Consider the following 72,089-nt stretch of genomic DNA (forward strand, 5'->3'; position numbering starts at 1 on the left):
AGTGGCCTCCTTAGTAGTGCTTGGGGACTAACAGGGCTATCTATATCTGAAAGTGCTTCCAGGGGCATGATGTGCTGAAAATCAAACTCAGGATCTCTCTCATTAAAACATATGCTCCATGTCTTTGAGCTATCTCTTTTACTCTAAATGAATATTTATTTTTAAATTCATCTACCGAATTTTCGAAGACAGGCATCATCTACCTAATTTTCGAAGACGCCTGTCTTCGAAAACTCTTGACCTTATTCGCCAACGTGGTTTGGTGCATGCCTCAGGCAACCGCAAGCTAACGTCCGGGCTCGCAAAACAGTGCAGAGATGTGATCAAGGAAGACCTCAAAGAGAGAAGAGCAGAAGTGCTGGTAGATGCGGCAGAAGCTGGGAAAAGTATTTGTAACGCCCGCCTGTCCTTTGCCAACTACAAGACCAAGATGACTGCCCTGTAACGTCCTGATGAATCTTTCACATCCTCCAGAACGGCAATGGAGAAGATTATCCATGACTTCTACTCAAATCTCTTCAATAGCCATGTCCACTTGCCGACATACCAAATTCCACAGGATGGATATGTCGTTCCCAATGTTCTCCCTTCCGAAATCCAACACGCCATTTTGTCGGTAAAGAAACGAACAGCACCCACCCAGACAAGGTCAGACCTGAACACCTGAAGAACCTGCCGTCAGTACTCATCAATACACTGGCTCAGCTCTTCACACACTACCTGTCTGAATGCAAAGTTCTGTCCCAATGGAAAACCAGCAGGACTGTACTACTGTTCAAGAAGGGAGACATCCATGACATTGGCAACTATCGCCTGATCTGCCTATTGTCTGTCATCAAAAAGTTGTTCACTCAAGTAATCCTAAATAGGAATGGCAGAGCACTAGATGAAGGACAACCATGCGAGCAAGCCGGGTTCCGCAAAGGATTCAGCACCATCGACCATATCCACACGATAACCAAGCTCATTGAGGTTTCTCGGGAGTTCAAGATACCGCTCTGTCTAACGTTCATTGATTTAAAGAAGGCCTTTGATTCTGTTGAGACGGAAGCGGTCATTGAAGTCCTAGCCAATCAGGGCATTCAAGCCCAATACATCAAGATTCTCCGTGAGCTGTATTGCGGATTCACTACCAGGATCTCACCATTCTACGAAGAAGTAATCATTGATGTCAAGAGAGGGGTTCAGCAGGGTGATACCATTTCACCGAAACTCTTAAGTGCCACCCTTGAGAACATCATGTGACGACTGCAATGGGAAGGAATGAGAGTGAAGATAGATGGTCTGCAACTACACCACCTCTGCTTTGCTGATGACATTGTTTTAATAACCCCAAACATCAGCCAAGCGGCACAAATGCTGGCCGACTTTGACCGTGAGTGTGGAAAGGTAGGACTACAGCTGAATCTTACAAAGACAATGTTTATGAGAAACAGCCTCTTTCCTGATGCCCCATTCGCTCTCAACGGAACGACCATCTCCGAATGCAACAGCTATGTGTACCTAGGTCGAGAAGTCAACATGACAAATGACCTGGCACCTGAGCTGCGCAGGAGGAAGAGAGCGGTTTGGAAGGCCTTCAAGAGTGTCGAAGAAATAGTTAAGAGGACAAAGAACTACCGGCTCAGGGCACATCTCTTTGATTCCACTGTTCTTCCTGCATTAACATATGCCTCAGACACCTGGGCCCTACGCAAACAGGATGAGAACGCAATTCAGGTCTCCCAAAGAAGAATTGAAAGAACTATGCTTGGAATATCACGTTTCACTCAAATTAGAGAAAGAATCCAGAGTTCTGACATCTGTCGACGATCAAGAATCAGGTACGCTGTCTCGTTTGCCAAGGTGTCAAAAATCAGATGGGCTGATCACGTAATGAGATATAAAGAAGACCGCTGGACTAGAGCTGTTACTGACTGGATTCCACGGGATGTCAAAAGACCGCGTGGCCGCCCACCTACCAGATGGTCAGACTTCTTCATCAAGACCATGAACGATCAGTTTGAGGCTCTTCATGTTCCTAGAGTGAACAGACGCCATTGGGCTACACTAGCACGCGGCAGGGACAAATGGATACGTTACTGGCACCCGCTCGAGCAAATTGACGATTAAGAGGAAGTTAAGTGATTACCTAATTTTAGTAAGTTATCACATGCTTTAGTTCTATTTTGGGCATTTCACAAAAATGCCGAAATGAACAGAAGATTGATAAGTACAAGATCAATGTTTTATATAATCCCTATAAGAAATTTACCATCTTCAAACTAAACCAAGTGTGGACACTACTATTCAACAGAAATTTTCAGTGAACTCTCTTATGGGCCATATCCCTCTAGAGTAGGAATGAGGAAGTAACAAATTACTTCCACTTGTTACTTCATACTTCTCACAATAATATGTTACTTCACTTGTTACTCTGTTACTCCACCTGTCTTCACACTTTCTTGGCATTAATCACAGCAAGTTTAAGAGCTGGCTCTACCTACTTTAATAATTTCTTATCTCTTGCCATATAATTATCTGAAAATTCTTTAATATAAAAAACTCTCGTGTTTGATACCCCTGCTTTTTTACCAAATAAGAGTTCTTTTATGGGACTGTTGGACTTGTAAGTGCCCTCGTGTAAGTCTAAAGTTCAGCTAAGGTTGAAAACCTCAATCTACATATTATTGCGAGAAGCATGAAAACCAATCTAGATCAGAAGTATTTCTTCTATTAACTTGCTTTAGAAGCTAATATTCCACGATTAAAACAATTTATTATATTTCTTCTAAACTCTATATTGCTCTACAAAATAATAGTCATTAGTCATATCAGCTATTGGTTACTTAAAATGTTGCTAGCTCAAAGTGAGATGTGCAGTCAGAATTAAACATAAACCAATCTCATAGATTTCGTAGGAAACAAGGAATTTAAAAATGCCTCAGTAATAATTTTAATGTTAATTGCATTCAAAATTAGAATATTTGAAATGTGCATTAAAATTTACTCTTTATTATGGCTGATATAAATGTCTATATGTAATTCATGATGTTTATTGGAAATTTCTGTATTTTAATGTGTTAAAGACAACAGATTGGGAAATGTTTGGTCAGTTTATAAATTACAAATATATATGTACATATATATATTTAAGCTATTAGTTTCATATCCAAAGTAGCAGAATTAGAAGTTTTAAAAATATATAAAATATGATGGGTAATGTTATTACTTACTTTGAGACAGAAAAATTCAGGTTACAGAATGCTTCTTCAGTTTGGTACAAAGCTAAGTACAAGTTGCATTAGTTAGATGAACTGCTTTCTTGCAGAGTTGGGAGTTATTTTAACCTTTTCCTCTCTCTATTCATGTTACGTACTATTTTGAAAAATAGTATTTCCTTTTCCAGGTTAATGCATTAAAATAGTATGTGTCTCTTGATTCTGCAGATTTGAGCTTGTTTTATTTTTTATGTGTCATTGAAATTTTAAGTAAATCACAACTGTGCTTCTAGATGTTATCACTTAATCAATCACTTAATCCCCGTTATTCATCGATTTATTCGAGCGGGTGCCAGTAATGTCTCCATTCATCCCGGTTGCGTGCTAGCGTAGCCCAATGGTATCTGTTCGTTTTAGGAACATGTAGAGCCTCAAACCGATCATTTAGGGTCTTGACGAAGAAGTCTGACCATCTTATAGGTGGGCGTCCACGTGATCTTTTGATGTCTCGTGGAATCCAATCAGTAATGGCTCTAGTCCAGCGGTTGTCTGTAAACCTCATTACATGTCCAGCCCATCTGATTTTTGATGTCTTGGCAAATGAGACAGCGTCTCTGATTCTTGAGCGTTGACGAAGATCAGAACTCCGGATTCTATCTCTCATTTGAGTGAATCGTGATATTCCAAGCATAGTTCTTTCGATTCCTCTTTGAGAGACCCGAATAGTGTTCTCATCCTGTTTTCGTAGGGTCCAGGTCTCTGAGGCATATGTTAATGCAGGAAGAATAGTGGAATCAAAGAGATGTGCTCGTAGTTGGAGGTTCTTTGTCCTTTTAGTTATTTCTTCAATGCTCTTGAAGGCATTCCAAGCCGCTCTCTTCCTCCTGCGTAACTCAGGTGCCAGGTCATTCATCATGTTGATTTCTCGACCTAAGTATATATAACTGTTGCATTCGGAGATGGTGGTTCCGTTGAGAGCGAATGGAGCGTCAGGAACAAGGCTGTTTCTCATAAACATTGTCTTCGTAAGATTCAGCTGTAGTCCAACCTTTCCACACTCACGGTCAAAGTCCGCAAGCATTTGTGCCGCTTGGCTGATGTTTGGTGTTATTAGAACGATGTCATCAGCAAAGCGGAGGTGGTGTAGTTGCCGACTATCTATCTTCACTCCCATGTTTTCCCATTTTAGTCGTCTAGATGTTATAGTTATAATAAATACAGCATGTCCTACGTAATAGTCACTTAAAATAATTCATTTAAAAATGCATCTGTTGGGGTGTGAAGAAATGAACTCTTTCAATACAATGTTAATTTTCTTTATATATATTTGTAATTTAAAGGATGTGGTACAAACATTAAACATAGTACTTTTAGTTATTAGGAGTTGTCTTTTATTTTAGGTAAATATAAACTAAGAGCTATAATTATTAAACTCAGGATAATGGTATCTGTAGAAAAAGAATTTTAAATTTTCATCATATCTACTAATATTATACCATACATTATCCAGTTACAAAATTAAACTGACTCAATTATCAAGTGATTGTCATGAACCTACTGTAAACTTGATGGTGCAGCCTCTAAAAAAGAATTTAGGTAGAAATCTGAGTTAACACACAGCAATTAGTTTTCTGATTTATCTCAATAATATTTTCTTGCTGTTAATAGATTGAGGTTCAAGGACACTATTTGGCTGTCAATCCCTTTAATTCAGTTCTATTGAGAAGTCACAGATGTAATCAAGCTTATAACCATCAATCATAAAATAGATAAGGTACTACTAAGGCAATGATAGTTAGAAGAGATCACTTTGGACAAGAACTGGGTGGTAAAAAGAGGTGAAGTGCTATGTATTATAACCCCCTCAATAACTGTACTGCAAACCACAGAACCTAAAAGGAAAAAAAAAGCGAAAATAGAGAGGAATAGTGTCTGTCATAGAAGCAGGCTCCCAGATTGAGGATGAAGAACCAGGAACATGCTGGTGGGAAATGTACACTGGTGAGTGGATGGGTTGAAACGTATAACTGAAACTCAATCATGAACAATTTTGTAACTCTATATCTCATGTTTGTTCAATAAAAATAAATATAATTATAAATTGATTGAAGGATGAGCAATAGAATTATGCAATTCTATAACAGCTTATTTGAACTTCTGACAGGCTATTCACATTATAGTTCTCATAATTCTATCTAACTATGGGTAAATTTGGCAAATTACTGCATCACAAAGTTTCAAATTCATAAACTGTAAGATAGGAATAACACTAGGAATTTACCTCATAGTGATATGATGAGGATTTAATTAGATAATTGCTTAGAACATAAATAACTGATGTTCAGCAAACACTAGGCACTAATTTTGTCACCATATGAAAAGGAGAACAATTGAGAGGGGAAAATCGGGGGAAGATTGATTTTCTTTTACTTAATGAAGTCAGATGGAGGAAACATATATCATATGATTTTATCCATAGTTGATTCAGGAGAAACAAAATAAATGAATGAAGTAAAACAAAACCCTTAAAAATAAAACAGAAAGGGCTGGAGCGATAGCACGGTGGGTAGGGCGTTTGCCTTGCACGTGGCCAACCCAGGTTCGATTCCCAGCATCCCATATGGTCCCCTGAGCACCACCAGGAGTGATTCCTGAGTGCAGAGCCAGGAGTAACCCCTGTGCAATGCCAAGTGTGATCCAAAAAGCAAAAATAAAATGAAATAAAATAAAAATAAAAAAATAAAACAGAAAGTTCTGTATATTTTGACTATTCTATTTTCTTCTAGGTAACACTGTTGGGCATTTTAGGATGGACCCCCTCAATAAGTGTTCAGGATATATTGAGTGAGATAATGTGACCTCCTGCGAATATTTGGCCAAACTGATCAGGGGATCAATTCAGTAGTCCAAACAAACAAAAAAAAACCAAAACAAATCCTAGCACAATCAAATTATGCATATTTTTGCACAATGACAGTCTAATGAATTGTTCAATTTTTCAAAAATTAAAAAATTTTTCAATAATGAAGAATGAGACTTATGACCTCTCACATTTTACCAAAGAGTATATATTAAGAAAAGAAAATAACTGCCATAGTCCAAGGATGTTATGTTACTCAAACCCTGCAATGTTGAGGAATGCAGAATACCCAGGCCACTCCTGAGGTGCTCTCAGTCTGCACCCAGCAGTGCTCAGGACGATGGTGTATAGACTAATCCCTGCCACTTTATTTGTCAGGGAGTCTTGGTACTCACCTGGAGCAAAAAATATATTGCTTTGTTCAGGAAAACAAAAATCATTCTTAACTCCAGTCTAAGTTCTTTATAGGTCTGTCATATTTCTTAGCAGGAAAGAACTTCAGGAAGAGATGAATAGCAAAGTAAAAACAATTTTCTTTAAAAATAATAACAAAAGAGAGTAACTTGTTCAAAAGAACATGGGCTTCTACAGAGGGGAGATAGTTAAGGGTGCCCCAAAGGTAAAAGAAAAAAATTACATATCTCAGGTTGAGATGTGAGTGCATCTAGAATGATGAACTACCCTACTTGATAAGTTTCTCCCAAACTGCCCTCATGGGGATTTTCCTTGGAGATACAAGTCTTTTGTAATCAGAGCTAGAGAGATAGTGAGTAGAGCACTTGCCTTGCATGTGACTGACAATTGTTAAATCCCCAGCAACCCATATGGTCCCCTGACAGCCACCAGGAATGATCCAATAGTCTTATCAGGTAAGTCCCTATGTTCACGAAGTGAATCCAGCCTTCACACAGTTGTGACTACTATAGGACTAGTTACAGAGTAACTTGACAGAATCACAGCTTGATTTTATAGTTTCATGAGAATTCATTGTGAGGTACCTACCCATCTGATTACTTACTTTAGCATCAAAACCCCAATTTTGTTATGCTAATCACTATAAAAATATGATGATCTTATATATCTACAATAAAGTAATATTAAAGAAGGAAAAATGATTTAGTAGTCAAATTATGAATACCTTAGCACAATAAAAATCATTATTATTTATTTTAATTAAAAAATTGAAAGAGACTTATGCTGTCTCATGTTATACAAAATACTAAATACTAGAAACAGAAAGATTTAAGTGCCATTGTGTGTTCATGTACCATATCATCACAGCAGTCATAGATTTACCAAAGATAGCATGTCTTGTGAAAATGATTAAAGACATTGTCTTTCATCTATACTATAGCATAATTTTTTAAATCCCTATGATACCAGTGAATGTGTATATCTCATTTAGTGTGCATATCCTTTCTTAACAATAGCATGAAGATTCAATAGAAAGAAGGAGCATGCCATTTACATTTAACAGTTATTATGTATATATCTACTGTAATTTCATTTTATTTCAAAAAAAGTAAATGTTTTGGATTGTTTTCAGTTATTTACAACACAGATTTTTTCTGGGAACTGACTTTTATAATGAAAATAAAAGTCCATGTGCAGAATATGAAGTAGGAAACCATTAATGGTCAAGAGAGGGAATACTAAAGATATATTTTTCTACCATAGTAGGTAGGACCCGAATTGGACACTTTATGCGTGAATAGATGTGGCTCACTGCCAGCAGATTCTATCTTCGTTGTCTAGGCACCAACATCCAATTATGTAAGTAAGTAAGTAAAGGTCCTCCCGTTGATCATCGATTTGCTCGAGCGGGCCCAGTAACGTCTACCATTGGAGACCTTGTTGTTACTGTGTCTGGCATATAGAATACTCTCGGTAGCTTGCCGGGCTCTCCGAGAGGGGCGGAGGAATTGAACTCGGGTCGGCCATGTTGGCTGCGTGCAAGGCAAATGCCCTACCCGCTGCCAGACACAGTAACAACAAAGGCTCCAATGGAGACGTTACTGGGCCCGCTCGAGCAAATCCAATTATGATGAAGAAGAAAATGATAAGTACTACATGGAGCAGGAGAAGTTCTATAAAGAAGACCACACCTTCTACAAGATCATTGTTGGTGATTTTAATGACAACATAGGACCAAAAGGATCAGCCGAAGAATGCCATATCAGGACCCATGACCTAGAATGGAATGAACAGGGTGAGAGATTGTCTGAGTTCATCATGTCGACCAAGACCATCCATGGTAACTCGCAGTTCCAAAAGGCCGAATCTAAACGTTGAACATGGGAGTCTCCTGGTGGATGGTTCCACAACAAAATAGAACACATCATATTCAATCGAGGGTTTTGCCTGACCAATGCCACTGTTGTCCCAAAATTCCAAACAGGATCGGACCACCATCTCCTTCCTGCAAAATTTTACTTCACAGAGAGGGGAGAAAGGGCTGCAAAGTTTAAGAAGAGAACTCCCAGAACGACCACCAATTGAGAGCTCTTTGACACTATTGTGGAAACATGGGAAGATGCCATCCTTGACAACATTGAAGAATACTATCAACTGGTTCAGCACCTCTATGATTGTATGAGGAACACTGAGAGAGAGATAGCCACAAAAAGACACCTGTCTTCAACAATTCTCGAGTTCATTTGTTAATGTGGCATGGCCCAAGCCTCAGGCGAACATCTGAGTTTGCAAAGCACTGCAGAGAAGCGATCAAGGAAGACCCAAAGAGAGAAGAGCAGCAGTGCTGGCATATGTGGCAGAAGCCGGGAAAAGCATTTGCAATGCCTGTCTGTTCTTCAGCAACTAAAAAACCAAGATGACTGCCCTCAGATGTCCTGATGGATCCCTCACATCTTCCAGAAGGGCAATGGAGAAGATTATTCATGACTTCTATTTGGATCTCTTTGATAGACACATCTACCTGCCCGCATATCAAATTATGCAGGATAGATATGTCATTCCCAACATTATCCCTTCTGAAATACCACACACCATTTTGTCGTTAAAGAAGCAAACAACACCTGTCCCAGACAAGGTCAGACCCAAACACCCGAAGAACCTGCCCTCAGTACTCATCAATACACTGACTTGGGTTCACACACTATCTGTCTGAATGCAAGGTTCTGTCCCAATGGAAAATCAGAAGACTGTAGTACTATACAAGAAGGGTGACATCCATGACATTGGCAACTATAGTTTGATCTGCCTGTTGTCTGTCGTCTACAAGCTGTTCACTCAAGTCATCCTGAATGGGATTGGCAGAAGTCTAGATGAAGGACTATCATGCAAGAAAACCAGGTTCCGAAAAGGATTCAGCACTGTCGACCATATTCAAACGGTAACCAGGTTCATTGAGGTTTCTTGGAAGTTCAAGATGCTGCTCTGTTTAACATTCATTGATTTAAGGAAAGCCTTTGATTCTGTTGAGACTGAAGCGATCATTGAAGCCCTAGCCAAACAGGGCATTCAAACTCAATATATCAGGATTCTCCTTGAGCTTTATTACGAATTCACTACTAGGATCTCACCATTCTACAAGGAAGTTATCATCCATGTCAAGAGAGTGGTTTGGCAGGGTAATACCAATTCATGGAAACTCTTCAGTGCCACCCTCAAGAACATCATGTGATGACTGGAATGGGAAGGACTGAGAGTGAATATATACGGTCCACAACTTCACCACCTCCGCTTTGTTGATGAGATCATTCTAATAACACAAAACGTTAGCCAAGCAGCACAAATGCTGGCCGACTTCAACAGTGAGTGTGGAAAACTCGGACTGCAGCTGAATCTCACAAAGACAGTGTTCATGAGAAACATTCCTGATGTTACATCCATTCTCAATGGAACAGATATCTCTGAATGCATCATTTATGTGTACCTAGGTCAAGAAGTCAATATGACGAATGACCTGGCACCTGAGTTGTGCAGGAGGAAGAAAGTGGCATGGAATGCCTTCAAGAGCATCGAAGAAATAGCTAAGAGGACGAAGAAACTCTGGCTCCCAGCACATCTCTTTTATTCCACTGTTCTTCCTGCATTAACATATGCCTCAGAGACCTGGGCCCTATGAAAACAGGATGAGAACGCCATTTGGGTCTCCCAAAGAGGAATCGAAAGAGCTATGCTTGGAGTATCACGTTTCATTCAAGTGAGAGAAAGAATCTAGAGTTCCGACCTCCGTTGACGATCAAGATTCAGGGATGCTGTCTCATTTGCGAAGGCGTCGAAAATCAGATGAGCTGGACACATATGTGATTTAGAGACAACTGCTGAACTAGAGCCGTTACTCTCTGCATTCCACAGAACTTCAAATGATCGCATGACCACCCACCTACAAGATGGTCAGACTTCTTAGTAAAGACCCTGAATGATCGGTTTGAGGCTTTTCGTGTTCTTGGTGTGAGAAGATGCCACTGGGCTACACTAGCATGCAACAAGGATGAATGGAGATGTTACTGGCACCCGCTTGAGCAAATTGATGAGTAACAGGATGTCAAGTGATCAAGTGATCAAGTCATGATCTTATACTTGTAGATGGAAATCAATAAATACTGTATATTTTAGACATGAGTTGCTACTCTCTGTAATGATGAAGGTTGAATTTTATTGCAGCTGAACAGCCAGTCAATCAAGGCACAAGGTTGATAGAAACAGTTATTGGTCATAAGCCCACAAGTTGAAGATATGGAACATAAGTCCTTCAAGAATTTATTTTTCTGTGTAGCCATAAGCAGTTTTGATAGATAACAGGAAAGCTTTTAGAAATACCAACTATAACAATGGATCCCAAAACATATAATACAATTTCTTCCTGAACTGATAATCTGAAGCACATTTTTACCTGCAAATCTAAAATTGAAGATGACTGTCCTATCTTTTGGTTTTGCAGAGGAAAAGTAAGGCAAGGACAAGTGTCACTGCCTAGAAGAGTTTGCTGTTCCTAATGTATATGGGCCAGTATCATCTCCAAAATAAGGTAATGATGTGTAAGTCTTTTAATTTTTATCAATCTCAAAATGCAAACAGTCAAGGCTTTGTTTTTCTATAAAAAATCTGAGATATAAAAGAGTAGTTGGAGACAAATATCTTAATTTTACAACTGTGCGAATGTAGGATGAAAGAAATCACCTAATCTATCTGCATTATATGCAAAAATAAATATAAGTAGTGCCTCTGAAATATTATAAAATTAAGTCTTATCAAGAAAAGATTTAACTATGCTCATGTGTACTAAGAAAAGGTATATCTCACAAAAAGAAGACAAAGTAAACACAAATCTACCTTGTGTCTTTATAGTTAGTCCAATGAACATGTTCAGAAATAACATCTATAACAGAAGCATTTTTTACTTAAACAAAAATATAACATTCCCTCAGAATTTTAATCTTGGGTTTTTTTTCCAAGAGATCACTGTTTGTGAATTTCAAACTTTAGACAAGGAGCTGTCAGCATAGCTAAGTTACTCTGCTACATAAAGTTAACATTAGATACTGATTTAAGAAACAGAAACATAATTTTAATAGCATCACATCTCTTGAAAACCTCTATGTCTGGGAAGATAAATAAAGTTAATTTCTAGGTGATTTTTCAAACAGTGAGCTTTGAAAGCCATCCTTCTAAAACATAATTCTTTGATATCTAATGGTAACTGTTTGAAAATATTCCATATTGTGTAATTTATAAACTAAAGACACAGCTCGCTCTTTTCAAAAGATCACTTTGAAGACATTTACTTAGTATTATTTCTGATGTTCAAAGAAATAATATCCACATGGAAATTGAGCACAAATTTCTCTATCAATAGGAAAATTTCCACAGGCAATTATAGAGCATACATTTAATGAAATACAGCCTTTGGAATTTTCAGACAGTTAAATTACTTTCCCTTATGGGTTGCAAAGGTGTGAGACACAGGGACACTTAAGACCTATTAAGCTTAATGACTCGTCCATCTTGTTAAAGAAAATTAAAGGACAATTTCTTCAATGATGCTTTTACATTCAAAATGATAAAGGATCACTAAAGACAAAAGGTTTTCAAAAAGAATGATGCAGGAAAGTGAAAATCTTTTAATTCTTGAATTGTCTCTATTAAACGCGATTACAACTATTTTACAGATAATTTGCCCAGAATATCAGAGTATGTCACAGACACACAGAGTATGTCTGAATAATCAAACTGGTTTTAATTGAAAGTATAGATTTTATCTCTAAATTCTCATTTTTAAATTATTTAGAAATAACTTATTTCCCAGTGCTATTTCCTAGTGATTTTTAAACACAATTTTATTACAATAAACTGTAGCACTGTCCTCCGGTTGTTCATCGATTTGCTCGAGTGGGCACCAGTAACGTCTCCATTGTGAGACTAGTTGTTACTGTTTTTGGCATTTTGAATATGCCACAGGAGCTTGCCAGGCTCTGCCGTGAGGGCAGGATACTCTCAGTAGGTTGCCGGGCTCTCTGAGATGGATGGAGTAATTGAACTTGGGTTGGCCGTGTGCAAGGCAAACGCCCTACCCGCTGTGCTATCACTCCAGCCCTAATATTATAAAAACAAAACTAATTTAACTTTTCTTGTCATAGACTGTTTTGAATTAAAAAATAGATAAATATTGCTTACAAAATTAATACAGCAGGAGCTGAGGTGTGACACACCAGATCACTTTAAATGTCTGCACATGGAATAAGCAGTCAATCAGAATACATAATGGGATGGCTAGCGGGTGGGATAAGACAGCAGATAAAAGGAAATCACCAGTCTTATCTTAGGAGCACTCTTTCTCTCTGTATCTCTCTTTCTCTTCTCATCTCTCTCCCTCTCCTCTATCTCCCCTCTCCTGTCTCTTCCTCTCATCTCCTCTCTCTCTCTCTCTCTCTCTCTCTCTCTCTCTCTCTCTCTCTCTCTCTCTCTCTCTCTCTCCTAGAGTACAGCTTGGAGTCCCAGCAACAGGAACAGGGCACAGGGATCTGGACCATATGCATGTGGCTGTGGCCAGAGAATGAGGAAAGCATACACAGGATAGAGAGCAACGCACAGACAGCACCTGCTCATCATTCATGAGAGGCAAGTAGCCTGCATGCCACAAGACAGGGAGGTTGTTCATAGGATGAGGAAGCAGCAGGGACAGGACAAGTGATGTCATTCACAGGTAAAAGAGAGGTCTGTACATCTGGGGAGAGACCTGGTTGGACCCATCTACTTTATCTGTATAATAGACTCTAATCTACTTCAATCTGCTGAGTTTTATATGCAAATCTTTCATACAATTCTCAAGAGCCCAACAGCATAGGAAAACCCACTTTTGAGCTAACAAAATTAAGCAAAAAATATGCTAATATCCATGTGTTTATACTAAATTTTTTATTTAAAATTTTCTCTTTAATCAATTTTCTAGTTTGGTTTTGTTAGCGCATTTTCCCCAAACACTAAGTATAAAATATTGTTAGAAATTTATAAAAAGATATTTATTATATTAAATAAAGTATTCTGGATTCACATTAGAAAAGTTTTTACGACTTTGAAATGCATGTTTGTATGTATTAAACATATTACGTATATCATGACTATTTAAATAACACTTACTCCCCAACACAGGGCTATTTTGGGTAGCTAACCTCTCCCTCTCATTCAAATGTCCTATAATGTTTTTTTTCATCCATGAAAGCATTCTATAAACCATACCAGCTTCTTGAGTGCAACACTTACCACAATTATATTTGAATGCTTGTCAACTGATTATACTGCTGCTCAGTGATTTCAACTGGGATTGATTTTACTTGCCTCAGGGACGTTTCACAGAGACATAGATGGTCATCATAGCTAGGAGCTAGATAAGGAAATGGTGGCTGAAGATTTTTAGCAAAAGGTTAGAAGCCTGTCTAAATGGCATAATTTTATACTGAATATGCACTTTAACATAAAGCTGTAAACTACCAAAATTAATCACTTCTCACTTAATCACTTAACTTCCCGTTAACTGTCGATTTGCTCGAGTGGGCACCAGTAACGTATCGATTTGTCCCTGTCGCGTGCTAGTGTAGCCCAATGGCGTCTGTTCGCTCTAGGAACATGAAGAGCATCAAACCGATCATTCATGATCATGATGAAGAAGTCTGACCATCTGGTAGTTGGGCGGTCATGCGGTCTTTTGACATCCCGTGGAATTCAGTCCGTAATAGCTCTAGTCCAGGGGTCATCTATAAATCTCATTGCGTGACCAGCCCATCTGATTTTTGACAACTTGGCAAACGAGACAGCGTCCCTTATTTTTGATCATCGATGGATGTCGGAACTCTGGATTCTTTCTCTCATTTGAGTGAAACGTGATATTCCAAGCATAGATCTTTCAATTCTTCTTTGGAAGACCTGAATAGCATTCTCATTCTATTTGCATAGGGTCCAGGTGTCTGAGGCATATGTTAATGCAGGAAGAACAGTGGAATCAAAGAGATGTGCCCGGAGCCGGAGGTTCTTCGTCCTCCTAGCTATTTCTTCAATGTTGTTGAAGGCGTTCCAAGCCGCTCTCTTCCTCCTGCGCAGCTCAGGTGCCAGGTCATTTGTCATGTTGACTTCTCGACCTAGGTACACATAGCTGTTGCATTCGGAGATGGTCGTTCCGTTGAGAGCGAATGTGGCATCAGGAAAGAGGCTGTTTCTCATAAACATTGTCTTCGTAAGATTCAGCTGTAGTCCTACCTTTCCACACTCACGGTCAAAGTCGGCCAGCATTTGTGTTGCTTGACTGATGTTTGGGGTTATTAAAACAATGTCATCAGCAAAGTGGAGGTGGTGTAGTTGCCGACCATCTATCTTCACTCCCATTCCTTCCCATTGCAGTCATCACATGATGTTCTCGAGGGTGGCACTGAAGAGTTTTGGTGAAATGGTATCACCCTGCTGAACCCCTCTCTTGACATCAATGATCACCTCCTTGTAGAATGGTGAGATCCTGGTAGTGAATCCGCAATACAGCTCAAGGAGGATCCTGATGTATTTGGCTTGAATGCCCTGATTGGCTAGGGCTTCAATGACCGCTTCCGTCTCAACAGAATCAAAGGCCTTCTTTAATCAGTGAACGTTAGGTAGAGCGGCATCTTGAACTCCCGAGAAAACTCAATGAGCTTGGTTATCGTGTGGATATGGTCAATGGTGCTGAATCCTTTGCGGAACCCGGTTTGCTTGCATGGTTGTCCTTCATCTAGTGTTCTGCCAATCCTATTTAGGATGACTCGAGTGAACAACTTATAGATGACAGACAATAGGCAGATTGGGCAATAGTTGCCAATGTCATAGATGTCTCCCGTCTTGAACAGTAGTATGGTCCTGCTGGTTTTCCATTGGGACGGAACCTTGCATTCAGACAGGTAGCGTGTGAAGAGCCGATAGTGTATTGATGAGTACTGATGGCAGGTTCTTCAGGTGTTCAGATCTGACCTTGTCTGGGCCGGGTGCTGTTCGTTTCTTTACCGACAAAATGACGTGTCAGATTTCGGAAGGGAGAACATTGGGAACGACATATCCATCCTGTGGAATTTGGTATGTCGGCAAGTGGACATGGCTATCGAAGAGATATGAGTAGAAATCATGGATAATCTTCTCCATTGCCATTCTGGAGAATGTGATCGATACATCAGGGTGTCGGAGAGCAGTCATCTTGGTCTTGTAGTTGGCGAAGGACAGGATGGCGTTATGAATACTTTTCCCGACTTCTGCCACATCTACCAGCACTTCTGCTCTTCTCTCTTTGAGGTCTTCCTTGATCGCATCTCTGCACTGCTTTGCGAGCTCAGATGTTCGCTTGCGGTTGCCTGAGGCATGCGCCAAACCACGTTGGTGAATAAGCTCAAGAGTTTTCGAAGACAGGCTTTTTTTTGTGGCTATCTCTCTTGGAGTTCCTCACACAATCATGGAGGTGCTGAAACAGTCGATCGTATTCCTCGTCAATGTTGTCAACAATGGCATCTTCCCACGTTGCCGCAATAGTGTGAAAGAGCTCCCAGTTGGTGGTCGTTCTGGGAGTTCTCTTTTTAAACTTTGCAGCCCTTTCTCCCCGCTCTGTGAAGTAGAATTTTGCACGAAGGAGACGGTGGTCTGATTCCATTCGGAATTTTGGGACAACAGCGACATCGGTCAGGCAAAACTATCAATTGAATATGATGTGGTCTATTTCATTGTGGAATCATCCACCGGGAGACTCCCATGTGCAATGTTTAGATTCAGCCTTCTGGAACTGTGAGTTACCATGGATGGTCTTGATCGACATGATGAACTCAGATAGTCTCTCACCCTGTTCGTTCCATTCTAGGCCATGGGACCTGATGTGAATTTCTTCAGCTGATCTTCTCGGTCCTATCTTGGCATTAAAATCACCCACAATGATCTTGTAGAAGGTTTGGTCTTCTTTATAGAACTTCTCCAGCTCCATGTAGAACTTCTCAATTTCTCTTTCATCATAATGAGACGTTGGTGCCTAGCAACGAAGATAGAAACTGCTGGCAGTGAACCACATCTATTCAAATGTAAACGTCCGATTTGGGTTGTTAGACATTTGAATGAACCAATGCTCATGGCCAAGTTTGTGTTGACAAGGACACTGATGCCTCCAACACCTCTTTTATCACATGTTCCGAGGAACAATTCTTCTCCAGTGTCAAAAATGGCATGGTGAGATTCGTGCCTTCTTGTCTCGGTCAGACCAATGATGTCGTACTTGATTTTCTGCACTTGTACCATCAGGTCCTCGATGGATGCATTTTATGCTAGCATACGTGTATTGAAAGTACAGATGATCATTTTTGTCTTCCTTCATTGTGGCAGCCTAGTTCAGCCTTGAGATTTTATCGGCCTCTCCTTTCTCATCCTTCTCAGTGCTGCCATGTTGGTGAAGCCTTCAGAGTCAGGTGAATGAGACCCATCGTAATTACTGGTTTTGGCATATCAAATACACAACGGATAGCTTGTCAGGCTCTGCCGTGCTGGCGGAATACTTTCGGTAGCTTGCCAGTCTTTCCGAAAGGGATAGAGGCTTTTGGGGTGACCTCTAATTGCCCTCATAGGTGTTACCATATTTGTTGTTACTGTGTTTGGCATATCGAATACATCACAGGTATCTTGCCAGGCTCTGCTGTGCCATGTGGGCGAGATACTCTCGGTAGCTTGCCGGGCTCTCCGAGAGGGGCAGAGGAATCGAACTCGCGTCGGCCATGTTGGCTGCGTGCAAGGCAAATGCCCTACCGCTGTGGTAACAAATATGGTATGGCAATTTCACCAAAATTAAAGTACTAAGTTATTACAAAGACTGAGATATTGAAGATTTATATCTACCCCAGTAAATATTATTTCCTAAGTGGGAGTGGGAAGATAAAAATCTTTTTTACCTCAGTGAAACTCAAATTTGTTATTTAACACATTTTTAAATTATCGTTTTTCTCTATTATTTGGCTGCTAGAAAGAATATAGTTAGATTTGCATTCACCTGTGACAATAATATATAATTTATGTCATTAATATCTACTATGTATTTTTGGGTTTAATGTGTTTTTTGTCTTATATTTATTTTTTTTCAATGGATTCTTTACTTTTGTCAGTTATATACAAACTCATTTATTAGGAGAGCATAAACTTTACCCAATTCTCCATCAAGCTGAAAGGGTGACCTTTTATACCTCTGAAATTTCATCACTGTCACTGTCACTATCCTTCCATTGTTCATCGATTTGCTAGAGCAGGTCCAGTAATGTCTCCATTGTGACACTTGTTACTGTGTTTAGCATATCAAATACGTCATGGGTAGCTTGCCATGCTTTACCGTAATGAAATTTCATAGAATAGTTAAAGTAAAAGTAAAGTAAAGGTCCTCCCATTGATCATCGATTTGATCGAGCGGGCCCAGTAACGTCTCCATTGGAGACTTTGTTGTTACTGTGTCTGGCATATCGAATACGTCACGGGGAGCTTGCCAGGCTCTGCCGTGCGGGCGAGATACTCTCGGTAGCTTGCCGGGCTCTCCGAGAGGGGCGGAGGAATCGAACTCGGGTCGGCCGTTTTGGCTGCATGCAAGGCAAACGCCCTACCGCTGTGCTATCGCTCCAGGCCCTAAAGTCCATAAATAGTTATATAAATTTCTATTTGCATGTTCTTCAGGTTCTATAGAGATGTGGTCAGAATAATATTATCATTTAAAAGTTTTCCATTTTAAATCATAGGTATTTGAGATATGTGAGGTACCTATTATTAGTGTAGAAAAATGTAGTAAACATATTATTTTTGTTTATTTTATTTGGGGGCCTTAGTGCCGTGCCTGAGGAAGCTCAGGATTTATTCCTGGCTCTGCTCTCAGAGACCACGCAGGCAGAGTTCAGGTGACCATATGTGGTGCTTGGTATAGACCCAAGGTCAGCTGCACACAAGGCAAACACCTTACTTGCTATATTCTCTCTATGGCCTCCAAATAACACTTTAAAACTCTATTCCCTTAACCACCAGTTAAAACAACCACTTAAAATGCTGTCGATTGTCACAACTTCCTAGAGAAACATCTGCTTTAAATTACCAACACTGTTCCCAGATAAAATAGTTCACTGTTCCTAGATAAAATAAATAAAATAAAATAGTCACTATATTATTCTACTTTTTGTTTATTTCAGGGCCATACTGGGCTATTCACAGGGCTTATATCTGATTCTGCACTCAGAGATCACTTCTGGTGAGGCTTAATGGACAGATATGGTCCAGGGATCAAATCAGGTTGGCCATGTGCAAGGCAAATGCCTTAACTCTTATACAATCTTGCTGGCCCTGAATCAATTTTTATAGGGACTACACCCAGCAAGGCTGGGAGAGGGGCAGAGGGTATGCTTCAGGTATCAAACTCAGAGCCCTGTCAGGTATGTGATCTGCCACTTGAAATATATCCGAAGTTCAAATGGCAAAGAATTCCTAACATGTACACATTTTAAAAATGCAAATATATATCTGTATTTATACATGCAATATATCTATATCACATGAGTTATGGTTTATTATCTTAAGAAAAGTAGGAGTAGATATGTCACAATTACAATGTTGCTCAGAGAATTCCTTTAGATTTTTTTAACTGATATGGGATATTTTAATAAAGCACAGCTTATAATTGTCTAATTTTATTGAGTCATTTATATCTCTGGCCCCTAAATATCACTTAACCACATACACATTTAAGAAATATAATGTAGTGCTTTGATGTGCAGATATATATATATATATATATATACACATATATATATAGTAAAATGATAAACTTTCTACTCAATATTTTCAGATAGAAATTCTACTACCAATTTTAATATTTAAATTCAGTATATAGGGATTATTATATGCACTTTTTGAAATGAAAGATATTTAAAACTTTGCTAGTAAAAATTTTAAATCAATAATTTTTTTAAATACATACTATCCCACGATTAGGTAGAAGATTATCAACATTCTCTATTTTGTTTCATTTCTGCCAAAGCATTTTAACTTCTTTTCTGAAAATTTTAATCCTATCACAAGCTTTTCGCTTTTCTTTTATCCCTCTTTTTGGTTGCTATTCTCCTCTATGGGCCTGTTCTGGAGGAATTCTGGTAAGAAAATGAGCATTAGTTAGCCACTTTTTTTTTTTGTGAATGCAATTGCTGAATACAAAAATATAAACCCAGAATCAGATCAGTGAGAAGATAATTCTTTTTCTCTTTTGAATTATTTTTTCCCAAACCTAATCCACATTATCCAGCCCAGTTTTAATTTAAGGATCGTGGATTGTGCAGATAGTAGCAAACTCACAAGAAATGCTTTGGTTGGTATGTATTACTACTTAATGAACATATTTTAATATTTATCTAATAGGAAGAAATAAATGTATTCTAGAGCGATAGCACAGCGGTAGGGCGTTTGCCTTGCACGCAGCCAACAGGGCCGACCCGAGTTCGATTCCTCCGCCCCTCTCGGAGAGCCCGGCAAGCTACCGAGAGTATCTCGCCCGCACGGCAGAGCCTGGCAAGCTCCCCGTGACGTATTCAATATGCCAGACACAGTAACAACAAAGTCTCCAATGGAGACGTTACTGGGCCCGCTCGAGCAAATCGATGATCAACGGGAGGGCCTTTACTTTTTTACTTTTACTTAATTTTTTATTATTGGGGATAAATAGTACAGATAGTATAGAGACTTGTCTTGCACATGGTGGACCCTAGTTTAGTCAATGGCCCTCAAGTGGTTCCCGTAATTACTGCCAGCAGTGATTTTAGTAAAAGAGATAGGTGGAAGTACTGACACCACTGCAGTGGGCCCCAAACAAAAAATAGTTATAAATAATAAAATTCATCTTACTAACTCTTGTTAAAAATTCACTTTTTATTAAATATTTGCCTAACTTTTTAGTATTTAACATGGCATGATTTACTAGAATATTTCTTAACGCTTTTCATTCATAAACAAAATGAACCAATCAGATTAAAAAATTACTACCAAATTTCCCTAAATCAAATTTAGTAATGAAAAATGGTTTATAAAATTTGTATTTTAGGCATCTGAGTGATAGTACAGTGGACAAGCCAAGTTTCTCTCATTAAACCCACCCAGGTTCAATCCTTGACAACCCATATCGTCGCCTGAGCACTATTACAATTGATTCCTGAACAAAAAGGTCAGTAGTAAGTCCTCAACACAGCTAGGGTCCAAACTAAACAACAACAAAATTATATATTTACCTTAAGTTGTGTATGTAATTACAGAATCAAGGAATCAGACATAAAATAAATTAATATCTCTATCTTATAAAAATAATAGCATTTTTGTTGCAAATGGTTATTTCCAAAATCCTAAAGTTATGCTGCAAATATCAAATGCAATGTAGAATTTTTATTGGTGAGCATCATCTCATTTTATTTTACAATTATAATTTAGCTTTGTAAATGAAAATACGTATAAATTATACATTGTAGCACAGCGGTTAGGGCATTTGCCTTGCATGTGGTCGACACAGCCGACCTGAGTTTGATTCCTCCGCCTCTCTTGGAGAGCCTGGCAAGCTACGGAGAGTATCTCGCCTGCTCGACAAAGCCTGACAAGCTACCAGTGATATATTTGATATGCCAAACACAATAACAAGTCTCACAATGTTCCTGAGCCTGCTTGAGTAAATCGATGAAAAATGGGAGGACAGTGACAGTAACAGTGACATCCCTAGTAAAACTGTCATATCAAACATTCATAAAGAAAACTCCTATCATGTGTAATTCAATGTACACATGGTGTAAGTTCTTACTATAGTAGTTTGTTAATATATCTTTAATTTTATGTCTTTGATGGGTAGAGGTCTACCCCCAGCTGTGATCAGGACTTTCTCCTGGCTCTGATCTTAGGCACTACTGCTGGCTATGCTTGGGGGACCATTCAGAATGCCAGAGATTACATCCTGGTAGGGCTGGAGCGATAGCACAGTGGGTAGGGCATTTGACTTGCAAGAGGCCAACATGGCCGATCCAAGTTCGATTCTTCTGCCTCTCTCAGAGAGCCCGGCAAGCAACCGAGAATATCACGCCTGCATGGCAAAGCCTGGCAAGCTGCCTGTGACTTATTCAATATGCCAAACACATAACAATTGTCAGAACAGAGATGTTACTGTGCCCACTCAAGCAAATCGATGAACAATGGGAGGACAGTGACAGTGACAGTGACATCCTGGTAGAACATAGCAATGCAAGTGCCTGGTATGCTATACTAGTTCTCTGACCCATATAGCTTTAATTTTTAGAAAAGTACAGAATGTCTACTAAGAAATCCAACAATGAAATCCCTGTGCCTAAAATATTGTAAACAGCTAAAACTAAATTGTTATCCTCTGAAAAAAGGGTATTTTTTATATAGCAATATATTATAAATATTTGACATTCTAGACAATGTAACAAAAAGTTTTCCCTTTATCCATACTTCAGCTATGTTTCTAAGTTTTTATTGCATAGTTTGATTGGGTTAGCAATTTTGTTATTAACCACATTTTTCAAGAGTTTATAACAGTGTTGAAATTTCTACCTTTCTTACTTGATATCACAAGGAAATTTAATTATATGTTTGGAAACTCAAGAAGACCCATTTTAAATGTTTTTATGCTTCTCTTTTACCACTTCATATAGAAACCAAAATAATCTTTTCTTTCAAAAAACACAGAACGAAATTTCAAAACTCAAGAGCAATAATCAGGTTAGGTTATTCTCATCATATCATCTAACTATTCTTTATTTAAAAACTAAACCTAGAAAGGCTGAAGAAATTTTAGAAAAATTTATTAAATAAAAATTGTATTTCATAAAAATAGATTTTATTTAATAAAATTCCTACCATCCTGTCTCTTCTCTTTATGCTAGCATGGCAAGATTATTGAACCAACAATTTACAAAAGAAGATAACTGCATAATACAGAATACAGAATACATATACTGTAAATTGTTTTTTGAAAGATCCCCAAGAAATTTAAGAAATACTTGCTGGTAGCATATTTGACATTCTGAAATCTATAACTTGTATAGAAATGTATTTATGCATATTCATAAAAGTTTATGTACCCCACAATTTTATTAATTTATTAGTAGTGTGCTTGATTATTATGACTGGGGAAACATTTTTGATGTGGTATGATACTATGATTTGATTATTAGCACTATATGTATAGAAAAGGGAAGATATCTGTGCGTTCTTTATCATTGAAAAAATAATTGAAAAACAGAAATAAATCTTTTCAACACTTGTTTGTGTTCATGCAGTTTCTAAAGTCAGTGCAAACAGGAAATGAAAAAGAAGATATAATTCTAGTGCTTGAGAAATAGTACAGGGGTTAAGGTCCTTGCTATGCAGTTCACCGACCCCAGTTCCATCCTTGACATTGCATATGGTCCCCTGAGCAACACCATGATTGATCCCAAGTTATAGAGCCTGGAATAATCCCTGAGCACAGCTGGGAGTGGCCCGAAATAAAAAAAAAATGATGATGATTTACTTCTGTCTTAATATGTACCACAAATAATTCTTAGCTCAGAGGTGCAGTGAACAATGTGAATCTATTAATTTTCTTAAGTATAATTTTGATCAGCAAATATTTCCTCATTTGGAGGACATTTTGAGATCACATATTAGAATTCTGACTTTGTGAAATGTGTTGTTATCATAAATAATTTAGGTGCTACTATTTACTGCTGTCCTTTGAACAAACATATATGAATTTCCAAGTATATTTGCTTTGTGCATTAATAATATCCACTTCAATAACAGCACATTAAGTAGACTTCTAATGGTTGCAAATTAATTTTAACAACTTTCTATTTTCTTCTTTCATATTCGCAGCCAAAAATGTAATGTGGGTATTTTTTTTTAAATAGAGATTTTGTGCAAGAAACCCAGAGTCACACCCAGCAATGTTCCCATGACTCTGATCTTGGCCAGGACTCAGTAGTGCTGGAGCCACTATAGTTACATGCAGCCACTGGGGCCACAACTGGTAGTTTTGGTGGCATGCAGTGCCAGTGAGTAAACTCAGAGCATTGCACATGCTAAGTATTTCCTCTACAACTTGACCAATTGAGCTCTCTTCCTGACCCTAACTAACTTGGTTTGAAAACTAAAAATATATTCCATTAAATGTTTCCATTTTTCTACAGTGACTTCAGTGTTAAAGCCAGAAGACAAATCAATTACTTTCCTGCTATGTTATGAGTCCTCAGTTGAGTAGAATGTTCCTGAGAAAAACTAAAAATAAACTTCAGTCAAAAAAAATTAAATTAAAATAACACAGCAAAATAGTTTGTTTCCAATAGTGAACTAAAGATATTTCATCTATGTTTCTTCCATGCATTGCCACATCAGGCTAGAGGAATCAAACTCACCATGAAATTCAAAGATCAATTTAAATCATGTTATGAGACAACAGAACCTCTTTGTGTCTGTCAATTAAAACCTACAAGTGGTAACATATTTTGTTTCAATTATATGTCTAAGTTGAATTTATATAACACAAACACACAGCAAGTTATCTCTCCTGAGTGCTTGCTGAAAGCTGAAAACATTTACTTAAAACACTTTTTTCCCCACAAAATAAAAATCCTCTCTTACAAAAAATGCCACACATGAATTTAGAAGGAAATCAAATAACAAATTGGAGGAATGCAAAAGCAGTATCAAGCTCAAATAAAACTTTGTCAATATTACTGACTTCACTGAAATTTTTGTTTTACTGAACCACTTTAAAAGATGAGCTTTAAGTAAAAATTACTAATTTAATCATTATCATAGAATAAATTGATGGGGAGTCTAATGAAGACCTAAAATTATTTCACAGCTACTGTACTTTTAACATGGCTATAGAGTTAGATAAATTCAGCCCTAAACTTGATTATATTTACTATAATATTTAATAAAAATACTGTGAGATAACTTGTGGACGAACTTCAATTTAAATAATGATAATTATAATGATATATCTCCAGCATGTTTGACCCTTGTTACTAATATGAAATCATAAACTTTCATTATTCCTACAATAGACAATTCTCTCCAATTATCTGTAATACTTCTCATTATAACTTGGCAAACTTACGAGTTTGAACACTAGATTTTATTCAATAGAAATAAGTAAAACTTGGGTCTGGAATGATAGCACAGTGCAGAGGGTGTTTGCTTTACACACGGCCAAACGGGTTTGATTCCCAGCATCCCATATGGTCCCCTGAGTACTATCAGGAGTAATTTCTGAGTGCAGAGCCAGGAGTAACCCCTGTGCATCACCAGATGTGACCCAAAAAGCAAAATAAAAAAAAGAAAGAAGTAAAACTAAACTGTTTTTCAGTGTAGTACACCAACTCACTATCTATAAATGCCTATGAATCTATGAATCAAGCATTTTTAACATACTGAATATAACAATGTTTATGAAATTTCAATGGCCAGTACTACAGGTGCTGGTCAATATATAGGATACAAATTTTCTACAGACTGTACAAAATAGAACTTCAAATTCCTTATTTCTGGCGGATCAATATATAAAATATTTAAATACAGAGGAGTCTTTTCAGTTTAATTTTTGCTGTCTCCAGGACGTACAATCTATTCCATGAAAAACATTCAGCATTTTTCAAATCACTTTTAATATCTGGTTATCTTCACTTCCATTTAAAATTAATTCATTGTTTGCTTTTCTAACAAGAACTGTTAGAAATGTAAGATACTGACTTACATATGAATGAAATGAACATCTCACTGTATACTCAGCTCTTTGATGTTTTACTATATTTATGCAGTATGTTTTTACATTACTGCCTTAATTTTAGTTCAAGTAACAAATTGAACAAAATAATGCACATATACCTTAAGAGAGATGTCAGATTCAGCAAAAGTTTTCTTCCCTTCCACTCCCCTTGGAGTTTTGGGCCACACCTTGTGTCCTTGGTATGCTCCCAGTTGTGATCAGGGAACCGTATACGTTGCTGGCAATCAAACTAGAGTTGGTCACATTTAAGGCAAGTAACCCTTGTTCTATCTCTAGGGTTCTTTATTAAGCTAAAAAGTATGTACACATATAAATTATAGAATGTCATGTATAAAGTTCAGTATTGTTTTTGGAGGAAGATGCAAAAAGGCGTTTGGTTCATACTTTGCTGTGCTCAAAGCTTACTTCTGGATATGTGCTCAAAAATCTCTCCTGGTGGAACTTAGGGGACCATATGCACTGCCAGAGATGGACGTCAAATTTCATAATGCCAAATGGTTTTTGTCACCTGTGACAGCTTCACTTATTTGATAATAGTAGCTTAGAGGGGGGGAAAAAGAATTAATTTGGACACAGTAAGAAGGAATTCTATGTAGATGAATAAAGTTAGCCTTGTACCACTGCTCCAGTTCACCTTCTGCACCACTGTCAAAGTGTTATTTTAATTAATTGGGAGAGACAACACCCAGCTGTGCTCACTCCTGATTCTGTGTTCAGGATTTACTCCTGGTAGTAGTTCAGTGCCATATTATGGCGCTGAGCTTTGAACCAGAAATATCTGTACACAAGACAAATATCTTATTCCCTATATTATCTCTCCATCCCTCAGAATCATGTTTTTCAAAGTATCACTCAATTGCATAATCACTCTGCTATAATGCAAAGTCTTCATTTGTTTCCCACAGCCTGGGAAATAAATTTCAAGTTCTTTCAAAGTTTATCCGTGTTCTTGCTCCAAATATCCTTTTCTGCTTCTATTCTATTCAATATCCATCATAATTTTACATACCCTCTTACATTATTGCATTTTCTTTTACTCTATTCTTATATCTTCAGTGGATAAATCATACCTATTTTCATGAACAGCTCAAAACCATTTCATGGATAGATAGGAGCAATTCAACATTGTTCTCAACAATTTTATCCTAAACTGAAATGCTTTGTCTCTAACTTTAACAGTCCATGCATAATTTAGGAATTAGTAGTATATTAAGAACAATAAATTAGAGAATTTATTATTACCTCATGCCAGACTTGTTTCTAGCTTTCTGAATACTAAACTTTTATCGCAAATGTTTAGTTGCTTTAGTTTTCTCTACTGATTTAACAGTATTAAACTTTTCTGATTTTCAAATACCAGAAAGATAACAAGTTTTGTTTGGAGTTCAGATGCTCAGTGTGCTAAAGGTTGCTTTATCTAAGGCTTGAAATGGGAAAAAAAGCCCACCTGGTAATTCTTATTTTTTCTAAATAAAAGCATACTTGCAAAATCTGCATTTCTGTATACTCAAATAACTTAATATAACTATGGGTTTAAGTTTTGTGCATATGTAATTGAAAGTTCTATGAGTATCAATAAGCTTATTTTACCATTGGAGTGGCATTCTTGATTAAGGCACAAATCTCTCATATTAATAGATAAGAAGTCTCAGAATCTGACTTTTGCTTATAACTCATCAGTCACAGAAGTCTTTCATATACATCCCAACTACATTTCCTTTAGGAACTTTTTGTTTCCATGTTTGATATTTGAGATAATAGCTTTTCACTTACATGATTGTTCATTTTCATTATATTGTCACCCTGTATGTATAAAAAGTGCCTTTAAAGAAATATAAATGTGTACACACATATGTATGCATGTGTGTACACATCATTTCAAAAATTCCCTTGTTACTTTAAGAGTATAAAGAAACCAAAGTATAAAGAAACCTGTTTTTAAAAGTCTTATTTTATATATAGTGGTGATATATATATATACATATATATATATATATGTATATATCAAATCTCCCCACCCCAAGGTATCCAGCTCCGGCAGCCAACCTCCACTGCCTAACCACCGCCACACTCCAGGCCTCCTTCCGGATGCTCAGGCTGAGCCTCATGCAAGAATTAAGTCCCACGGAATGCAGATAATGCAGAACTTTGTGATCTTGAACTCGGGACTCAATGGGACCTGGAACAGAGATCCTCTGCCTGCTTTCCCAGTGTCCTGTGACTCAGGGATCACACCTATAAGCCACACCCTGCAGGTACCAGATAATCTTCTCATCAGCTACCCTCCAACTCACAGATGCTCCTCCCAAATTGGAGTATAAAAGGAGGCTCCCAGACCCATGCCACAGGACTCTCAGGCTGGGAGGAATAGAGACGTTATTGGTGCCTGTTGAAGTAATTGCTGACCAATGGGATGCCAGTGATACAGTGATATAGTGATTTTATATATAGTAGAAGAAAAATATCCATGACCAAGGTAAACAGGGGCTAAGAATACTGTTCAATGGTTAAAACTAACCACAAGTGTATTTGGGGTGAAGGTAGATAAGATGGAGAAGAGACTAGTATGGCAATGATAGGGAAGGATCACAGTGGTTAAGATCTGAGTCTTTAAAGTAGGTAAAGGGATATTCTTGATAATATTTCAGTATTAATACTGAAACCCACAATGCCCAAAAGAGATAGAGACAGAGACAGAGACAGAGAGAGAGAGAGAGAGAGAGAGAGAGAGAGAGAGAGAGAAGAAAAGCAACTGCCAAAGAGGCAGGCAGAGGATGGAGGAATGTGAAGGAACCTGGGGAGACTGGTGCTGGGAAAGTACTCTGGTGGACGGATGGGTGTTGGAATACTGTATGACAGAAATCTAATCATGAACAGTTTTGTAAGGGTCTATATCACAGTGATTCTATAAACAAGTAAAAAAAAAAGTCCTATTTCAGTCATTCCAGAAGTCTTCATTGGTCAAGTGATTAATGTAGATGATATTTGTGTACTTTCCTATGGGGAGTAATTTCTAAAGATCATCTCCACCACCAAAGTTTTATCATCCTAATAATTTAATAAAACACTCATCTAGATATAACTATTTGAGGGCCTTTGCCAATGGAATAAAAATTACTTTAAAATAAGTGAAGAATACCACATTAGTGACATAAACCCAGGGTAATTACATGAGCACCTAAAAGTCTAAGACTCAACCATAAAGGGCATAAGTGTAGAGGAACAGTACAGTGGGAATTCAGAGAGGTAGAGAGATTACCATGTGAAGAGAACTTAATGTATACTGATGATTGTCGAGTGTAGGAACCCTGAGAAAGAATTGAGACCTTAAGAACCAAAGGAGTCTCTCCACTGAAAAGCAACAATGGAACAGGAGCCCTAGTCCTACAACTCCTTAAACAAACAAACAAACATATATATATTTTTGCTTGAGCGGGCCTAGTAACCTCTCCATTGTGAGACTTATTACAAGGTTTGGCATATAGAATACATCATGGGTAGCTTTGTGAGGCTTTGCCATGTGGGCGAGATACTCTTGGTAGCTTGCTGGGCTCTCCGAGAGGCGAGTCTGCCAGGTCCCATGTCTGTCCTCCATGGACTTAGATGGTGTGGACAAGGATTAATGCTTCTCTCCTTTCCCGACCCTCCTAGGAGCAATCGGGGTTGCAGGCCCGGGACACCTACGGGGATGGCGCAGGGGCCCCTCCACTAGCATTCCCGAAGGTCCAGTTGAACCCTGCTGGAGATTCAAGGCATAATGTTGCGATCTATTTTTGTTTTTCATTCACAGACAAGTTGCAATTTGCAAACTCAAAAATATACAGTTAAGGAAATAACCTTAAACAGGAAAAACCATAAGCAAAGAGAAGAAACATTGACGATAATAGATAATAAGGTAAAGGTAAAGGTAAAGGCCCTCCCGTTGATCGTCGATTTGCTCGAGCGGGCCCAGTAACGTCTCCATTGGAGACTTTGTTGTTACTGTGTCTGGCATATCGAATACTCTCGGTAGCTTGCCGGGCTCTCCGAGAGGGGCGGAGGAATCGAACTCGGGTCGGCCATGTTGGCCGCGTGTAAGGCAAACGCCCTACCCGCTGTGCTATCACTCCAGCCCAAAGGTAAAGGCCCTCCCGTTGATCGTCGATTTGCTCGAGCGGGCCCAGTAACGTCTCCATTGGAGACTTTGTTGTTACTGTGTCTGGTATATCAAATACTCTCGGTAGCTTGCCGGGCTCTCCGAGAGGGGCGGAGGAATCGAACTCGGGTCGGCCATGTTGGCCGCTTGTAAGGCGAACGCCCTACCCGCTGTGCTACCGCTAGTTACATACAAATAAAAATCAAAAGTTTCTATCCCGGAAGACCAACGTCAAACAAATTAACTGTTTTGAAAGAAATATGACAAAAATGAAGAGGTAAGTAACATAAGAATATTCTACAACTAAATTTCATTAGTTTGCAAGCGGAAAAAAAGTCCACTGAGGGCTTTAATGAACAAAAAAATCAAACGTGCTACATCAAGTAAAAACATTTATATTTCAAAATAAACAAATTAAATGATTAAGAAAACAAATAACCCTATCACATGCAAATGATTAGCTGTCAGAAAACTATCACTCTTTTAATGGTAACGCTAGAAGCTAGAAATTAATAGAGTAACATCATAAAAATGATATGAAAATGATTTTGGATTTAGAACGATTAGGGATCTGAGTTACCTAAACAAGAGAGCAAACTAAAAAGAAATGAAGACATTAAATCCTGGAAGAGGAGGAAGAGAGATGAATTCATACAGTAAGGAAAGGGGAAAAAAATTCCAAGGATAATTAAGGTTGATCCTGGAAGAAAGTTGTTCAAGAGACAGATGAGAAGCTGGCGTGTGGGGGTGGTTAAGGGATTCAGGTACAAAGGTGATGTTAAGGAAAGATAGAGCCAAATAGCCAAACCACAGAGTCAACAATGCTGAAATCAAGACACCCAAATTAAACAACTGAACTTAGAGAGGTGCAGTCAAGAGGGCAAGCAGGAGGGTAGGTGGGGGAAGAGATGGGAGATCCTGATCCCTGGAAAGTTGAGAGAGGGAGGATAACACTGGTACTATAATCGGTGCTGCAATATTGGATGTCTAAAAATCAGCTATGAATAGCTTTGCAAATCACTGTGCTTTAATATTTTTAAGTCAGTAAATGAAGATTGAAGAAAGAAAGATCAAAGAACTCCAAGAGAAATTATTGCAACAAAAAAGAGTGAGAAAAACAGAGATGATTATTCCATGGGTTTGACCAAGACAGAATTTTCCATCTCTCCTGGAGTAACTAGGGCTGGAGCGATAGCACAGCAGTAGGGCCTTTGCCTTGCATGCAGCCAATAAGCCGACCCAAGTTTGATTCCTCTGTCCCTCTCGGAGAGCCTGGCAAGCTACCGAGAGTATCTCGCCCGCACAGCAGAGCCTGGCAAGCTAACCGTGACATATTCAATATGCCAAACACAGTAACAACAAGTTTCACAATGGAGATATTACTGGGCCCGCTCGAGCAAATCGATGAACAATGGGAGGACCGGAACATGATCGTGACCTGGAGTAACTAGACACTTGTAGGACTATAACAGACACATGTTACATTGCTAAATTGAAAGAAGTCTGTAAGTTTCTCTTGATAATGTAAAAAATACTAAAATGTTTTACCCTTTCTCCAATAAAAATATCCTCTGATTTAAACTGATTTGTTTGTTTTGTTTGTTGGGCTTGGGGGGTCATAGCCAACAGTTTTTAAGGGAAATCATGCAAAGCACTAGCAGAGATTCATTCTGGGACTTCCATACACAAATCATGCTTGTCAGTGCTTAGAATTACCTCCTTGGACCAACAATTTTGTTTTTTAACATTAAAAATAAGTCATCATGATCTAACATGAAAATTCTCACTGATGCCTTAGATTTTTTTTTTCTAAAAAAAATTTCCCTTGGCAAACAAAAAAAGCTTCACTTATTACTCTTTACATATTTTCCATTTAAAAAATGCTGCTTTAGTGTCTATTTTAAAGTGAGGTACAGTCATAAAAATTAAATTAAAAGTAGGACAGGGAAAAAGAAAAACATTCTTTAAGTCACCTCTTGTTCAAACAATAAATTAGTTCACTTTCTATTGATAAATTCAATCACCAAGTTAGTTACAAAAGTATAATCAACAATTTTTTCAGTCATATTAACTAAAAAGAGTATAATGTTTTCATTTCCTTTCCCTTATTTACAAATTTCTCTTCACCTAAAAATGCACGATGCCACTTTGTTAAGTTGGTTTGAGAAAGTAGCTGCATCAAAACATTAAGTGAAGCTTAAATTTAGGGAATAAATTTAGGGAGTAATGCAAAAAATAACCCTAACCTAGAATAATATGTTGTCTAACCCAAACTAATAATTGTAAAAATAAAAGCTATCTAATATTGTGTAGTTGATTAAAAATAAGACTTATTTCTCTTTTGTGGCTTCAGCCTAGTCTTTTTTGTCAATAAAATATTCCCAAGTTGCACCATAAAACTTGGAATAGCCTAAATGCAGAAAACATTTTCAGACAGTGGCAAAATATAGAAATAGTATTGTTTTTTCATGAACTATAAATTAAATAATGGAATTAAGACACTTCTAACCAATTTATCTTTCAAAGCACACTTAGAGTAACAATGATTGTCAGTGTCACACAATCTATTTTAATCTATGTGAACAATGCACTTTCCAAAACACTGATTAAATCTTCTCCAGTGGACCATAACCAAATAAAAAAAGTGAAAAAACATTTTTTGATACAAATATGCATGAATTTTTTTAATAAAAGGAGGTAAATGAAGACTGATTAGATTAGTAGAACTGTTTAATAATTTAACTTTGTAGATAAAAATTGTATAGAGAAAGGTAAATGACTGTCCTATACTTTTCTTTTTTTTAATTTTTTTTTATTAGTGAAACACCATGAAGTTCAGTTGTAGATTTACAATTTTTTGTGCTTGGGTTTGATTATAAATGATCAGATACCCATCCCTCCACCAGTGCCCATTTTCCACCACCATGGATAATATCCTCCCCACCCCCATCCCCCCATCCCACCCTGCCTCTGTGGCAGGGCAATCCCCTGTGTTTTCTCTCTCTCCTTTTGGGTGTTGTGGTCTGCAAAAGAGGCATTGAGTGGCAAACATGTTCAGTCCATAGTCTACTTTCAACATGCATCTCCCCTCCTGGGAGGATCCTCCAAACACCCTTTACTTGGTGTTCCCTTCTCTATCTGAGCTGCCCTTTCCTCTAGAATGCCCGACTGGCCACTAAGCTATGGAGTAATCCTCCTGGTGCTGATCTCAGCTATTCTTGGGTATCAATCTCATATTTTGTTACTTTATGTCCCCCAGATGAATGCAATCTTTCTATGTTTATCCCTCTCTTTCTGACTCATTTCGCTTAGCATGATACTTTCCATGTTGTACCACTTGTATGTAAATTTCAAGACTTCATCTTTTCTAACAGCTACATAGTACTCCATTGTGTAGATGTACCAAAGATTCTTTAACCAGTCATCTGTTCTTGGGCATTCAGGTTTCTTCCAGTTTCTGGCTATTGTAAAGAGTGCTGCAATGAACAAACAAGTGCAGATGTCACTTCGACTATACATTTTTGCCTCTCTGGGATATATTCCCAGGAGTGGTATTGCTGGGTCAAATGGGAGCTCAATTTCTAATTTTTTGAGAATCGTCCATACTGTTGTCCAGAGGGCCTGAACCAGTCGACATTCCCACCAACAGTGAAGGAGTATCCCTTTCTCGCCACATCCGCGCCAGCATCAGTTGCTTTTGTTCTTTTGAATGTGGGCCAGTCTTTGAGGTGTGAGGTGGTATCTCATTGTGGTTTTGATCTGCATCTCCCTGATGATTAATGATGTGGAGCATTTTCTCATGTGCTTTTTTGCCATTCGGATTTCTTCTTTGAGAAAGTTTCTGTTCATTTCATTGCCCCATTTTTGGATGGGGTTGGATGTTTTCTTCTTGTGGAGTTTAGCCAGTATTTTGTATATCCTGGATATCAACCCTTGTCAGATGTGTATTCCGCGAATATCCTTTCCCATTCTGTAGACTGTCTTTGTATTTTGGTCACTGTTTCTTTGGAGGTGCAGAAGCTTCTTAGTTTAAGATAGTCCCATTTATCTATCTCTGTTTTCACTTGCTCAGACAGTGGCGTGGCATCTTTGAAGATACCATTAGCTTCAATATCATGGAGGGTTTTGCCAACTTTGTCTTCAATGTACCTTATGGTTTCTGGTCTGATGTTGAGGTCTTTAATCCATTTTGATCTTACTTTTGTACATGGTGTTAGGCAGAGTTCTGAGCCTATTTTTTTGCATGTAGCCGTCCAATGATGCCAACACAATTTATTAAAGAGGCTTTCCTTACTCCACTTCACATTACTTGCACCTTTATCAAAGATTAGATGATCATATGATTGAAGGGATATGTCAGTGTATTCAACTGTGTTCCAGTGGTCTGCAGTTCTGGCTTTGTTCCAGTACCATGCTGTTTTAATTATTACTGCTTTGTAGTACAGTTTGAAGTTCGGGAGGTTGATTCCTCCCATTTTCTTTTTCCCAAGAATTTCTTTAGCTATTCGTGGGGGCTTATTGTTCCATATAAATTTCAGGAGTGTTTGCTCCATTTCTTTGAAGAATGTCATGGGTATCCTTATAGGGATTGCATTGAATTTATACAATGCTTTCGGTAGTATTGCCATTTTGACAATATTAAGTCTCCTGACCCATGAGCAGGGGATATCTTTCCATTTCCTCATGTCCTTTTTAATTTCCTGAAGTAGTGTTTTGTAGTTTTCTTTGTACAGGTCCTTTATTTCCTTAGTTAAGCTGATTCCTAAGTACTTGATTTCCTGGGGCACAATTGTGAACGGGATTGTTTTTTTCATGTAGCTTTCTTCTCTCGCACTGTTTGCATATAGGAAAGCCATGGACTTTTGGGTATTGATTTTATAGCCTGCAACTTTACTATACGAGTCTATTGTTTCTAGGAATTTTTTGGTGGAGGTTATTGGGTTCTCTACGTAGAGCGATAGCACAGCGGGTAGGGCGTTCGCCTTACAAGCGGCCAACATGGCCGACCTGAGTTCGATTCCTCTGCCCCTCTCAGAGAGCCCGGCAAGCTACCGAGAGTATTCGATATGCCAGACACAGTAACAACAAAGCCTCCAATGGAGACGTTACTGGGCCCGCTCGAGCAAATCGACGATCAACGGGAGGGCCTTTACCTTACCTTACCTTACGTAGAGTGTCATATCATCTGCGAATAGTGAGAAGTTGATTTCTTCCTTTCCTACCTGAATGCCCTTAATATCTTTTTCTTGCCTAATCGCTATTGCAAGTACTTCCAGTACTATATTGAACAGCAGTGGAGAGAGTGGGCATCCTTGTCTCATGCCTGATCTTAGAGGGAAGGCTCTAAGTTTTTCCCCATTGAGGATGATGCTTGCTGTAGGCTTGTGGTAGATGGCGTTAATTATGTAGAGGAAGGTCCCCTCTATACCCATTTTGGCTAGGGTTTTCATCATAAAGCGGTGCTGGATCTTGTCAAATGCTTTCTCTGCATCTATTGATACAATCTTATGCTTTTTATCTTTTCTTTTGTTGATATGATGGATTATGTTGATTGATTTCCGAATGTTGAACCATCCTTGCATACCTGGGATGCATCCTACTTGGTCATGGTGTATGATCTTTTTGATGAGTAGTTGGATTCTATTTGCTAGTAGTTTGTTGAGGATCTTTGCATCTGTGTTCATCATGGATATCGGTCTGTAATTCTCTTTCTTTGTGGTATCTCTGTCTGCTTTTGGTATCAGTGTGATATTTTCTTCGTAGAAACTGTTTGGAAGTGTTTTTGATATTTCAAATTCGTGGAAAAGATAAAAGAGCATTGGGAGTAAGTCCTCTTTAAAGATTTGGAAGAATTCACTAGTGAATCCATCCGGTCCAGGACTTTTGTGCTTGGGGAGACTTATTATTTACATTTAAATTTCCTTGATGGTGATAGGTCTGTTCAGGTATTCCAGGTCTTCTTGGTTCAGCCTTGGGAGTCTGTAGGAGTCTAGGAATTTATCCATTTCCTCGAGGTTTTGATGTTCCGTGGCATAAAGTTTCTCAAAGTACTCCCTGAGGATCCTTTGAATTTCTGTAGTTTCTGTTGTGATGACCCCCTTTTCATTTCTGATTCGGTTTATTAGGGTTTTCTCTCTCCCTTTCTTTGTGAGTTTTGCTAGAGGCTTATCAATCTTGTTAATTTTCTCGAAGAACCAGCTCTTGGTTTCATTGATCTTTCGGATTGTTTTTTGGGTTTCCATCTCGATAATCTCTGCTCTGACATTTATTATTTCCTTTCTCCTGTTCGGGTTGTGCTCCTTCTTTTTGGTCCTTCTCCAAGCTCTTAAGCTGTGAGGTTAGGTTACTTATGTGTGCTCGCTCCTCCTTCCTGAGGAATGCTTGTAGAGCTATAAACTTTCCTCTTAACACAGCTTTTGCTGTGTCCCATAAGTTTTGGTAACTCGTGTTCTCATTTTCATTCGTTTCTAGGAATCTTTTGATTTCCTCTTTGATTTCCTGTCTAAGCCACTCATTGTTCAATAGAGCACTGTTTAATTTCCAGGTGTTTGATTTAGTTTTCTGTTTTTGTGTGTGATTTACTTCTAATTTCAGCTCATTATGGTCTGAGAAGATTGTTGATACAATCTCTATCTTCTTAATTTTTTGGAGGCATGTTTTGTGGCTCAGCATGTGGTCTATCTTGGAGAATGTTCCATGTACGGTTGAGAAGAATGTGTATTCAGCTTTTTGTGGATGAAATGTCCTGTATATATCTACTAAGTCCCTTTCTTCCATTGTTTCCCTCAGATGAAATATGTCCTTGCTAAGCTTCAGTCTGGTTGATCTATCAAGAGGTGACAAAGCAGTGTTGAAGTCTCCCACTAGTATTGTGTTGCTATTGATGTCTTTTTCCAAATCTATGAGTAGTTGTTTTAAGTACTTTGCTGGTCTCTCATTAGGTGCATATACATTTATTATTGTAAGTTCTTCCTGTTGTACAGATCCTTTGATCAATAAGAAATGGCCTTCACTGTCTCTTATGACCTTCTTCACTCTGAAATCGATGTGGTCTGATATTAAGATGGCTACCCCAGCTTTTTTATGGGAGCTGTTTGCCTGTAGGATTGATTTCCAGCCTTTGACTCTGAGTCTGTGTTTGCTTTGACTATTGAGATGTGTTTCTTGCAGGCAGCAGAATGTTGGGTTCAATTTTCTAATTCATCCTGCCACTCTATGTCTTTTATTTGGTGCGTTTAGCCCATTGACATTTAGAGAGATTATTTTATGGGATTTTGTCCCATTGTTCTGTTGAAATTTGGTGTATTTGAGAGGCCTTTCTTGCCTTAAAGTAGCCCATTTAGTTGTTCTTGTAACCACGGTTTTGAGTCTATGAAGTTCCTGAGCTGTTGTTTGTCTGTGAAACTGTGTGTTGTTCCTTCTATTATGAATGAGAGTCTCGCTGGGTAAAGTATTTTTGGGGAGGCATTTATTTCATTGAGTTTTTTCACTATGTCCCATCACTGTTTTCGGGCCATGAGGGTTTCATCAGAAAAATCAGCTGTGAATTTTAAGGATGCTCCTTTGTAAGAGATTTCTTTCTTCGATCTTGCTGCTTTCAGAATTTTGTCTCTGTCTAAGGTTTTGGTCATTTTGATCAGAATGTGTCTTGGGGTATTTTTATTCGGATTTCTTCTAGCTGGTACCCTTCGGGCCTCCTGAATGTGGTCACAAGTTTTCTTCAGCTCTGGAAACGTTGTAGCAATGATGTCTTTGACAGTTTCTTCTTCATCAAGGTTTTCTTCCTGTACCTCTGGGACTCCAATAATTCTTATGTTACCCCTCTTGGCTTCATCACGATCTTCTCTTGCCATCTGTTCCCGAATTGTGAGTCTCTTTTCCATTTTCTGCTCTTTTCTGGAGAGTCTCTGAACTTCATCTTCGAGCTCACTGATTCTGTTCTCAGCAGCTCTTACTCTGCTGCTGAGGCCTTCCGCTGAGTTTTTCAATTCGCCTACGAGATTTTTCAGGCCTGACATTTCTGATTGCATTTTCCTCATTTCTGCCTTCAAATCCTCTTGTCTTCTATTGGCATTGCTTTCCATTGTTTCTTTTAGTTCCCTAAGCATCCAAAGTAGCTCCCTCCTGAATTCCTTGTCAGAGAGGTTGTCTAACACTGCAGTACTGTTGGTGTCATCTGGGCTAGACTCTTCAATAAGAAAGTTTGGTGGGCTTTTGCGTTGCTTTACCATTGTGAAAAGTGTGGTTTAGTCCTTCACTTTCACTGTTACTATTCTGCTTGATATGCAGTGTGATTTAAGATAGGCTTATGAGTTATTGGCTACTGTATTTCTAGTGACTGAGCTAAACTAGATAAGTTTCCATCGAAGAAGGCAGCTTATGGTTCCTATGGCATATGTAGTGGGAAAATATTTCGCGGCCGCGTTAGGGCCACGGCTCCGGAAAGAGTTCCTGGCACTGAGCGAGGAGTTGGGAACGTTGATGGAGCTAACTGTGCATGTGCAGAGAGGGTCCCAGTCCCTTGGGGGTGGGCTGTACCTGGTTGGAATAGGAGCCGTTCAGCTTGGTTGCCCAGAGCTGGGCCTCCGTGCCCGTCCCGCGCAGATCAGGGGAGAAAACTGGCTTTCTAGGAGGTGGAGCTAGCTCTACATGCGCACAGAGGGTCCCAGGCCCTTGGGGGCGGGCTGTACCTGGTTGGAATAGGAGCCGTTCAGCTTGTTTGCCCGGAGCTCGGCCTCCGTGCCCGTCCTGCGTAGATCAGGGGTATAAAACCCTGTCCTATACTTTTCAACAGGTGCCATTCATTTGTTTTAATCATATTAATTTATTTATTTTTACATAAAAATTTGTAATCGTGATTTTGATACGAATACCTGTATATGCAAAAGACTAGAAGAAAATATTAAAAATCAATATTGTTAATATAATAACAATCCCAGTGCTATTTTTTTGTACCTGAAAAATTGTTTTCAGACAAGTAAACTCCCCAGTAGCATACAATCAGACAGAACTTCAGAGAATGAACTGTTTTGCTGTGCCCTACTGGGTCCCTTGGACTGATCATAAAACCTGATAGACATAATTTAAAAAAAAATACAACTGTCAAGTTTTTTATTGCTGCTTTTGGATTTTGTTTGTTTGGTTTTTATTTTTAGGTCCCACCCAGCTATATTCAAGAGTTACTCCTCGCTATGCACTCAGGAATTACTCCCTGCAGTACCTGGAGGACAATATGGGATGCTGGGATTGAACAACCCGTGTTTCCAAGTGCAACGCAAACACTCTACCCACTGCACTATCGCTCTGGCCACTGCCAAGATTTTTATATATTAAAAAAAAACCTCATACTTCCAGGTAGTCATGGAATATACATGAAATTATCATTTGCTGCAATACTCTATTGCAGCTTCCAATGATTAATACTAATCAATTTATTTTCATTAGTTTTAGTTTTTGTTTGTTTAAGGGCCAAACTTGGAATACTCCTAACTTGGCACTCAGGGTGGTCCCTTGATAGTGGGCTTGGGACATAGGGTGCCAGGGATTGAACTGCGGCATACTGCAAGGAAAGAATGTATTTAGTCCATTGAGCTATACTGTGGTCCCTATATATCATCTTTATATGATAAACCAACTTAATAAAACGTCATGCATTAAAAAATCTTTATTTTAACTTTACATAAAGTTTGGCCAAGAAATGCAAACAAATTTTAATTACAAAGAGAAACAGAGTAGAGAATAGCAACATATTACATTCATCTATAAATCAATGCAATATTCAAAATAATTTATTACTTTAATACAGTGAGACTATTCTCAAGGTAGAAATATAAAGATATTATTTTCTTAAATATTAAACTATCAATAGTAGAAAAATGCCTGTTGGTCCCACCTCTCTGGAAGAGTAAATCAGACTATAGATTTCTGTCTTATCACTTTTAACCTAATATAAAAGTCAACATACAAAAATTAAAATGGCATAATTCAACGATATTCAGGGATTTAGAGAAAACAACTTGAGGATAACAACTGTATTCATCTATTAGAGTCTTTATAGCTGCTACAATTCCACTTATGCTATATTCCAGAACATTTTTCCCTAAAATCTTTGAAACTAATATATTACTTCCGATAGGGAAACTTTAGGTTTCCAAGTTCACTGAAAATTTCTTTAAAATCTTTTTTTTTTCCAGATTGGAGACATATTGCAGGGCTTTCACTTGCCTTGCGTATGGGAAACCCAAGTTTGTTCTTCAGCATCACATAGTTCCTGAGCATTGCTGGTTTGAGCTCCTGGTGTTTCCAAGCATCACTGAGATTCATGGCACCACAAGGCCAGCATAGCACTGCATACCAAGGCCCTCACAATGAATTACAGATCTTGTTATCAGCCAAGAATAGCCAAAAAGTATCCCTGACCCCTTGAGAACTGGTTCTGAGGTTCCCTCCATCAATTTTTGTCCATTTTAATATTTATTCTATTGAGGTAAGTTGGTTTATAAAACTGTATATTTAAGGTAACAATAGTACCACACAGGTCTACCACCCAAATGCCTATATCTATCTGTCAGTATTTTTTGGATTATGACTCTATTTAAGATTCTAAAACCTAAAATAAGATTATAATCTCACAAAGCTTTGTTTTTTATCCATATAAATGCACTTGAGTTCATATATACGGTACTCCATACAACAGGAAACTGATAGATTTTGTATTTGAGAATTCTACTTCCTATTAACTTGAAGCAAAAAAATACCAGAGACCTAATATTTCAGATGCAAAGTCTCACCCATAACATTTTCTAAGATCTTTTGGCATCTCCCAAGCAGTGCTCAGGAGTCTCAGGGGGGCATTCCTGGTATTATTCAACAATTAGGCCAGATAGTACTAGCATGCCGGGTGTCTCAAGGGCTACATGCTGTGGTGTTGGGAGTGGGGTGACACACAGTACCAGGAACCAAATTCAGAGATTTTATGTGAAACTTGTATCCTATGGCTCCTGTGTTATCTCCCTAATATAATTGTTCTCAGTTTTTAAAGTACCGTCTCGTAAGTTAAAGACTATCATCTCAAGCTATAGAATGTTGAATCCAAGTTGCTGAATGTTGATATCATTTAAAAATTAACATTAAATTTTGAAAAACTAGACCTACTGAGAGACAAAATGAATTTTTCTCTTCTACCTCTGTGCATTTATTTCTAGCCCCAGATGACTTTCAGTAATAGATGGTAGTAAATTTTTGCATATGTATCATTTTCGCCAATCTATAAACCTACAGAAAACAGGGACAACAACTTGACACTTTCTTTAATCTGAAATTTAGTATAGAACCTTATATTTAGAGAACATTTAATATACATTTACTAAATGTATAAATGTGCAAGTAGATTATACCTACATCATATTTTATCATTACCTTCCATTTGCACCATTAAGCATTTCTGCCAGATTCTATGTTATTTTTTAATGATATTTTTCTGTCTGAATTTTAGGTTTCATCTAAAAAATCACTACTTTAATCATAAGGAGGAATCATTACTTTGCTCAAAATTGCAATTCCTTAACCATTTTACAATTAAAAATTGATTTATCATCCCCCTGTTTGGTATATTAATGGCAAGGCAAAACACAGTATTAAAACATAACAGATCAGTATTATAATTATTAATTTGCAATGTTTTTAATCACATCATTTCACTTATTAATTTAGAATTGTTTTGTGAGTTAAACTATATGGAATTAGAATTCCTATTTTGTGGTATGCCTTATAAAATATTTTTCCTAAAGTACACTTTCTTACTCCAAGTTCTTCAGAAATGATAATTATTAGTGTGTACATTTTGAGGAAAATTTTTGAGGTTGCTGTTAAAATTTGCACAAGTTTTCATCAAGATTTACTGAACAAAACTAAAGACTTTTGGTTTAGAATATAGTAGTGCACACACAGTTTAAGTGAAAACTCAGTATTAATCTTTCAGAAGTTTCCTTTAAAAAAGTCTATTTGTAGAAAGAACCCAAGCAAAACAGCATACATTAATGTGAAAAGTCTTAGGAAAAGCTGTAGCACTGTAGCACTGTCCTCCCGTTGTTCATCGATTTGCTTGAGTGGACCCAGTAACATCTCCCTCGTAAGACATGTTGTTATTGTGTTTGGCATATTGAATACGTCACAGGTAGCTTGCCAGGCTTTGCTGTGCGGGCGAGATACTCTCGGTAGTTTCCCAGGCTCTCAGAGAGGGACAGAGGAATCGAACTCAGGTTGGTTGCATGGGCTGCATGCAAGGCAAACACCCTACCTGCTGTGCTATCACTCCAATTAAAATCATAACAAGGACATCAGTCTTCTAGCTTTTATTGATGATTTTAGTGCAGGGAGTACAAGAAATGCTGTTCCTCCATTACTGCCATTGGAGCAGAGTCAATGATCATCCAAGCTCTAATCTAGTGCAGAAGAAAAGATCCTGCAATGGTGAAATCTTAACAACCAGTTAAGAATATTTAATTGTTGGCACGATGAAAAACAGAAACCCTTAAATAGCAATTTCCTAGACCTCTCACAATAAACACTAATTGCATGCTTCATGTTCAGTGAAGATATGAACATAGCCATAGTGATTCCTGTTTTACCAATGAAACAGAAGTAGCTAAGAAAATAGATCTAAAACAAGAAAACAAATAAGTAAAGATGGGTCTAATTCTGAGCCTTTCTCTTTCATGAAGTTTATGTCATCACCTGATGACGTAAATGAAAGAAGCAATGTAAATTTCATGTTTATGATAAGATTTTCAAATTTATCCCCATAATATTGTGATGAGTTTACTTATTTTATGGCTAACAACATACACCTTTATCATTATGCACCACTCTGTGTGTTTGTGTGTGGGGGCAGGGCAGGGGGGAATCTTCATATACAAAAAACGTCCTCTACCACTGAGCTACATCCCCAGATGAGATACATTTTGTGCAGTGTTGAGGATGGGATTCAGAGACTGAAGCAAGAATCTGTATATTACTTCTGATCTCAATTCAATAGACTTCCATAGGGGATTTTGTGGCATGCATATAGGGGGAAAATGTGCTTAGAATCACTTGATCTCTTGACATCCCATTACTCATTGATTCAATCAAGTGGGTGCCAGTGGTCTACATTTGTCCCTGTGGTGTGCTAGGGCAGCCCAACAGCATCTGCTCTCTCCAGGATCAAGAAGAGCCTCAAACTGATCATTCAGGGTCTTGACAAAGAAGTCTGACCATCTCGTAGGTGGGTGGCCACGTGATCTTTTCACATCCTGTAGAATCCAATTAGTAATGGCGCTAGTCCAAGAGTCATCTCGAAATCGCATTATGTGTCCAGCCCATCTGATTTTGAAAGTCTTGCAGATGAGACAGTGTCCGTGTCTTCGATTGTTGATGGAGGTCAGAACTCCGGATTCTTTATCTCACTTGAGTGAAACATGATACTCCAAGTATAACTCTTTCTATTCCTCTTTGGGAGACCTGAATAGCGTTCTCATCCTGTTTTCATAGGGCCCTGGTCGCTGAGGCATATGTTAATGCAGAAAGAACAGTGGAATCAAAAAGATGTGCTCGCAGCTGGACTTTCTTCATCCTCTTAGCTATTTCTTCAATGCTCTTGAAGGTAGTCCATGCCGCTCTCTTTCTCCTGTGCAACCCAGATGCCAGGTCATTCATCTTGTTGACTTCTCGACATAGGTACACATAACTGTTGCATTCAAAGATGTTCGTTATATTGAGAGTGAATGGAATGTCAGGAACGAGTCTGTTTCTCATAAACATTGTCTTGGTGAGATTTAGCTGCAGTCCAACCTTTCCATACTCATGGTCAAAGTCGGTCAACACTTGTGCTGCTTGGATAATGTTTGGTGTTATTAGGACAATGTCATCAGTGAAGCGGAGGTGGTGTAGTTGCAGATCATCTATCTTCATTCCCATTCCTTCCGATTCCAGTCCTTGCATGACATTCTTAAGGGTGGCATTGAAGAGCTTCGGAGAAATGGTATCTCCCTGCTGAACCCCTCTCTTGATATGGATGATAACTTCCTTATAGAATGGGGAGATCCTAGTAGTGAATCCATAATACAGCTCATGGCGGATCCTGATGTATTGAGTTTGAATGCCCTGTTTGACTAGGGCTTCGATGATTGCTTCCATCTCAACAGAATCAAAGGCCTTCTTTAAACCAATGAACGTTAGATAGAGCAGCATCTTGAACTCCCGAGAAAACTCAGTGAGCTTGGTTATCGTGTGGATATAGTCAATCATGATGAATCCTTTTCGGAAACTGGCTTGCTTGCATGGTTGTCCTTCATCTAGTGTTTTGCCAATCCTATTCAGGATGACTCAAGTGAACAGCTTGTAAATGACAAACAACAGGCAGATTGGGCAATAATTGCAATGTCGTGGACGTCTCCCGTCTTGAACAGTAGAACAGTCCTGCTAGTTTTCCCCTGGGAAGAAACCTTGCATTCAGACTGGTAGCGTGTGAAGAGCTGAGCCAGTGTATTGATGAGTACTGACGGCAGGTTCTTCAGGTGTTCAGGTCTGACCTTGTCTGTGCCAGGTGCTGTTCGCTTCTTTACCAAACTGATTTTACTTATTTTATTGATAAAATTTCAAAGCCAAACTAGGCTGCCAAATGAAGAAGGACAAAAATGACTGTCTGTACTTTCCTTTTTTGGGGGGAGGGGGGTCACACCTGGCGATGCACAGGGATTATTCCTGGCTCTGCACTCAGGAGTTACTCCTAGTGGAGCTCAAGAGACCATATGGGATGCTTGGAATCGAACCCAGATCAGCCACATGCAAGGCAAACACCCTACCCGCTATGCTATCTCTCTAGCCCCGACTGTCTGTACTTTCAATGCACATGCACTGGCATCAGATGCATCCATTGAGGACCTGATGGTGCAAGCGTGAAAGATTAAGTACGACATCATTGGTCCAACCAAGATGAGAAGGCATCAATCACATCACGCCACTTTCTACACTAGAGAACTGTTCCTCAGAACATGCGCCAAAAGAGGCTTCGGTGGTATTGGTGTTTTGTCAACACGAACTTGGCCATGAGCATTGATTCATTCAAATGCCTAAGTATCTGAATCAAATGATTAAACTTGAATAGATGTGGTTCACTGCTGGCAGTTTCTATCTTCATTGTCTACACACCAACATCCAATTATGATGGAGAAATTCAGAAGTTCTACATGGAGCTGGAGAAGTTCTATTAAGAAGACAACACCTTCTACAAGATCATTGTCAGTGAATTTAATGCCAAGATAGAACCGAGAAGATTAGCAGAAGAACTTTACATTGGGACCTATGGTCTAGAATGGAACAACAGGGTGAGAGACTGTCTGAGTTCATCATGTGACCAAGACCGTCCATGGTAACTCACAATTCCAGAAGGCCGAATCTAAACGTTGGTCATGGGAGTGTCTTGGTGGACAGTTCAACAATGAAATTGACCACATCATATTTAATAGACGGTTTTGCCTGAGCCATGCTGCTTTTGTCCCAAAATTCCAAATGGGATTGGACCACCATCTCTTTCGTGCAAAATTCTATTTCATGGAGTGGGGGAAAAGGGCTGCAAAGTTTAAGAAGAGAACTCCCAGAATGACCACCAACTGTCACTGTCACCAATTGGGAGCTCTTTGGCACTATTGCGTCAACATGTGAAGATGCCTTCGTTGACAACATTGATGAAGAATACAATTGACTGGTCAGCACCTCCGTGATTGTGCAAGGAACGCCAAGATAGAGATAGCCACAAAAAGATGCCTGCCTTCAAAAACTCTCAAGCTCATTTGTCAATGTGTCTTAGCACAAGCCTCAGGCAACTGCAAGCGAACATCTGAACTTGCAAAGCATTTCAGAGAAGCGATCAAAGAAGACCCAAAGAGAGAAGAGCAGCAATGCTGGCAGATGTGGCAGAAGCCAGGAAAAGCATTGGCAATGCCCGCCTGTCCTTCACCAACTACAAGACCAAGATGACTGCTCTCTGATGTCCTGATGGATCTCTCACATCTTCCAGAAGGGCAATGGAGAAGATTATCCATGACTTCTACTCGGATCTCTTTGATAGCCACATCTACCTGCCCAATACCAAATTCCACAGGATGTATATGCCTTTCCCAACATTTTTCCTTCTGAAATTTGACATGCCATTTCATGCTTAGAATAGATTACTTAAAATGATTAATAATAAAATGAACCTAAAGAAATATATTGAAATTCCAGCTAAAATAAAATATATACACAACAGAGATGTAATAAAATAGACATGTTTGGTAGTAAAGATAAAAAATAAGATGTTATATTTAGTTAAGATACTTGTATCAGAGGCAATGAGTACTGAACATGAATGTCACTGTCACTGTCACTGTCCTCCTGTTGTTCATTGATTTGCGCGAGCAGGCCCAGTAATGTCTCCATCGTGAAACTTGTTGTTAGTGTATTTGGCATATTGAATATGTCACGGGTAGCTTGCCAGGTTTTGCTTTGCGGGTGAGATACTCCCAGTAGCTTGCCGGGCTCTCTGAGAGGGGCAGAGGAATTGAACCCGGCTGAGCCGGGCCAGCTGCATGCAAGGCAAAGGCCCTACCGCTGTGCTTTTGCTCCAGCCCCATGAATATCAAATCTACAAATATAAAAATACTGATATACATATCAAAATCAATATAATTATGGTTGTCTTTATTTTTTAATTTAAATAAATTTCATTATGATTACAGTGGCTAAAGAAACCTATTGATATGTGTAACTAGCACTGTACTGTAGCACTGTCATCCCATTTTTCTTCCATTTGCTTGAGCGGGCACCACTAGAAAAGTTAATTCTCTGTTTTTGTCTTATAGAAATAATAGAAAGATGTTCTCATACTTAAATATATATATTGGCCTCCAGTATAACTATTTTCATACTTCTCAAATATTAATGCACTTCTATAATACTAGGTATATTTTATAATAATTAGATAATTAAATACACTGCCAGTATGAGCAATTTTTTCAGATCAATGACACTATCATTAGGCACATTGACATACAACTGAAAAACAAGGAAAAATTACTACTCCTGAAAAATTAACTAAGATGATTACTGATTACTAATAAAATTTTTAGGGCTTAATAATTTTATAAATAAATCCAGGAGGACATCAAAAATGCCATTTTATTCAATTATAACACTTACAAAGAAAAAAGTATAGCCTATATTGAAACAATATCATTTTAGATCTGTTTTCATTATATGTTGTTTTGTGTTAAATTGAAAGAACCCATGGAATTTACAAAAATCAATTTTCAAGAACCTATGGACAATATTAAATAAGAACCAATGTGGTGACTTGTTTTGATAAATGTGATCGGTCTGATGCTATTGAGATCCTTCAGATGAAGTTATTGAAGTTTTTTTTCTTCAAATGCCATCAATTTATGTTATCTTGAGATAACAGGGAGCTAGATTATGTAGGATCTTAGAAGATTCTAAAGTTTGCCATAAATATCAGGGGTTGAACAAAGGAAACAGACATATGTCACCACTTAAGTGTTAATGTAACTCTGGTTACTAGTTTGATAATAAGTTGAGGAGAGTAGGACAAGAACAGAAGTGAGGATACAGATAATTAATGAATTTTCTTACAGTCATTAATTAATATTCAATACCTTCAATATTCTTGGTGGACAGTGATAAAAGGCAAGACAAATTATTTGAAATCTGGAAAGATAAGAAGCTGGAGCGATAGCACAGCGGGTAGGGCGTCTGCCTTGCACGCAGCCAACATGGCCAACCTGAGTTCGATTTCTCCGCCCCTCTCGGAGAGCCTGGCAAGCTACCGAGAGTATTCGATGTGCCAGACACAGTAACAACAAAGTCTCCAATGGAGACGTTACTGGGCCCGCTTGAGCAAGAATTTAGTGGCAAAAACTAGTAAGGATACATTCTAAAAATCAGGAATGAACTGGAATTGTCAATGGGTTTAACAAATAAGCCTAGAAATTGGTCTGTCTCATCAGCTTGTCTGAAACATGAATGGGTCCATAGTCCATACAATTCTGCTCCCCAGACTACACAATGGTCTTTAGATAGACCACTTCCAGATTTTTCCTTCTAGATTTTAAATGTCTTTTTTTTCTTCAAATGCTGTCAATTTTAATCCTACTCATTGTTCAATGTCCTTCTCAGTATTATCTTCTAAATATAATTCTCTATGTCCTCTCAGCATTAGCGATAGCACAGTGGTAAGGTATTTGTCTTGCGCGCAGCCGGCCTGGCCAAGCTGGGTTCGATTCCTCCACCCCTCTGAGAGAGCCCGGCAAGCTACCGAGAGTATCTCGCCCACACGGCAAAGCCTGTCAAGCTATCTGTGACGTATTCAATATGCCAAACACAGTAACAAAAAGTCTCAAAATGGAGATGTTACTGGGTCCACTCAAGCAAATCAATGAACAACCGGAGGACAGTTACAGTGGCAGTGAATATTCTTTCAGCATAATCTTCTGAAAAACAGTCAGATTTGTTTTCCCATTGCACTTAACTACCTCAGAATTTTCTAAGAATAATGGATCCCTTTGATTTATATTGTTCCATACCATGTTTCTTATGATAATATGCACTAACAGTGAATGATCACATATATCAAGCTTCAAATTATATAAAAAATATGAAAGCATGTCTTCATGTGAGAGCCCCTTGAATAATTGGAAGTATTAATAAAAAGTTTAAAACCCATGGTAAAGAATTCAAGACTGCTAAGACTAAGCAAGTGTTCCTCCTCTACTCAATACTTAGGCAAACCCAAATATCCTCTCCTCCATACGGTAGAAAATTAGCTTTCTAAAACAGGCCATAGAAAAGTAAGTGTACATTAGTGTGGATAATTGAACCGACATCATGCATCAGTTTTTATAGTGTAGGGCAGATCATGCCAACTAAAACCTTTAAGCTACTTAGTTTAGTGGGGAATGAATTGTGCATATATTACCTCAGTTTTCTTTATCTTAATCTTCCTTCGGACAAAAAAAATGTACAACTCATTTATAATTAAGATACGTATGATACCATTGAAATAATTTCTGCATCACCTTACCTGGGTTTAATTCTTCATTCTTAGTTCTAAGAATCGTTTTATCTCACATATTATTAACAAATCATGTGTGAAATCCTTCAGAAAATATCACTATTAATCATTAACAGTCACCACATTCCAAGTATTTGTAAGAATTAGCTTCACACATAAATAACCTACTTAATAACTAACATTTTTATTATTTAGTTGAAGAAACTGATCATAGAAAGTAAGTTTTTTAAATTTATATGCCTAGTAAAAAAGTTCAAAAGTTTTTTTTTAATTTTTTAATTTTTATTAGTGAGACACCATGAGGTACAGTTGTATACTTACAAATTTTTGTGCTTGTGTTTCAATTACAAAATGATCAAATACCCATCCCTCCATCAGTGCCCATTTCCCTACACCACGGATCCCAGTATCCCTCCCACCCCCCATCCCCCCCATCCCACCCTGCCTCTGTGGCAGGGCATTCCCTTTTGTTCTCTCTCTCCTTTTGGGTGTTGTGGTTTGCAAAAGAGGCATTGAGTGGCAATCATGTTTGGTCTATAGTCTACTTTCAGCATGCTTCTCCCATCCTGGGAGGATCCTCCCAACACCTTTTATTTGGTGCTCCCTTCTCTATCTGAGCTCCTTGTAGTATAAATATACTAGTCTAATATTCTGTTTTTCTCATATTAGGAAATAAAACTTCCATTCTAAAAGCAAGAGACATTTTTATTCAAAAATTATTGAGGCCTGTCTTTTTTTCTTTTGGAAATAGAAACTTGAATTACTGGGAAATTGTTAGTTTTGTATTGGCATTTAGGTCATAAATTTAAAATTAAAAAACAAAAATGCTTCATTCAAAAAACTTTAATTGCATTTTTATTAAATTTACACATGTCACATTGGTTGATTTCCATGAAAATATGAATAAGAACACAAGGCATAAGTATTAAAATAATGCAGGATTCTACCAAGACCCAATTATAGAGGGAAATACATTGTCTTGTCTTTACAAGAAGAAAGAGTTTGCCTAATGCTTTCTTCAGAATTGTTTATCTTAGAAAACTTAATTATTTAAAAATTGATAACCAACACATGAAAGTTACTTTAAAAGTGTTTTGCTTATAAGAAATTTTGAGGAACTTTCTCTGTGAAGTATGAATTATGTCATATTAAGAGCAATGGATGAGGTTAAAGGAAGCTCATACAGAAAGTTTTATGTATAAAGGAGTTTTTACAGTAATTAATCCTATTCCCCCTTATTTACTATAGATTTTAATAGCTTATAAGATGATTTATAGCAAGTAGATGATCAAAGGAATTATAGGTTAATTCCTTAGGTTTGTAATGAAAGGAAGACCAAACAGTTTAAGTAACTAGCTCGAGGTCACAAATTTATTAACTTTGACAGAAAATGAGATAAGAACATTTCTATAATAGAGTCACCTACTGAAAGTGTCTACTAGTTTTCATGAGTCCAAAATGAATCAGTAACAATTTGGTGTTGTAATCATTTGATATTCAATATAAATTTTCATAGAATTATTCATCATATGTTTACACAATTATAACTCATAAAATTTCTGAGTTAATATACAAGAAATACTTGTATATTAACATTTTATGAGAAAACATTTAAAATTATAAAAATTACATTTGTGACATCTATATACTATCCTCAGAAGAAGAAAATTAATATTCTATGTTGTTATCTCTTCCTAGAGCTATTCAGTTTATCAGTAGAAACCAACTGAAATTCTGCATCTTCTTTTAAGTGAGAAGCAAGTATTGTGGTGTGGACAAAAGAAAGTGAACTGGAGAAAAGTTTAACAGTATTTAAAGTGAGATAATAATAAGATAATACATGTTGAAAGCCTGTAGGGAGGCTGAGCAAACACCAAGAATAAAAATTGATGTTATTATTTATAACATACCTTCTACTACATTATTATAAGTTATTTTATACCTGGGCCAGAGCAATAGCATAGTAGGTAGGGCATTTGCCTTGCACATGGCCGACCTAGGTTCGATTCTTCCACCCCTCTCTGAGAGCCCAACAATCTACCGAGAGTATTCCGCCTGCATGGAAAAGCCTGACAAGCAACCTGTGACGTATTCGATATTCCAAAAACACTCACAACAAAGTCTCAAAATGGAGACTTTACTGGTGCCCGCTTGAGCAAATCGATGAGCAACGGAAGAACAGTGCTACAATGCTACGTGCATTTTATACCTAGAGACCAGCACCCATTCTGCATATTGGTCCATGGATCAACAGTTATAATAAAAGTGGTAGAGTTTTTCCCCAACCTTTCTATACTTACAAACCAGCAAAAATCCATGGACCAATATTTGAAGATCACAGCTCTATTGTACTTCAACCAATGCAATTAACGTTTAGAAATGTTGGTTGTTGTCGGACTTATTTTGAAAATGAAGATGCAGAAGATACAATCTGTCAGAGGCCCTAGTTAATATGTTTTTACTTCAATAACTTAATACAGGAAAAACTACCATTCTGTTAACAATTTCATATAAGTGATTTTATTGTATTCTATTCTAGCAGTCTGTCCATAGTATAAATACACTGCTCTTTCAATGGGTTAGACGTTACCAAATTGAAATTATTCCAGAGGCATTACCCTAGAGACACAGAATTGGGGGAAAAGTAGAAAAGGTGATTATCACAGAAAAATGAGATAAGGTATGTTAATGAAAGAACAACTAGATTCTTTTTCATTTTGCTTTCCTCTCTTTCTCTTGTTCTTTTCCTTTCTTTTGCTTTCTTTATCTCTTTCTTTCTTTAATTTCTTTCTTTCTTTCTTTCCTTTCTTCGTTCCTCTCTTTTGCTTATTTTCTTTTTTCTTTCCTTCCTCCCTCTCTTTTGCTTCTTTCTCTTTTTCTCTTTCTTTCTCTCTTTCTTCTTGCTCTTTCTCTCTTCTTTCTTTCTTTCTTTCTTTCTTTCTTTTCTTCTTTCTTTCTTTGTCTGAAGATTTATTAAGAAGTTTGTTGCTAGTTGAGTCTTCTATTGCTGCTTTTGTACATTGAGTTTAGTTGGCTTCTGTAACCTAACTTCACATCTTCACTAAGTAGGGTCCACAAGCTTATTCCAGTTCTACAGATCTGAAGTTTCTGGACGGCATTGTCAGATGGTCATGCACTAGCTCCAAATTTCATAGGTTCTTATCTTAAAACTCATTTTTAAAAAAGTGTGGTACTGGAATAAGTATAGATTTTCAGGCCATTGGAACAGAACTTAGAGTCCAGAGACAAATTACAAAAGTTAATCTTTGATAAATAGTAAAAGTTATGAAGTGGAGCAAGGCGAACCTTTTTAACAAATTGTTTTGAAAAATCTAGTTGCTCGAAAGCAATAAATAAATAAATAAATAAAAATTAAGGACACTTTCTAACACTATGCACAAAAATCAAATCAGAATGGATTAAAAACTTTGATATCAGAACTGAATCCATATATTATATTGAGAGAAATAAAGAAGAACACTTCATGACTTTGAAGCAATGATGCAATGCTATTGACTAGCAAATGGAACCCACAATAATGAAATATATCAAACAAGACGCTTCTGGACCATGAAGGAAATAATGACCATGTCAAAATGACACCATACAGATAGGGAGAGAATTTTCCCCACCAGTTATCTTAAAAAGGGTGGATAGTCAAGATACATTCAGCTCTAGGAGATGGAGCAAGACACCAACAAACAAAGCAGAAAAACAACCAGTGTTGGCGTGGATATAGGGATAGAAGGAATCTCTTTCACTATTGGTGGTAATGTGTACTAGTCCAGTGTTTTTGGAAAAATAGAGGGACACTTTTTAAAAACCTAAGAATTAAGCTTCTCTATATGACCTAGCAAACTTCACTTCTTAACATGTACCCCAATGTAACAAAAAGTATCCAGAAAAGCCATTTTCACTTCTGTGTTCATAGTAGCACTATTAGCAAAAATCAAAAATATGAAAAATTCAAGTGTTTAAGGACAGATGACTAGATAAAAAAAATTTGATAGTATAGGAAATCCTCCCTCTAACAAAAAAACCCAGGACTGGGATAATCTCCTGAAAAAAAAAAAAAAGCTTAGGTGTTAAACTTCATAAACAGGTCCACAAAAATGCTCCCACAGGCAGGCAAAAATATGCCCAGGAAATGATAGAATAACACAGGTCAGTGTTTTTAGATATAAAGGAAGAGCACAGGGAAAGATAGAATAAGAATTGTCACAACTTTTGTACGTTAGGGATTCCTACTGATTGTGTGAAATACACTAGTCTTCCATGTGCTCTATGGATTCAGGTCTGCTGTTGAGGTCTTTAATCCATTTTGATCTACTTTTTGTGCAAGGCATTAGGTAGAGGTATGAGTTCATTATTTTACATGTTGTTGCCCAGTTTTCTCAGCACCACTTATTAAAGAGGCTTTCCTTGTTTTATTTTATGTTTTCTTCTTCTTTTGTCAAATATTAAATGATCATATATTTGATTATCTGTGTCAGGATATTTAAATGTATTCCGTTGATGTGCAGGTCTGTCTTTATTCCACTACAATGCTGTTTTCATTACTAACACTTTGTAGTCCAGGGTCCACGGTCCTCCCGTTGTTCATCAATTTGCTCGAGCGGGCCCAGTAACGTCTCCATTGTGACACTTGTTACTGTGTTTGGCATATTGAATATGGCACGGGCAGCTTGCCAGGCTCTGCCGTGTGGGCGAGATGATCTCGGTAGCTTGCTGAGCTCTCCGAGAGGGGCGGAGGAATTGAACTTGGGTCGGCCATGTTGGCTGCATGCAAGGCAAACACCCTACCGCTGTGCTATCGCTCCAGCCCTTTGTAGTAAGTAAAAGTAAGTAAAGGCCCTCCCATTGATCATAGAGTTGCTCGAGCGGGCCCAGTAACGTCTCCATTGGAGACTTTGTTGTTACTGTGTCTGGCATATCGAATACGTCACGGGGAGCCTGCCAGGCTCTGCCATGCGGGTGAGATACTCTCGGTAGCTTCCTGGGCTCTCCGAGAGGGGCGGAGGAATCGAACTCGGGTCGGCCATGTTGGCTGCATGCAAGGCAAACACCCTACCGCTGTGCTATCGCTACAGCCATTTGTAGTACAGTTTGAAATTGGGGAAGGTGATGCTTCCTATCTTCTTTTGCCTAAGGATTCCTGTTGCTATTTATCGTGGTTTATTGTTCTGTATGAATTCCAGGAGAGTTTGGCTCTTCTTTCTTTCTTTCTTTCTTTCTTTCTTTCTTTCTTTCTTTCTTTCTTTCTTTCTTTCTTTCTTCTTTCTCTTTCGCTTTTTGGGTCACATCCAGGGGTTACTCCTGCCTCTGTACTCAGGAATTACTCCTGGCGGTGCTTGGGGGACCATATGGGTTACCGGGGATTGAACCTGGGTCAGCTTCATGCAAGGTAAATGTTATATCTGCTGTACTATTGCTCAGCCCCAAGTTTGACCTATTTATTTGAAAAATGTTACGAATATTCTTATAGGAACTGCATTGAATCTGCAAAATGCTTTGGTAGTATTGCCATTTTGACAATATTAATTCTTCTGATCCATGAGCAGAGCATGTGTCTCCATTTCTGCTGGGGGAGTAGGGTGGGGGAATGGGAAAGGGATATTGGGACATTGGTGGTACTAAATGTACACTGGTGAAGGAATGAGTGTTGGAACACTGTATGACTAAAATTCAACTCTGTAACTGTATATCTCACTGTGATTTAATATTAAAAAAAAACTAGACAGAGGCTAATGCACTTGCTTTGTATGCCTCTGAACCTGGTTAAATGCTTAGCATTTATCACTCCTTAACACTGCCAAGTATCACTTGTTATTACAGAGCCAGAAATAGCCTCTAATAATCATGGATATGGACCAAAGCAACTTCTGTGCATGCTGTAAAAAGAAAAATAAATAAATAAAAAAAGAAAAATATATTAATTTCTGTATGTAATTCACTCATTGAATTTTGATGTGCTGCTGTTTTAATTTCTCTTTGAACTTAAATGATAACTCATAGGTTGGGAGGCAGGTGGGAGAACAATATTGAGCTGGATAAATGTCAAGTCTCTGGGCTCCCCTGGACTGCCTACTCCACCCTAAAGCTCGGACAGTTCTGGTGTGTTTGTCTCATTCCCTATGATCAATCCCTGCAGATGGAAATCAAAGGTACCAATCTGATTTGCTTTAGTATGGTAAATTGCCACATAGTACTTATATACAAGTATAAGAAATATTACTTGCTTTTAAGAAAAAATGAAGTTTTGCAATTTGGATGTGTCTGGACAGTATCACATGAAGCAAAGTTAGTCAGAAGGAGAGGAAAAGACATAGAATGGTATCCCCATCTGTGGGGTATAAGGAAACATAGCAGAATAACAAATGGGCAAAGAAACTGACAACTCATCTTTAGGAGGAAAGTGGATAAATCATTTTACCACATGGGGCAATTATGTGATGGTGGTGTGAGGGGTAGTGGGATGGGGGAGCGGGTGAAGGTGCTGTGACATGGTGGAGAAAAGGGAGCTCTCTGGTGGAGGGTATGGTGTTGAATTCTTTACGAATGAAACCCTACCATTAATGATATCGTAAATAGCAGTGCCTAAAACTTTTTTAATTATTTAAAATATAAGGACAGCGAAATAGTACTGTGGGAGGGTTTTTACACTGTATGTAACACAACTAAATTTAATCCCCAATTGGGCCCCCACACTCTGGCACTTCTGATTCCTGAGCACAGAGCCAGGAGTAAGTCCTGACCACAACTGTTTAAAAAAAAACCAGAAAAACAAAATAAAAACTCAAACAAAACAGAAAAACAAAATAAAGACTATCATAATAAAATATAAACATATAAACTCATATTCAATTTCAGTTTAGACTTACTAAGTTTGAACCTAACCATACTTCCCCACATGATCATATCTTTAATAACTCTCTGTTCTAATCCTTAAATTATTATTTATGGTGAAGTCATTCATAACCCCTTTGGGGGCCTTCCTTCTAGTTGAATACTATTTTCTTTCATCTATATTTGGGTATTTGGATAAAATTATTCCTTATAGTTCTTACAAATCCTAACATCTATTACTTTGTGAAATACTAACAATTCATTCAGACTGATGGGTCTCTCTCAAAATATATTTTATCAATAGGGTACCAGATATAGTTTCTCCTAAGGCTTAACAATACCAAACTGCAATAAAATCAGATAAAAGTTGACTAAATTACTATGCTGAATTTGTGGAATCAATAAATTAAAGTAAAATTTGTAAATTTATTTGAGCTATAAATATAGTTGTTTTGTTATTGTTATGGAATAAACTCTGAACTAGGGGTACCTGAGGCCTAAGGGGGGAAATATCATTAAGGTTTATACATTTTCAATAGTAGAAGTAGTTTTTTCAATAATAGTATTGTTAATTTCTGTACAAATATTACTGATTCCTCTGTGTATTTTATCAAACACACAGAGCACTTTTTTGAGTCCTGAAATTGGTATGATGCAAGAAGTCAGAAATATTAGAAGAATTAAGATTACATTTTGTATCCTGTTATTCTTCCCCTGACTCCTTTTTCTTCCTCTCACTCCTCCCCACTCACTTCCTTGTCCATCACACTCTCTCTTAGAGAAAGTAGGATGTAACTTATCTTGCAGAAAGGGAAGCAGAGATGCTTATAAACTGTGGTGTTATGGACAAAGGATAATAATCATTGGAATATAATAATACATTTAAAATAACATAAATTTGTAGTCCCATATTTTCTTTTCTTAGTTCCTCCACAAGTGATTCAGTGTGCAATTAACTTAATTCACTTAATCACTTAACTTCCCGTTAGTCGTCGTTAGTCTTCGATTTGCTCGAGCAGGCGCCAGTAACGTCTCCATTTGTCCCTGTCGCATGCTAGTGTAGCCCAATGGCATCTCTTCGCTCCGGGAACATGGAGGGCCTCAAACCGATCGTTCATGATCTTGACAAAGAAGTCTGACCATCTGGTAGGTGGGCGGCCACGCGGTCTCTTGACATCCCGTGGAATCCAATCAGTAACAGCTCTAGTCCAACGGTCGTCTTTAAATCTCATTACGTGACCAGCCCATCTGATTTTCGACACCTTGGCATATGAGACAGCGTCCCTGATCCTTGATCGTCGACGGATGTCAGAACTCCTGATTCGTTCTCTCATTTGAGTGAAACATGATATTCCAAGCATAGCTCTTTCTATTCTTCTTTGGGAGACATGAATGGCGTTCTCATCTTGTTTGCGTAGGGCCCAGGTCTCTGAGGCATATGTTAATGCAGGAAGAACAGTGGAATCAAAGAGATGTGCCCAGAGCCGGAGGTTCTTCATCCTCTTAGCTATTTCTTCGACGTTCTTGAAGGCGTTCCAAGCCGCTCTCTTCATCCTGCGCAGCTCGGGTACCAGGTCATTTGTCATGTTGACCTCTCGACCTAGGTACACATAGCTGTTGCATTCGGAGATGGTTGTTCCATTGAGAGCGAATGGGGCGTCAGGAACAAGGCTGTTTCTCATAAACATTGTCTTCGTAAGATTCAGCTGTAGTCCTACCTTTCCACACTCACGGTCAAAGTCGGCCAGCATTTGTGCCGCTTGGCTGATGTTTGGTGTTATTAAAACAATGTCATCATAAAAGCGGAGGTGGTGTAGTTGCCGACCATCTATCTTCACTCCCATTCCTTCCCATTCCAGTCGTCGCATGATGTTCTCGAGGGTGGCACTGAAGAGTTTCGGTGAAATGGTATCACCCTGCCGCACCCCTCTCTTGACATCAACGATCAATTCTTTGTAGAATGGTGAGATCCTGGTAGTGAATCCGCAATACAGCTCACGGAGGATCCTGATGTATTGGGCTTGAATGCCCTGATTGGCTAGGGCTTCAATGACCGCTTCCGCCTCAACAGAATCAAAGGCCTTCTTTAAATCAATGAACGTTAAGCAGAGCGGCATCTTGAACTCCCGAGAAACCTCAATGAGCTTGGTTACCGTGTGGATATGGTCGATGGTGCTGAATCCTTTGCGGAACCCTGCTTGCTCGCATGGTTGTCCTTCATCTAGTGTTCTGCCAATCCTATTCAGGATGACTCGAGTGAACAGCTTGTAGATGACAGACAATAGGCAGATCGGGCGATAGTTGCCAATGTCATGGATGTCTCCCTTCTTGAACAGTAGTACGGTCCTGCTGGTTTTCCATTGGGACGGAACCTTGCATTCAGACAGGTAGCGAGTGAAGAGCCGAGCCAGTGTATTGATGAGTACTGACGGCAGGTTCTTCAGGTGTTCAGGTCTGACCTTGTCTGGGCCGGGTGCTGTTTGCTTCTTTACCAACGAAATGGCGTGTCGGATTTCGGAAGGGAGAACGTTAGGAACGACATACCCATCCTGTGGAATTTGGTATGTCAGCAAGTGGACATGGCTATCGAAGAGATTTGAGTAGAAGTCATGGATAATCTTCTCCATTGCCGTTCTGGAGGATGTGATGGATCCATCAGGACGTCGGAGGGCAGTCATCTTGGTCTTATAGTTGGCGAAGGACAGGCGGGCGTTACGAATACTTTTCCCGGCTTCTGCCGCATCTAGCAGTACTTCTGCTCTTCTCTCTTTGAGGTCTTCCTTGATCGCATCTCTGCACTGCTTTGCGAGCTCGGACGTTAGCTTGCGGTTGCCTGAGGCATGCGCCAAACCACGCTGGCGAATTAGCTCAAGAGTTTTCGAAGATAGGCGACTTTTTGTGGCTATCTCTCTCTTGGCGTTCCTCGCACATTCATGGAGGTGCTGAACCAGTCGATCGTATTCCTCGTCAATGTTGTCAACAATGGCATCTTCCCATGTTGCCGCAATAGTACCAAAGAGTTCCCAGTTGGTGGTCATTCTGGGAGTTCTCTTTTTGAACTTTGCAGCCCTTTCTCCCCGCTCTGTGAAGTAGAATTTTGCACGAAGGAGACGGTGGTCCGATCCCGTTCGAAATTTTGGGACAACAGCGACATCAGTCAGGCAAAACCGTCGATTGAATATGATGTGGTCTATTTCGTTGTGGAATCGTCTACCGGGAGACTCCCATGTCCATCGTTTAGATTCTGCCTTCTGGAACTGTGAGTTACCATGAATGGTCTTGGTCGACATGATGAACTCAGACAGTCTCTCACCCTGTTCGTTCCATTCTAGGCCATGGGTCCCGATGTGAAGTTCTTAAGCTGAATGCAATGCAGCTGTACTTTCAATGCACGTGCAATTAACTATGTTCAGAAATTTTGTTTGCAGAAGTAGAATGCCTTTGGCACTTTGGTAGTGGTAGAAGTGCAGTAGTATTGCACAACAGGAAAAAAATAAACAAATGGCAGATATCAAGCAGCAATAACAACAGGAACATCTGTGCAGCAAAATAAATTATTATTAAAATGAGAAGACATCCTATTAAATGGGAGAAACATTTGTACATCATATATATCGAACAAAGAATAAAATATCCAAGAAATAGAAATAGCACATACAATTCAACAATTATAGCAAAAACAGACCAACCTAATCAAAGTGTGGGCAAAATATTTGAAAAAAGTTCTCAAGATAAGATGTACAGATATCTAACAAGCACATGAAAATAATGTTCATAATCACTTATTATCAGGGAAATACAAATCAAAACCACAAAATGTTTTAACCTTACCTTTCCAAAAATAGACTATATCAAAAAGCCTACAAATAAACAATTAGCCTAGATTTAGCGAATAGGAAAATGTTAAAATTTTTTGTTTTAAATAAATAAATAAATTTAAATAAATAAATAAAATTTGAAATTAATAAATAAAATTAATAAAAGTTTAGACAACATTTAAAATATTAGTTTATCTACTTTGGAAATAGTATGAAGATTACACAAAAATTAAAATAGAAGTACTTATGATCCAACAACATCATTTCTAGGTATCAATCCAAAGAAACTAAAAACACTCTTTTGAAATGATATATATTCTCCTTAAGCCCTATATTCATTGAAGAACGACTTATAAAATACAAGGTATGGAAATAATCCAAGTGGCCAACAACATGATTAAGAAGATTTTATAAACATACATATGTTATTTAACTATAAAAATAAAATGTAAAATCTTTTTTATTTTATGTTTGACAGCATAAATATAATTTAAGGGAATAATACTAAGTGAAATAAACAAGGAGAAAGACAAATACCAGATGATTTCACTCATAGATAGAATATAAAGAAACAAAGAAAATGAGACAAAACAAAACAAAAATGACTCTTAAATTCAGACAACAGAACTAACGTTTCTAGAAGGGAAATTGGTTGGAGTAAAAGGGAAAAGGAGATGCATTTATCTACATCATAGAACTACTAGTACTTCGGTGATGGTGATCGTGTCCTAATATATATCTGAAAAACTGTGAATGTGTACTTTTAAACACATATGGTAGTGTAAAAATAAATAAATAAGGTTCTCCTTAGTTCCTCAACGAAATAGACCACATCATATTCAATCGACAGTTTTGCCTGCCGATGTCGCTGTTGTCCCAAAATTCTGAACGGGATCGGACCACCATCTCCTTCGTGCAAAATTCTACTTCACAGAGCGGGGAGAAAGGGCTGCAAAGTTTAAAAAGAGAACTCCCAGAACTACCACCAACTGGAAGCTCTTTGGCACTATTGTGGCAACATAGGAAGATGCCATTGTTGACAACATTGACGAGGAATACGATCGACTGGTACAGCACCTCCATGAATGTGCGAGGAACGCCAAGAGAGAGATAGCCACAAAAAAACGCCTGTCTTCGAAAACTCTTGAGCTTCTTCACCGGCGTGGTTTGGCGCATGCCTCAGGCAACCGCAAGCTAACGTCCGAGCTTGCAAAGCAGTGCAGAGATGTGATCAAGGAAGATCTCAAAGAGAGAAGAGCAGAAGTGCTGGTAGATGCAGCAGAATCTGGGAAAAGTATTCGTAATGCCCGCCTGTCCTTTGCCAATTACAAGACCAAGATGACTGCCCTCCGACGTCCTGATGGATGCATCATATCCTCCAGAATGGCAATTGACCCATGACTTCTACTCAAATCTCTTCGATAGCCATGTCCACTTACCGACATACCAAATTCCACAGGATGGATATGTCATTCCCAATGTTCTCCCTTCCGAAATCCAACCCGCCATTTCGTGGTAAAGAAACGAACAGCACCCGGCCCAGACAAGGTCAGACCTGAACACCTGAAGAACCTGCCATCAGTACTCATCAATACACTGGCCCGGCTCTTCACAGCTACCTGTCTGAATGCAAGGTTCTGTCCCAATGGAAAACCAGCAGGACCATAGTACTGTTCAAGAAGGGAGACATCCATGACATTGGCAACTATTGCCGGATCTGCCTTTTGTCTGTCATCTACAAGTTGTTCACTTGAGTCACCCTAAATAGGACTGGCAGAACACTAGATGAAGGACAACCATGCGAGCAAGCCAGGTTCCGCAAAGGATTCAGCACCATTGACCATATCCACACAATAACCAAGCTCATTGAGGTTTCTCAGGTGTTCAAGATGCCGCTCTGTCTAACGTTCATTGACTTAAAGAAGGCCTTTGATTCTGTTGAGGCGGAAGCGGTCATTGAAGCCCTAGCCAATCAGGGCATTCAAGCCCAATACATCAGGATCCTCCGTGAGCTCTATTGCGGATTCACTACCAGGATCTCACCATTCTACAAAGAAGTGATTGTTGATGTCAAGAGAGGGGTGCAGCAGGGTGATACCATTTCACCGAAACTCTTCAGTGCCACCCTCGAGAACATCATGCGACGACTGGAATGGGAAGGAATGGGAGTGAAGATAGATGGTCGGCAACTACACCACCTTCGCTTTGCTGATGACATTGTTTTAATAACAACAAACATCAGCCAAGCGGCACAAATGCTGGCCGACTTTGACCGTGAGTGTGGAAAGGTAGGACTACAGCTGAATCTTACGAAGACAATGTTTATGAGAAACAGCCTCATTCCTTACACCCCATTCGCTCTCAACTGAATGACCATCTCCGAATGCAACAGCTATGTGTACCTAGGTCGAGAAGTCAACATGACAAATGACCTGGCACCCAAGCTGCGCAGGAGAAAGAGAGCGGCTTGGAACACCTTCAAGAACGTCGAAGAAATAGCTAAGAGGACGAAGAACCTCCGGCTCTGGGCACATCTCTTTGATTCCACTGTTCTTCCTGCATTAACATATGCCTCAGAGACCTGGGCCCTACGCAAACAGGATGAGAACGCTATTCAGGTCTCCCAAAGAAGAATAGAAAGAGCTATTCTTGGAACATCACGTTTCACTCAAATGAGAGAAAGAATCCGGAGTTCCAACATCCGTCCATGATCAAGAATCAGGGATGCTGTCTCATTTGTCAAGGTGTCAAAAATCAGATAGGCTGGTCACGTAATGAGATTTAAAGACGACCGCTGGACTAGAGCCGTTACCATCTGGATTCCACAGGATGTCAAAAGACCGCATGGCTGCCCACCTACCAGATGGTCAGACTTCTTCATCAAGATCATTAATGATCGGTTTGAGGCTCTTTATGTTCCCAAAGCGAACAGATGCCATTGGGTTACACTAGCACGTGACAGGGACAAATGGAGACGTTACTGGCGCCCGCTTGAGCAAATCGACAAGTAACGGGAAATTAAGTGATTAAGTGATAGTTCCTCACTAATACTTTTCATTTTATTCTTGGACAGTTTATAGGTTTTCTTAAATTTAATTTTATTTTTATAACATTCTCCACAATATTTCATTGCATTTACTACTCAAACACCAATCCCACCACCATTGCACACTCCTACCACCATATTTCAAATGTTCCCACCCCAAATCCCGAAATGTTCCCCCAAATCAGAACCAAAACCATTTAATTTTGTATTGCTTGTTATGAATAATTCAGTAAAAATGGTCCAGTAAAGTTTCCTTAGAGGAAAGTGTGTAGAGGTTGTTTTATTTTATCCTGGAGCCAATCCAATATTGTGTACTACTCTTGGTAAAACAGTGAGATAGAGTATGAGAAGTCCAGAAATTCTAAAATTTAGGATATGGTTATACAGCAGGTTCACTCATGGGTGAGGCCTATGCTGATCTCTTCCCAGAGCTTTATTTCTGAGTTTCTGGATGTTGGCTTTTGATGAGATTATATGGGGATAGGGACAGCTGTGTGTGTGACTGCCAAGCTACTGGAAAACTTGGGAGATGGGGAGAGAAGGCCCATTACCTCCCTGAGTGAGCTTAGAGATTTCAGTCACGGGTCCCACATACCTGGGTTTTTCTGAAGATTCATTTGTGGGTGAGGCTCACCTGAGCCTGTAGAGAGTGACCATGAGCATGGCAGCTGTTGACTTCTGTCTGTTTTCAGCTGCCTAGGCTTTGCTGGGGAGAGGAGAGAGACTCAATTCGCCCCCCTCTGAGTTGCCCTAATGACGACAGCCTGGCATGGAGTTAGGACATGCTGTGTCCTGGAAAGTTTATATAGTCATATAATTGATGTTTATCCTCCCCACTAAACCAAGTTCTAATGAAAAAAGAAGGATCTTCTATTTTGTTTCTGAATGTAACTTCAGATCTTGGATCTTAGCTTGAAATTTAATTTAAGTATCTGTTTAATGACTCAATGAATAAAAGTAATATGACTTTTGAATAGTGTTTATTTGTGTATTCACATCATCATGTGCTGTCAATTACTATTATAAACTAAGTTAGAACATTTCAGGAGAGAATAATGACTCTGCATTTCCCACTTCCGTTTGAATTCTGCATTAGTATGTCAGTGTACAACGATGAGAGCACATGAGCCAAATGTAAAGACATAAAGAGGCCTCTGCTCCCTTGCTATAATATAGAGGCAAGGCGCTACATTAACTCTTAGGTATATGATTTTGATTTTGGCCACTATACACCTAATCCACCATATTTTTTTCACTTACATATCAAATCTGACACTGCTAATTCTATGAAAAAATATTTGGTAAATCATAACATTCCACAAAAGTCTGGAGAGAATTGTAATTCAAATTGGGAATATTTACATTTAACGTTTGCATTTATAATTTTTCTAAATTCTAATTCAAATTATATACAATTAACTATAGGAAAATACTTCGATGATACTGAATATTCAATATACTGAAACACTGAATGAGACAGATTTCCAATGTTCATTGTAGTGTATGGTACATTATAGTATGCTTTGCCTCTATACATAGGAAAAAGAGACCTAGAAAAGTACCACAGTGAAGAGTCTATTTCAATTGGGAAATCAAGCCACCTCAGTTTAAAATTGGAGAAGGGATTCTATTCAAAAACAGAGGAACACGCTGTTTTCTACTCAGTCTTTCTAAGTCCTGAAATTTTTTGAGTTGAAGGAAATGAATCTAGGAAAAGTGAGTCAGAAATTAAGAGTCTGCTTTGACACAGTTAAATAGGATAAGAAAACCATTTAAAAATTTTACCAGCATATAAGCAGTGTTAACCTTGGAGAAAAGTCATAATGATGCCTAGAAATAATTCCAGCTGCCATCAGCTACATTATATATTCATGAAGTTATGTTCATTTGTTCTTTGCATCAAACATACAAATTAAACAAGTACTAGTCTTTTCCCTCTTTAACATGCGCACAAAGAGGAACACACATTTTATATCTTTTAACTATACAGAAAAAGTAGTTTATAAAATGTGAAATATTATGCTAATACTCATCTTTTTTTTCCTGCTACTCTCTCCTCTGAGAACTGAGTCCTACAGATTCTTCTGAGAGCTTTCAATACATTAGAATAAACATCCCTTATACTCAGTTAATTCTAAAGACTGATCCATGTGAAAGTTAGAACAACAAAAGAGAGGAAGAAAAGAAAAATCTCATTTATGTATATTTAGTTGGAAGGAGACAAAAGTCCTATAACAAAACACATTTTTATGTGCTCAATTGCTGGAGCGATAGCACAGTGGGTAGGGCGTTTGCCTTGCACGCGGCCAACATGGCTGACCCGAGTTCGATTCCTCTGCCCCTCTCAGAGTGCCCGGCAAGCTACCGAGAGTATTCGATATGCCAGACACAGTAACAACAAAGTCTCCAATGGAGACGTTACTGGGCCCGCTCGAGCAAATTGATGATCAATGGGAGGGCCTTTACCTTTTACCTTTACCTATTATAAATGTGAAATTTCAGCGCAAAGTGACAAACCTTCCGAGGAGCAGGCAGGGTGGCTTCCAAGAGGATCTGAGAGGATATTTATTCTTTTGAATTCATTCCAGTCCAAGACTTTCCTTAGCCTTAGAAACCTAATTGATCATATCTGAAGAGAAGAATGCAGTCCACAATGACCAACCTTATAGGGAATTATACGTAAAACTATTATCTCATTAATGAAAACTGTAAAAATCATACTGAAGTTTATAACCAAAATACTTTGTGTCTCTTAAATAGGTATGCTTTGGATGACAAATTATAATAATATAGTTGCTTGAGAATAGGAATCAAAGAGCTACCTGTATTGTTTGCATATTTAATTTATTCAGAACAACATGAATAAATTCATGTATCTATATTTGGTACAAGAGAACTATTTTTGGTTTGTTCAGTTCTCTGATCAATTCTGCCCTCATTTTTTTAATAAACATGACTCACTACCAGGAAGTTTAGCAGAAGATTTTTTTTTTAATTTTTATTAGTGAAACACCATGAAGTACAGTTGTAGACTTACAAATTTTTGTGCTTGGGTTTCAGTTATACATTGATCAAGTACCCATCCCTCCATCAGTGCCCATTTTCCACCACCAGGGGTCCCAATATCCCTCCTACCTCCCATCACCCCTATCCCACCCTGCCTCTGTGGCAGGGCATTCCCTTTTGTTCTCTCTCTCTCTCTCTCTCTCTCTCTCTCTCTCTCTCTCTCTCTCTCTCTCTCTCTCTCTCCTTTTGGGTGTTATGGTTTAGCAAAAGATTTTAGGATAATTTTAATTTGTTTTGGTTAGTTACAGTTGACTTATGTTAAGATTTCAGTTACTCACCAAAATTTTAAGTACTGATTTAAAATTCATTACAGTTAAAATGCCCAGTATAAATTATACATTCCTAAGAAATAGAAAACATGAAAGTGTGTATATAAAACTTGCATGCACTTCTATATTATATGTGTACAGAGAAGTTTCACAGATGTATCACACAATACACAAAGAAGTATAACAATCGATCCCATCCACTATGTTTTATTTCATAATATCTTAAACTTTGGAATTATTATTCCATTCTCTTCCAGAATTTACATCACTATCTGGATCCAAATTCTGTCTCTTCACTAACTGGCTTAAATAAGAAATATGTGAGTGATATAATTTCCTAATGAATAGGTGCTCTGAAGCATGAATAAGACTTTGAGTAGATTCTGAGATATTATATCTATGGGTATAATAGTGTGAAAAAGGATGGAAAAGAAGAGGACATGGAACACAGGACAAAAGGCTGGGAAACTCAGATTGCCTTTTTCATAATCAACTGATTGTCTTTATCATAATCAACATTCTTCTGGATTTATTCCTAAAATAATTTTAGGGTGAAAAAATCTGGGAAAAAAACCTCACTGCATTTTTACATTTACCTTTTTCTTTGAAAATTTAGCAAAATTCTGATTCCAGGGATGACTGGATTAAAAGGAAACAGAAACGCTGATAATAGACGTTCAAAGAAATAATGGAAGGTATCTAGATTCTTTGGATTTAAAAATGGCATCCATATTTTTATAAATATCCTTTTATTTTCATAGAAATCTGAATTAATGAAATAATTTTCCCACTTTTGAAGAATAAGGGCCTAAGAAATATAGTATTGCAGGTAAAGCATGTGCTTTTTGCTAACCCAGTTAAATCCCCAGCACCACATATTCCATATTTTGATAAATATCCTTTTATTTTCATAGAAATCAGAATTAATGAAATAATTTTCCCGCTTTTGAAGAATAAGGGCCTAAGATATATAGTATTGCAGGTAAAACATGTGCTTTTTGCTAACCAGTTAAATCCCCAGCACCACATATGGTCCCCCTTGCAGCGTGGATAGGAATGATCCCTGAATGAAAATTTTGGAGTAAGCCTTGAGCACCACCTGGTGTGTCACCAAATTAAAAAAATAAATAAATGATTAAACAAATGGTAAAAGTATAGCTTTTCTTTTTTTAATTTTTATTAGTGAAACACCGTGAGGTACAGTTGTAGACTTACAAATTTTTGTGCTTGCGTTTCAGTTATACAATGATTGAGTACCCATCCCTCCACCAGTGCCTATTACCCACCTCCAGTGCTCCCAGCACACCTCCCACCCACCCCCATCCCACCCCACCCCTGTGGCAGGGCATTCCCTTTTGTTCTCTCTCTCCTTTTGGGTGGAGTGGTTTGCAAAAGAGGCATTGAGTGGCATTCATGTTCGGTCAATAGTCTTCTCTTAGCATGCATATCTCATCCAGGATGATCCTCCCAACACCTTTTACTTGGTGTTCACCTCTATATACGAGCTGCCTTCCCCCCCCCCCCCCCCGCCCCCAGAATGTGTGGCTGGCCTCCGAGCGCCGGAGTGAACCTCCTGTACTTGTCTCGATTATTCTTGGGTGTTGGTCTCCCATTTTGTTACTTTATATTCTCCAGATGAATGCAAACTTTCTATCCCTCTGTCCCTCTCTTTCTGACTCATTTCGCTTTAGCATGATACTTTCCATGTAGTACCACTTGTATGTAAATTTCATGACTTCATCTTTTCTAACAGCTGCATAGTACTCCATTGTGTAGGTGTACCAAAGTTTCTTTATCCAGTCATCTGTTCTCAGGCACTCGGAGTTTTTCCAGATTTTGGCTATCATGAATAGTGCAGCAATGAACATAGAAGTGCAGATGTCATTTCAACTGTACTTTTTTGCTTCTCTGGGATATATTCCCAGGAGTGGTATTGCTGGGTCAAATGAGAGCTCAGTTTCTAATTTTTTGAGAATCGTCCATACTGTTTTCCAAAAGGGCTGAACCAGCCGGCATTTCCACCAGCAGTGAAGGAGGGTCCCTTTCTCGCCACATCCACGCCAATTCCGGTTGTTTTTTGTTCTTTTGGATGTAGGCCAGTCTCTGTGGTGTAAGATGATATCCCCTTGTTATTTTGATCTGCATCTCCCTGATGATTAATGATGTAGAGCATTTTCTCGTGTGCCTTTTAACCATTCAAACTTCTTCTCTGGGAAAGTTTCTGTTCATTTCATCACCCCATTTTTTGATGGGGTTAGGTGTTTTCTTCTTGTAGAGTTCAACCAGTACTTTGTATATCCTTGATATCAACCCTTTATCAGATGGGTATTGGGTAAATATCCTTTTCCATTCTGTAGATTGTCTTCGTATTCTGGTTATTTTATCTTTTGAGGTGCAGAAGCTTCTTAATTTAAGATAGTCCCATTTATCTCTGTTTCCACTTGGTTGGTCAATGAAGTGTCGTCTTTGAAGATACTGTTAGCTTCAATATCGTGGAGGGTTTTGCCGACCTTGTCTTCAGTGTACCTTATGGATTTTGGCCTGATGTTAAGATCTTTAATCCATTTTGATCTGATTTTTGTGCATGGTGTTAAGTGGAGGTCTAAGCCAATTTTTTTGCTTGTGGTTGTCCAATTATGTCCAGTTTATTAAAGAGGCTTTCCTTGCTCCACTTCACATTTCTTATCAACGATTAGATGTTCATACATTTGGGGTTGTGTGTACAGATATTCCACCCTGTTCCATTGGTCTGCAGCCCTGCCTTTGTTCCAGTACGATGCTGTGGTAAAACTATATCTTGAAAAACAATCTAAAATTTAAAAAGCCAAAAGAAAACACCTAATACCACAAAAAATTAAGACATCATAAAACAAAAATATCCAGGAAATCATTCACAAATTTAGTTGTATAAAGAGATTTTTTTAAAAGTTTAAAATTAATATGTCAAACTACTGTTGGTAAAAAGATTTCATTTTGCCCCCTTGAGATTTCTGCAAAATTACTGACTTATTTTGCCTTTAATTTTTACTTCTTTTTAACAGCTCTGCTGCTAATTCTTCCTTAAACTTATTTAAGTAACTATGTAAGAGTAATGTACACATCAACAAGATTTTTGATGATATCTAAAATGAACTATGACAGGATAACAGTTATCCTGCCTCAAATAAAAATTATGATTTATTTTTTATTAGTCTAATAGGAGCAGTCTACTTTTTATGTTATATTTTCAGAAATGTTACAAGTCATGAGAACAAAAGTCAGACCATAGTTTGATTTTCATAAACAGGGTGTAAATTCTGCCAACATAAGTATAATGTATTTAGCTTCGGCAAAAGGAGCTCATGGACTTTATCACCATCTTTGTATAAAACAGCACGAATCACTTTTGTGTAAAAATCAATTTTTACAACAGACATAGATTTACAACTATTAATCCTTCAAATAATTTTATGAGTGACACAGATTTGAACTTCAATGGTTTTGTTGGAGGCACGCCCCCGTAAGTGCTCAGTTGTTACTACCTGTTCTCCACTCAAGGATCACTCTCTTGATGACTCAGAGAAAAACATGTGGTGCCAGGAACCAAACCAAAGTTTTTCAGCTTCATGCAAGGCAAGTGCCTTAATGCTTGCACTATCTCACTGAACCCTAAAGCCTTTTTTGTTTTGCTTTGGTTTGGAGGCCATAACCAACTGTGGTAAGGGTTTATTCCTGTTTCTGTTCTCAGGGATCACTTCTGGTGGTGCTTAGGGGACTCTATGCAGTGCTGGAGATCAAACTGGGTTTGGCTGTGTAAAGCAAGCTGCTTAAGTGTTGCACTTTTTCCAGTCCTGAAATTAAAAAAAAAAAAAAACTGCATATGTTTAAGTAAAAAGGAAAAAAAATATTTTCAACAAGTCTTTACAGAATTTGTACAGGCGTTAGTCTGATTTCTTTCAGGTTCATTTAGTGTATGATGTGTAAGGATATGGCCAGTACCAGTTTGAGTCCTAATGTTTGGATTTGTGTCTTTGCTTTATGATGTCTGAGCTGTGACCTACTGAGAAAGTTATTAAACACTTTAAGCCTGTCTTCCCATCTGTAAAATAGTGATAACAGTAATACTTATCCCAGAGGGTGAATATGTTAATTAAATCACATAATATATGAAAAAAGTAGCACATAGTGTTCTACAAAGACACACAAAAATAAAACCTACAATTATTTTTCTGCTTCAAAAGGTTTTATATATTTTTAATGTTAAATGTAAGTTAAATACTTTCTTTCTAGGAATAATAAAAATTGATATTGGCATATATGATGATATTTCAAAAAAAAATAAATAAGCACACTGGTGAAGGGATGGGTATTGAAACATTGTTTGACTTAAACCCAATCATGAACAGCCTTGTAACTGTGTATCTCAAGGTGATTCAATTAAAACAAAACAAAACAAAACAAAAATCTGGTGGTTAAGATAACTTATGGGCTTTACATTTAGTCTGATCACAGATGGTGTGTAAACTCACACAAAGGAGGCACAGCACACAGCGTGGCAGCTCTATCTCTCCCGCTGCCTCCGTCGCCCTTCTTCCCCTCCCCATGGAGGTCGATGGCGATGGGCAGGCAAAGGAAGGAACGAGGGCCAAACTGGTTGGTCTTAGTCGCAGTTTATTCCAATCCTCTCTCCATCTACACCAGTCTCTCTTCTCTGCCTCTGCTGCCCTTCTTTCTTCCCCATGCTACTTCATTCTCCTTCTCCATCCCCCTTTATCCTCCTTCCCTGGAGTCTGGATTCTGATCCCTCTTTCTCTATGATCCCCTTCTGATTCCTTCTCCTTCCTTCTGACCCCCCCCCCCCCAGCCCACTCTTACAGTCCAGTTAAATCCCAAAGCATGAGGGGTTGGGGTAATAATTACACATAGGTGTGGTCACAATCAATAGGGGTACAACTCTTACCCTCAGGGAAAGCCGCTCCTAGGACAGATCCTTTCTCAGCAGGACGACCCACCCTAGAGCGGATTCTCCTGGGTGTGTCTCTCCTCTCCTTGTTCGACAAGCATATAAGAATATATAATATAAATCATTTTGTATGAATACAGTAAGAAATATCTTAAAATTATAGAATTGCTCTCCTAGGGCCATCTCGATCTCAGACTACAGTGCTCAGGTCAGATAGTCTTTCCCACCCCTAGCAGGATCCTAGTCTTGTCGTTACCTTTGGATCATGACAGCATTTGTCTACTTATAGTTAAGAATCGTGGCACTTTGGCCTGGCCCATTTTGATGCCAGGGTAGCTCACCGCTTGCTCTGGGTCCATTCAGTCCCTCGTTGGGACCCTGCTTTTGGGGTGTTAGGAACTAAGGGCAACTGAGGCTTAATTCGAGAAAGCAGATGCCTGGGAGTGAGTAATATTCAAAGCCAATCAAATCCTAAGTTACAAAGCATAATGTTAACGGTCTTCCTGTATCTATACAGAAAGGATATTACTTTAAAGTAAACTGTTCAAAAGGCATAAGGAGAGGAGAAAGGCAATATTTCACTCATACATATAAAATCATAGATTTCTGGGAAACTGACCTTACAAATTAACAGAGTCTGATTAGGGGGAAAGCTGATTAACTGGGTGGGGAGGAGAGCATAGGGAAGACTGTTTACAGATAAACACAATGGAATGGAAGTGCCTCAGGAGCACTGTGATGGGTGTAACCAGATAAACCTAAGCTTCTTGTGGAAGAAGGACAAAGATGGTATTGGCCTCTGAATGTTTCCTAAGTGTTCGCGTATGCACACAAAAAGTGGCTAACAATGTGTTCTTATCAGAATTATTGTTATGTTTAACTGAGATAATATATATAAATTTCAGCACAAAGTATGCCACACAGCAACATACTGAAATATCAAAGCTAATATCAAAACTATGATTTAGTCCAATTCAAAACAGGTACAGCCCGCCTCCAAGGGCCTGGGACCCTTTCTGGGCAGGCGCACCTAGATCCAGCCCCTAGAAAGCCGGTTTTCAACCCCTGAGCTGCGCGGGACAGGCACGGAGGCCCAGCTCTGGGCAACAAAGCTGAACGGCTCCAATTCCAAACAGGTACAGCCCGCCTCCAAGGGCCTGGGACCCTTTCTGGGCATGCGCACCTAGATCCAGCCCCTAGAAAGCTGGTTTTCAACCCCTGAGCTGCGCAGGACTGGCACGGAGAGCCAGCTATGGGCACCAAAGCTGAACGGCTCCAATTCCAAACTGGAGACGTTCCCAACTCCTCGCCCAGTGCCAGGGACTCTTTTCAGAGCCGCGGCCGCGAACGCGGCCGCGAAATATTTTGCCACTACATATGCCATAGGAACCATAAGCTACCTTCTTAGATGGAAACTTCTCTATTTTAGCTCAGCCACTAGAAACGCAGTAGCCAATAACTCATAAGCCTATCTTAACTCACACTGCATATCAAGCAGAATAGTAACA

The sequence above is a fragment of the Sorex fumeus genome, unplaced genomic scaffold (genome assembly GCF_029834395.1).
Source record: "Sorex fumeus unplaced genomic scaffold, SorFum_2.1 ptg000034l, whole genome shotgun sequence".
In the NCBI taxonomy this organism is placed as follows: domain Eukaryota; kingdom Metazoa; phylum Chordata; class Mammalia; order Eulipotyphla; family Soricidae; genus Sorex; species Sorex fumeus.